Genomic DNA, 60948 nt, shown 5'->3' with positions numbered 1-60948 from the left:
TTTCTACAGCTTAGAAAAGAGAGATATAGACTCTGGAACAGAGGTTCCAAGTATTTTATTGATTACTGAATTCATCTTGAATTTAGATTTGGAAAAGCAGCTTGAGGTCAGAAAATTTTCACACAATTGGCTCATTTGTAGTAATGCTCTTCTTATCACTTCTTATTGAAGAAATTTAGCAGTGATTTTACTCTATTAATTGACAACAGATGTTGGACTCCATGTTTTCTTTCTACTTTACAAAGGATTCAGTCTTCAGATTGACTTCAAAAGCAGGATGTTGTTTATGAAGCCACAATGCTCTAATTTACAACACGAATACCTGCAGAACGGTTCACATACCCGGTAATAGTCTAATAAAGTCTAGTGCCATGGAAAAATATTTAGTATTGTAGTTTGTAAAACATCCCAAGCTTCAGGTGAGACCAGCAGGTGGCGGTCACGCGGGCCTTTGTTCTAATACTAAGCCAAGAAGAAGAAAAACAATGCGGAAGATGACAGAAAACCAACGAATAAGGGCGTACGTCTTTAAAAACCCTGGTGACGTCACTCGATTGAATGCGATGATGCTCTGGATGTATAAACAAAACCCGTTCATGCTTTAAAAAAGTCATAAGGCAAGGTAATTCTCACGTTAGGGGAGATATATCTTCCCCGTACTTGAAGCAGCTGTGTGTTTTAAACTATGTAACATATATATGTATTTTTAACTTCATTCACAAACTGGTGAGTGCCATCTCCAGCTAATGGCTAACATGCTAACACATAGCCTAATTTGTAAATGGTTTGCGAAAGCCTGCAGTGATTTTTACAGTGAATACTTTATAAGAAGTGGAGTTTTAATTTGTGGTGTTGTTATTCCAGGAGTGCGCATTCCGACAAGGATGAAGGTGGTGAATTTAAAGCAAGCCATTCTGCAGGCTTGGAAAGAGCGCTGGAGTGACTACCAGTGGGCGGTCAACATCAAGAAAAACTTTCCAAAGGGGGCAACATGGGACTACCTGAACTTCGCAGGTTCGTTATGCTTACTTAGAGCTTACATTGAGGCGTTTCCTCTGAATGATTTTCTCTCCGTGTGTGTTTCAGAGGCTCTGATGGAACAGGCGATGATTGGTCCATCTCCCAACCCCCTCATTCTGTCTTACCTCAAATATGCCATAAGTTCTCAGGTGCGGGAAGAACAGACATAAAAACAGAGTATTAATCAGGGTTTTGCTAATTCTAAATATCTCCTTGTTTGTGTTAGATGGTGTCTTATTCCAGCGTTCTCACTGCCATCAGCAAGGTAAACGGCTGGCTGATAAATGTTTCTGCAGCATCATGTTTACTGGAGGATCGTCACAGTTTTCTCAACCATCATGTCTTCCAGTTCGACGGCTTTTCCCGGGAGCTGTGCGTCAAATCGCTGTTGGAGATAATGGACATGTTCTGCCATCGTCTCAAGTATGTGCACAACTAATGTCACGTTAATGCCACCACATATAAAACAGAACTGCACAGTTTAATGTCTCCAGTCAGCACTGCAGAATGCTTGGGTTTGATATTTGGTAGAATATGAAGTGTATTTACTGCGGTTGTAAATGCTCCCACTTAATGCTAAAACATAATTTGAATTTAAAAGTGATTCAATTTTCCTTTGGGATCAAAGCAATATTTTTTTATCTGAATTGAATTGTAAGCAGGTGTAGCAGCACAGATTTGTGAATATCAGAGATGGAGAGGGGGCAGTTATGAGAACGGATAAAAAGAAGATGAGAGTGAAATATGCACTATGTGCCTGGAAAACACATAATGCTTCCTCTTAATGCAGTGAACACACCCTTCTTGAGTAGCTTTACTGATGAACCCGCTGGTTTTCTGCATGCCGTTCGTTCAGCTGCCATGGGAAAGCCGAGGAGTGCATCGGACTGTGTCGGGCCCTGCTGGGAGTGGTGGTGTGGCTGCTGCAGGGCTGTGCATTTTACTGTGACCAGCTGAGAGAGCTGGGGCCGTCGGCCAGCACCGAGGCCATCCTGAGAGCCTGCCAGGAACGACTGCACGGCCTGATGAGCAGCACCAAGAACAAAGCTCTGGTCCACATCGCCCGCCTGGAAGATCCAGGTACCGCTAACTACTGGCATGACTACATCTACACCACTTGGTTCTTCCGAGTAGGGGAACAACTGGCGAATATTTCAGTAATCGATAACTCTGATGAATGTTTGATTAACTGGATAAAACACAAAATCGGAGCATTTTTACAGATTTGTTATTTCACTCAAGCTCATTTTACACAATATTAGAAATGCATTAAACTACATATGAATAAAATATGAACAAAAACATTTTATGACTTAAAAAGTAATAACAGCATTCCTTCAGAGGAGGCTTGACCATTTGTAGCAAAGGATGCATCTGCAGTTACAAAATCCTTCCAACATGTCAAAAGATCATATCTTTTTTACAGTGTATGGCAGATATGTTTTGGAGTTAATAGTTTAATAGCAAAGGGTGCTGAATAGGAAATTATTGTTATTATTATTGTATGAAAAATGTGTATATTTTTCATTCAGTTTTGGCTTAGTAATTTCTATGAGAATGTTGCTCTTTCAGAAATTGGCTGAAAGAGCAACATTGGCTTTTTTTGAGTCTGTGTACTCTAATTATTGACTAATCGATACTAAGTTAGTTGACGATAATCTGAATAATCGATTCCTTCTGATTGATCGTCCCAGCTTTCCTTTGAGGCACTCTGATCGCCATGGGAGATCTCCTTGTGCGTTTCTGCTGTCCCCTGCAGGTTCCTGGGTTAATGTTGAGGAAACAGTGATTGCGGTGACAGACGGTCTCTGTAATGTTCCTAGCGAGACACTGAGGACTTCCATAGAGGAAACGCTGTCTTTGGTGAAAAGGTGAGGGTTCCTGGACAAATTCGGTATGGCTAAAACAGGAATTTCAGTCCAACATTAAAATCAATCTCTCTCTCTCTTTTTCTCTCTCTCTCTCTGTCTCTCTCTCTCATTCCTCAGTATTCCCTTGATGCTCTCTGCGCAGAGTAAGCCTCCAGCTCACGCCTCCTTCCCATCTGTCCATGCCTTCATCATGCTGGAAGGCACCATGAACCTGACGGGGGAGACGCAGCCTCTGGTGGAGCAGCTGATGATGATTAAAAGGATGCAGGTGAACATGATGTGTGGAAGAAATCCTGCAACCAAGACTGTACACATGAAGCTCTCAATAGTTTGAAATATCTTACCTCAAAACCTGACTTCCATTCATGTGCTTTAAGTCCAGACTTCTAAGTTTTGGTTTGTATTATTCTAATTATCTTTTAAAACTAGAAATCTGTTTCGTCCAGGCCGATACCCATTTCCATCTTTCTGTGATATTTAAGCTGGAAATGGTGCAAGTTGCTGATTTTAATAATGACACGTTAAACACCCAGGGTTAAGTAATTATTAGTGGGATTTCCCTGATCTGGTTATATTCAGGCTCAACAATAAATTTCAAATTTCAAGAGGTGAGAAGTTATGTTTGTACTGTTTGGAAGAATAGTATTTATTTCTCATATGTTTGTTACAATTGAATGGAGAAATGTCAAATCACAGAGTAATATTTGTTATCATTATTTTTTATCTTTTTTATTGATTTGAATTGTTTTCTTCAGAGAATTCCTGGTCCTCTGTTTGTCCTGGAGATCTGGAAGGCTTGTTTCACTGGCCTCATCGAGTCACCAGAGGGCACCGAAGAGCTGAAATGGACCGCCTTCACTTTCCTCAAAGTAAAACTCCTTTATGAAAGTTGTTTCTTTGACCACATGCTCTTCTTCAGTCATTTACGACGGCGTACTTGGGGCATTGCAGATAGAAAAAAAAAGCTAATTTACAGCAAAAAAATTGTAGATTCATCTCCATATTCTCCAGATATTTCCTAAAAAAAGTTCTAAATTTGTATGGAAAAAAAAGTCTTACTATTTTTTTTTTTTACTTTTTATTTTTTAGAAAATTTCTGAGATTAATGTCAAGATTTCTGAGTTTTGTGGCGTAAATTTACTCCTTTCTTTTCTGTCTGCAATGGTCCTAATATGTCGTCATAGTCTTAACCATGTTTAGCTATAACATATTTTTTAGGAGTATTTAACACTTTCTGAAAATTTATGTTCACTACTTCAGTTTTTTTCAGGTTAATGAATCCAAAATTACGATTTCACGTCAAACAAAACAGCCACAGCAATCTTATTTCTTTGTCTTTCTTAGATTCCTCAAGTTTTGATCAGACTGAAGAAATATCCTCAAGGAGACAAAGGACAGGTCAAAGACTCACTTTTATCTTCAAAACAAATTGATTAAATTAATTCATGGATATTTATTCTTTTGGTTTTGTCCAGATGAATCTACACAACTTATGTTAGTTTTTTTTTTTTTTGTTCTTTGGATGGACTGTACTAAAACTAATTTTGTTGAGCTTCTGTATGATGACAGAAAATGCTGATTCTGGTTCTGAAGTCTCTTGTATTTTCAGGATTTTACAGAGGATGTAAACATTGCGTTTCAGTACCTCCTGAAACTGACGCCGCTGCTGGACAAGGCAGACCAGAGATGCAAGTAAGTCCTCGAAATTGTCACCGTTGTTTTCTTTTCGTCTAAACCCGGAAAGCCCGCCTCAGATCCTAGAATCCGTTTTAACCTCACTGCTCTGCTTGAAGTTGCGACTGCCTCGGCATGCTGCTGCAGGAGTGCAACAAGCTGGGCCTGCTGTCGGATTCCAACACCGAAGCCCTCACGTCCAAACGGTACGGTTCTGGAAATCCTCACAACACTGAAAGCGCTACTCGTTTTGTCACCTTGCAACTACAACCCTCAGTTGATTTTATGTGATATAACAACAAAACTTAGTGTTCAGAGAAGGAAAATGATGCACAATGATTAAATGTTATTAAACTTGATTGCACTCGTCTTCTATTCACATCAAATCCGGAATAAGCTTCCAGAAAACTGCAAAACTTCTGGAACATCGGCTTCCTTTAAACCAAGACTAAAGTCCCATAATAAATGGAACATATTTGATGCAGGATCATTTTAACAGTGGCACTCGACAAAATGTAATGTCTGTCATTGGTTTTCACAACCATCTGATGTGTTTATGATGTGTATTGAGCCATAAAATATTTTCCGTTGGACACCTGCATTTATACTGAGATTAAAGCTATTCAGCCTCCGTTCTGAAGGTTTCACAGTATTTTTATTTAGGGATATTGCTGTTAAGGGGGTTGTATGTGAAAATGAACACTATACCTTTGAGATTCTTCTTTTGAGGGGGGAAAAAAAAAGATTTTCCTTCCACCTCAGCTATGCACTGCTATCTCCTGGTCAAACACACAAAAGCCCCAATTTCAAATGATATTCATACGTGAACCTTCTGCTTGGACTTTGAGGCATGTTGAATTAATTTCTGCTGAACTCAGTGTAAGATGGTGGAAGAAATATAAAAACCCACATCTCTCCTGTTCCTCCTCTCCTCATCTTGTTTATTTTATTCAGGAATGAAGACAGGGAGTTTGCCCCACGGCTAAAAACGGCAGAAAACGCAAACATCCAGCCAAACCCGGGCCTCATCCTGAGAGCTGAACCTACTGTTACAAATATTCTCAAGGTAAACCACCAGGACACGGCGTGGATTGCTATGTAGTGAAGAAAATTGCAGCAGCCTTGTTTCACTGACATGACGTCGTGTCAGTAATGTGGATTCTTATACTTATCATGTTAAAGGCCAATTGAACATTTTCTTCACTCTGTGCTCATTAGACAGTAGATGCGGACCACTCAAAATCCCCCGAGGGCCTCCTGGGGGTTCTGGGTCACATGCTGTCTGGGAAGAGTCTGGATCTTCTTCTGGCAGCGGCCGCCGCCACTGGCAAGCTCAAATCCTTCGCCCGGAAATTTATTAAGTGAGTGTATCCACACTGCCTTGTCCGTGAAATCCAGAACTTTTATTTCACCAGTGTTTTGTTTAGTTTTTTTTTCCTCCCTCGGCTGAACATTTTTAATGATGTTTGAAACAAAACTTTGAATGTTTCCCGTCTTCTTCAAGGCTCAATGAGTTTCCGAAGCACATCAGCGGCGAAGGATGTGAGTTGATTTATGAGAGACATGTTCCAGTCTGGGAGTAAAATAAAAACTGCTGCTAACACTCAGGACGTCTTCTGTTCTTTCCCTCAGCTAAGTCTGCGTCTGTACGCGCCCAGCTCTTTGACATTTCCTTCCTCATGCTCTGCCATGTTGTGCAGACGTACGGTTCAGAGGTAAGTTCCAGAGATCCAGGAGACGTTATGGCCTTTTGCTTTTGATGTATCTCAAAGCCATTTTTTTTCTGTGATGAATGACTGAAGCTCAAGTTTGTCACAATATAGCAATTTTAAGATGCTATTAAAATCAAAGAATTTACTTAAATTGTTTCAAATGGAACAAGAAAAGTCCCTTTGAGGATTATTTAAAATGACGTTTGTGTTCAGACATTTATCTTGGCAAGGAGTAAAAATGTTTCATTTGTGGAATACTTGCTATGTACATATTGTTTTTGTTTTTAAGTTCTTCCACCAGATGCCACTGCTTTCACTCAGAAAGCATTCAACAAAAATGTCAACGTTTTGTTGAGAGCATGACTTTCTACTGTGGGCTTCACTAGTGATGTTAGGTAGCAAATTTTAGCCATTTGTTTGCCAAAACAGCAAAGCTCCTTCTGAAAGGGCCAAATGAAAACATGAAGCCTCGTCTCTGCTGGGCTTTCTGACGATGAAAGAGGAGAGGGCAGAAGCAGTGGCAGTTTATGTGAACAACATGTGTTGTAATGCAGGACATGTTTCTGTGAACTGTTATCATTAAGTCTCGGTCTGTATTACAAAGAGTTCACTGGTGTTATTTTCACAACTATTTACATCCCACCATTGGCTGTTGCACAATCTTTTGCGCTTCTTGTGATGTCCTCATTTCCATTGATGCTAATCTACAGACGTGTTTGTGGCAATATTTGGGATTTTAATCACACTACATTTCCAACATTTCAACAATTTGTTAGCCGCGTTACCAGAGAAAACAAAAACGATGGGTTTGTTTAATACAAATGTCGAAGGTTCATACATCTCCAAAGCAAGGCCTGCTTTGGACAAATCCGATTGCATTCTCATCTGTCTCTGCTCTGTGAGGAAGTGGTCTGAGGAAGCTGAAGAAGCCCTGCAGGCTTGTTTTGAGGCTATTAACTGGGCTGCTCTGTGGCAGCCACTTGCCAAAGACATCAATGACTGACATGGTGACTAACTTTATAAACTTTTGTGTGGACAACAATCAGTCCCACAAGAGCAGTCAGATGATTCCCTAATCACAAATCCTGGATCACCAGTGAAGGTTACCTGTGGGTTGCCGGTGCGAACCCCTGCTATGCTCATCTCAGACTTTAAAAGAACTGCTAGAGTTAGTTGTGTGTTTTACAATGAAGACCACACAATGTCCTCAAAAAAAGAAGAACCACCGTTATTCTTTACTGGTTTCCACGCAGAGTTACTTGATTTGAACAGAGACTTGATAACTTGCTGATGTCCATATTTCCCACTGTAGGTGATCTTGTCCGACCCCAGTCCTTCGGTGGAAACGCCCTTTTTTGAAACATGGCTGCAGACGTGCATGCCTGAGGAGGGCAAGACTCTGAATCCAGACCACCCATGCTTCAGACCCGAGCCGGGTAAAGTGGAGAGCCTGGTGACCCTGCTGAACAACTCCTCAGAAATGAAACTAGTGTATGTTGCACCGAATGAGTGTTTTTGTGACATATGTTGTTGTTTTTTGGGTTTTGTTTTCCAATTTTTTTACTTTTAAATTGACCTGTTGTAAAAGTCAGGTGAAGTGGCATGAAATCTGCCTCAGCACTCCGGCGGCCATTTTGGAAGTTCTCAACGCGTGGGAGAACGGAGTTCTTTCCGTGGAGGCGGTGCAGGTCAGTCCTCTCCTCACTGTCGTCTTCTTTCTATTTTTATCTTTTGCGTCACTAGAATGCATCGTTTTGAAATTTCCAAAATGATTGCAACTCACATTAGACGCCTCACTGCTTTATCCTTTTTGGCTCATCACGATATTTTGCTTTAAACGGCACTTCCACTCTTGTCACACTTCATGACGTGACATTTTAACCCACTTCTCCTTTCTTTCCTGATTCATTTAGTGTGGACAAATGTCACTTTGGTCATCTTTTTTTGATGAGCTCAATTCTGACCAGTTGTCTTCCTTCCTTTTTTAAATTTTTTTATTATTTTTTATTTTTTTGCATTGAGTGCAGAAGATCACCGACAACATCAAGGGGAAAGTGTGCAGCATGGCCATTTGTGCGGTGGCGTGGCTGGTGGCGCACGTCCGGATGTTGGGACGGGACGAGAGAGAGAAGCCTCAGACTATGATCCGACAGCTTGTGACTCCCCTGTACGCAGAGAACACGATGCAGTTCTACAACGAACGGTACAAAAACACGCAGCGCATCTCTTCTCACTACTGCTACCCGCTGTTGTTTGAGTGTAGACGGCTAAGTCTTGCCTTCTTCACCCTCTCTCAAACTGCGTCTAGCGTGGTCATAATGAGCTCCATCATGGAGCACATGTGCGCCGACGTCTTCCAACAAACGGGCGCCGTGCTGCGTTCGCCCATAGAAGGCCAGGAGCCGATTGCGTACCGCAACCTGCTGCCTCCCAAGGAACCCATCCACCATTCCCTCAGTGAGCAGTTCCAGGTGGTGCTGCGCAAAGGCTGGGTGGACAGTCGGGCTCTGCACCTGTTTGAGAGTCTCCTCAACATGGGAGGGGTCTTCTGGTTTACTAACAATCTCATCAAGGTAACAGGCTTGTGTCCAGGATTGTCCCTATCAACCTTCTGATTCAGCAGGACATCAAGGCTCCTTCAAAAGTCTTACTTTAATGTGTCTAAATTTGAGGCCTTAAAATGTTTTAAATTCATTTTAAAAATGTAAGTTGGCCTTAAATACATTCATCACAGGTCTTTAATTTTGTCACTGCAACACTATTTAGTCTTGCATATTCTCATATGTGTAGTTTTTCTTTGTTTTTGTCTTGGGACTTTACTGTCAGACAAAATGTTTGAGCTAACTAGCTAGCTTTTTTACTGTTATTTTGGCTGGACGGCCTTCATTTTTACTACTTCTGTTGCCTACCCATATGAGAATAGGTACCAACTAGACACTGCGGATCTTTAGGCTGTACTGATTCATATGCAGTGTGAGAAGCACAGAGCCGCTGCCAAGAGACGCAAAGAGACTCCAGACGTTTCACAGTTTTTCTTACGCTTGATTTTTAATGCAACAGGATCCCCCAAACATCCTTTGTATTTGTAGTTTTTTCAGATTTAAATTGCATTCAAAATGACATTTAAAAGTTCTTAAAAAGTCTTAAATTTTACAGGAAAGTTGCTTTATGCTGAAATTGAACTACACACAGATTTCACATTTGGCGTTTCTGCTTGTTATTGTTGATCTGCGACATGAAGTCGCAGTAAAACAGCTTTGGAGCCGGTGGCGTCTCCATTGTTAGTTCTGATCGTTTACATGCTGGATCTCTTTACTCACTGATTGTGAATCAAAACTGCTCCCTGTTCCTCTCTTGTTTCAGGAACTGCTGAAGGAAACCCGGCAGGAGTGGGCCAGGCGGGTCGTAGAGCTGCTGTACAGCATCTTCTGCCTGGACATGCAGCAGATCACGCTGACTCTGCTGGGAACCATCCTGCCCAACCTCCTGACCGACTCTGCTCACTGGCACAGCCTGGCTGACCCTCCTGGAAAGGCCTTGGCCAAGTAAGACGGGATTTCTGATTCATGCTCTTTGTGACGGAGGTTACGCCATTTCTTGCAACTGTTCTTGAACTTTAATCCCAGGCTGTCAGTGTGGTGCGCTCTCAGCTCTTACTCCTCCCACCACAAGGGTCCCTTCTCGGCTCGTCAGCGGAAAAGGCAGAGAGAAGATATCGAGGTAAAACGTCCAGTCAGGTCTCACACAAGCAGTTTTTTTTTTTTTTTTTTGTCTAACACAGATCTGGTTTTGTTTGTTTGTGGGATCACAGGACTACAACAGTCTCTTCCCATTGGACGACACTCAGCCGTCTAAACTCATGCGCCTCCTCAGCTCCAACGAGGACGAGCCCGTCGCTCTCTCCAGTCCAGGTCCGGTTACCAACCCGAACGTTTGAATTTGACTTTGTAAGATCAGGCTAGCAACAGCTTTCATCCTGTGAGCTCTGCTCAAAACCAAAAACAGATGAGCTTGGCTTTGGGAAACAACTCGTCTCTCTAGTAAACATCCAAACAATGATTCGCCCGTCGGCAAACTCCGACTCGTACTAGGCCGTCTCTTGGGAAGTTAAAAAAAAAAAACCTGCGTTAAGCAACAGCAGTGAGATTTAAACAGAGGGCTAAAGCTGGACTGTGTTGTACCCACTTATTTCCAGCCTCATGACTGTTGTAATGAGCTTTTAGACTTTGAGCCTTAGGGAATTTACTTTTTTTTTTTTTTTTCCTTTTTCTTTTTGAGTTGCAGCTGCAGAGTTTCCCTTTTTTTTTCCGTTTGATGCACTGACAAGATTCACAACTTATCTTGCAGTGTTTTCAAAACTAAAAGTGGGGTTTCATTTCCCAACCGATGTCATGTAAGAGTTCATTTAGAAACGAGCATCACGTGAGGATTCTAAATGAGGTTGGTTTAATGCCTTGTTTGTATTCAGTCCTTTCTTTTTTTTTCAAGTCAGTAAAAGATCCCAAACATCAGCAGCTCCCCCCAAACGCCCATCCAACAGGAGGCTTTTGAACCCATTAGATGTAAAGTGTTGCTCAGAATTCACCCAATAAGCACAGAAAAGTGCATAAAAGTTTGACCCAACAAACTCAAATGTTCCTTAATCAACAAGCTGTGCCAGATTGAGCCCCATCACTGGAGGCTCCAGCACAGTAGGAGCCAATATCACATTAGGGAATCATTAACATCCAGCACTTACTCTGTACTTTGGTAGGTGCTGGTTAAATGTTCTCATTCTTATCGTCAAGGTGACTGGCGGACATGTCTCTTCCTGGAGGACATGTCTCTTCCTGGCGGACATGTCTCTTCCTGGCGGACAGGTTGGATCTGTCCTCTGTGATGAGGCTTGTTCTGCTGCATGTTGCTGGTTGACAGTGAAGGCAGCGTGTTGGTTGACCTGAACTGGTGTTTTTGATTCGGGTTGGAAGTGTTTTTGTTTTTAATGTTGGCTGATGTAGCTTTGGAACGTTAAATGTCTCTAGCTGCGTTTCCTTTCACTATAAAATGATGCATATTGACATTATGAAAATTAATTTACTGAATTGAAACATGCCAACTTAAAAAAAACAAAAAAAAACTTCTGTTCCACTTTTTTTGCTTCCACTTTTGCAGCAGTAGAAGTGAAAGTGGAACTCTTGAAATCTTCGGTCCAAAATAACCCTGACCATAGTGGCTTCCCTCTTCTGTTTTTCAATGTTTCTGGAGTTTGTGCTTTTTTCTGCAGGCACAATAAATAATTTTTTTTAAAAAGCTTGTGACTTTATCAGTTGTTTTGTCATCTCTCCTCCCAGGAGACCGGTCCATAAGCAGCTCCCTGTCTCCGTCTCAGCTGCACACCGTCAACATGAGGGACCCTCTCAATAGAGTCCTGGGTGAGCCTGTTCTCCGATCACACATAAAGAAATAAGAACTAAAATCCAAATATTCTGAAATGGAAGAAAATGTGTGTAAAATAAACAGGCTGAGCTGACTGAAGCGACGAAAACACACCACACACTTCTGTTGCTGTTTTGTTCACACTGACTTCCAATTATAGTAAAAAAAAAATCAGTTCCCATTTTGATTCCGATTTCTTTGAGGATAATGAATCAGCACTATTACCAAGCATTCTGATGTCATCAAGTTGGTTGCCAAGTATGAACATATACGTATGATGTTTACTAATATTAATACTAGGGGAAAACCAAAGTTCCAAAACTTCAGATATTTTTCCTCTTGCCTTGTCAGTTGGCTGAAAGAGGAACGCTGCTGCATTCATCCTTCACTTTCAGAAAGGAAGCAGAAATGTTGGTTGACCAATGAATCAGCTAATATGTGATTTTTTTTAATTTTTTTATGTTTTTTTAATTCTCCTTGTATTGATCTCTAGAATAAAATAAAATATAGTTTATTTAGCCCCAATGGGAAATTGGGGATCAATTTTCCATTGGGAAACAAGTAAATACTTTTCTCATAGTCATATACTTTGATCAAGTATATTAGTATATTACCAATATACTTTAGTAATATACTTCCTCAGCCAAGTATATTACTTTGAGTAAAGTATATTACTTTATTGAGTAACATACTCAATATACTTTATTGAGCCCCAATGGGAAATTGCTTATTTGTGGACAAGCTACTCTATCCAAGGTGTCAAATTTTATTAAATGCAAATATAACTATATTGCTTATGGTTATATTTGTATTTAATATAAGAAAGTATTATTTGTTAAAAAAAAAACACATATATATATATATGTATATATATATATATATATATATATATATATATATATATATATATATATATATATGTATATATATATATATATATATATACATACATACATATATAAAACAGATATATACATAAGTGTGATATTTTAAGTAATTTAAATATTACTGAATAGAAAATAAAATTATTGTCTCGTTGCCTGGCAGACATGTTTCTTCCTGTCCACAGTGCGGGGATGACACAATGTGATGTTTGTTAAAATGGAAACTATTTTTTGTGCTTTGCTCATCAACACCTCGTAATCCTTCACAATCTAAGGTTGTCTCATCACCCACAACTATTAATGCATAACTGCACTGATGAGTATTTAAGATAATTAGTCAATAATAGTCTTAAGAGGAGTCACTGCTCATCTGATTGGAATTAAAACTGTTATTTTCATTTTTTTTTTCTGTGTAACTCTGAATCTGTGGTAGTTTCAGTCAGTTATCACACTTTTTACTCCTGACAATTTTATATCTTAGCATTTTTTTTCCCCCATAGAATTTTCTAGAGATTTAGTATTGAATAAAAGTATTTATGTGAATAAAGTCAAACTAAAGTTGAACTGCAATTTATCTTGTACTGTATCACAGTTAAACTCCACATTACTGCTTTCTAATTGGATCTTTGTTCAGTTTATTTTACTGTTCAAGATACAAATTTGCTTCATATTACAGGATTATCTTTCCTGCTGATATAAGTTACCACTTTATACAACATATGTGTGAAGAGAAGTTCTGATTTATGATTTATTTATAGTCAAATAGCCTATTTAGTCATTTTTTGTAACTTTAGTTTCAAAAAACCTGTTTTCTTTACTGGAATGTCTGATACTTTAGGTTTTAGCAAAAGTCTACCAACAATTCTGTTTTATAGAAATGATTAGACTCATGGACATGTTTAAGACATTTAATTAAGATCTCATGTTTAAGTTTCCTATAAAGGGTTTCTAATGCAGGATGTTCTATGACACATTAGCCTCTGTGCACCGCAACCTGGCCACCCGGCTGAACCTTTGATATGCCTCCACGAAAACATTTTCCTCTTATCAAACATCTCAGTAGTGGTAAAAAGATAAAAAAAAAAAACCCACATAGTAATCATTTCCAAACTTAAGATATGTGGTTGGAAATGTGAATATCCTGTCATCAGGGCTTTTTTGAAAAGGTTTAGTTCACTGTAGAAACACAATTCAATGTTTGCATTTTTTTTACTACGGAATTCAATTAACTTTATTGTGAAAATAAAAAGTTTAATTAACTTTTTATGATTATTGTAGATAAAGCAGGGGTGTTTGACTGTAAAATAAAAAAGAAGCTGAGTGATTGAGACGGGAAGCTGTTCAACTCTTACATTACAACTTTAGTTTGTGCAACTTGCATTGCATTATAAATGACTGCTAGAAAGTGAGATTGCATTTTCCCTTTCATTTGAAGCATTAACCAACTGTTAGATGAAAATGAGTATTGGTTGAAATTGAGATGGTTCTGTTGGACCTGTGTGCCAGCTCTGCTGACTGAAAACAAAGGTTCTGTTCTCTGCTCCTCAGCCAACCTCTTCCTCCTGTTCTCCTCCATCTTGGGCTCCAAGATGGCGGGGCCTCACACCCAGTTTGTGCAGAGTTTTCTTGAGGAGTGCGTCGAGTGCTCGGAGCAGGGAAGCCGTGGGAGCATTCTGCAGTTCATGCCTTTCACCATGGTGAGTTATGAGCTGGGAGGCGAAAACAACGGGAAAAAAAAAGAGGGGCTGGAAGGAACAGGAGTCAGTGTTGAATCAGGCTTTACTGAGAAAAGGTTTGGAATCCCTCCCCTTAAATTTAGCGCTTGCGGTAAAAAGTGAGCACCTCATCAGACAGAATCAAAAAATTACCAGTCAAGGCTGTTGTGAGAAGTTTGCACGAGTTGAATGAAAACCAGTAAGCTGGTTTAAGAACGCCAAAATGGACGCCCTTAAGACATTTGCCCTCAGGTCAGTTTAGGATGAATTTACGCAAACGCTGACTCATTGCTGCTGTAATGAAATTTTGCTGACTCATCTTTTTCTGGCATTTCTTTTCAAGCCAGTAGTTTAGCAGAATCAGGGTAAAGGTGAACAATCAGAAAAATGTTTCGAGCAGCACAGATGACATCTGGAGTGTTGCAAACGCATCCAGAGTTTTAGAAACACTCAAACCTTTTGAACCTTGTTGCTATGGATGCATCGATTGCAGTTTTCTGGCCAATCACTGAAAAGCCTCATTGATTTTTATTCATTCATTTATTTATTTATTTATTTTTTGGGGGGGATTTGAAAAGCAGGACGTGGACAGTCGTGCAGGGCAATCTGGGTAAATACATCTAGCATCAGAGAGACGGCTCGAGGTCTTTTGCTAAAGAAAAATCCTCCAACCGCCAAAATCTGTTGCCACTTCATTTGTTTACATTTTGTGAAAAAAGGAAGTTGCGCTCCTGCCATCTTCAGAGGTTTTTGGGTTGTTTCCTTCAGTTGTTTTTGCTGCAGCGCCTCCACAGGTGAGGAGGGGAACAGTTTTTGCAAGCGTTTTGGTTCATTAGGCACAACGCAGTGAGAGAGAACCACAGCACATGAAAATGGAGCAAATGTTGCAGTTTTGGTTCCCAATCGCAACATATTGATTGGGAAAAGTGTAAAAGAGTGTAAAAACACTCTAAGACTTAAAGCCCTGAATTTTTTTTTCTTTGTTTATCCATTTCTGTTGGTCTATAAGATGTTGATCCTTGAGTTTTGTTTTTTTACATACAAAGTCAGTCCAGAATGTTTTTAACAGTGTTGTTAATGTATCTTTAGAACATAAAAAAATAAGTAGCTCTTTGTGTTTCTAATGGAATTAATGTTATACTTTTTTTTCTTTTTTTTTTAAATAAAGCAAGTCATAATAATTTGCCTCTTGAAATAAATGTTAAAAGTTTCTAAGAAATTAATTGTAAAATATGTTAAATTCAGCTTAAAGAAATAATATTTATATTTTTGTTCTAGATCAATTTATTACAAGAATAAATGACATTCGAGAAAATATTTCACTCCCTTCTGTAGAGAGTTTGCCATTACACCGAGCAAATATTTTCTTTAGTTTAATACCAATTGTAATATAGTAGGTCATGAGTTGGTGCCTGTTGACCTTTGTGTAAAATGAAAAAACAACAACAACAAAAAAAACGTATCTGTTGATAGAGCACAAACAGTTTCACCCAGCAGTGTGTGTTCCTGTGTGTGTTCAGGTGTCAGAACTGGTGAAGCTGCCGGCGCTGGCCAAGCCCAAAGTGGTGCTGGCCATCACTGACCTGAATCTGCCGCTGGGAAGGAGAGTGGCTGCCAAAGCAATCTCCGCTCTCTAAACTATTCTGGTTTCAAGTTCCTCCAGCCTCAGACTCACCCGCCCGACCAATCTAACGTGTTCTGAGAAGCGAAGATAGGCAAAGGGTAAAAACAAAACTTAAGACTGAACGGACCGACCGGAGTATTTGACTTCCCTTTTTTTGTCTCTTTACACACAGTATCTTTTTGGTCTTTTTTCATACAGCTTTGACTTTATAAATAGGTTTTTAAATAAAAATTGTTTGCTTTTGCTTTTACTTCTGTGATGTTTTTATTTTTGACCAGATCACATTTGTTTAAACAGTTTTGCCTGTTCTCGTGATCACTTGGTGTCTTACTCAGAATGATGACACTGAGGTTTTTCACATGACATGCTGAGGGAGTCATCTTCCTGGTGACAGCTGCTCATCTGCCTCTGATGACACACCTGTACGAACTCTGACGTGACGCCAGAGCCGCCGTTTCACTTTGAGTTGCATGTCTGTGTCCTTTGCTGGAATTTCGGAACCAATTCACCAGCAAGGCAGTGCGTGTCAGCAAGTGTCACCGCACCATCATTATGAAACGGAACAATTGTATTTGCAAAAAACAACAGTTTTATTTTTATATTGGGACATAAGAAAATAACATATTAGATTTTAAATAGCGATACAAAAATAGTTTCTCTTTAAATGTTACACCATCTATAATTGTCTTTAAAGCTGCAGAGGGTAACTTTTACAAAAATGTTTTTTCATATTTATTAAAACTGTCAAAATGTTGTGACATTATCTTTTGAGACACATAATCTGAAAAAGTTGAGGTCCTCCACCTCTTTCTAGTGCTAATATTGCATCTCTCCGGGTCAAAATCAACCAATCAGTGCCAGGAGGCGGGGCTTAGCGCTGTAAATCAACCTCTTTACTGTTACAGAAAAACTGTTAATCCGCCGTCATCACTGTCTATGCTAAATTGCATTGGCATTTATGGCATTCTATGTTGTGGAGAACCAGGTGTAGCACAGCAAAGTGCAAGCAGGAGGAGCTGAGCACGAGGATGATTGACAGCGCTAAGAGCCTCCTCGCTCTGATTGGTTGAGTGGTGAATTTATGCATTTGGTACTGGGAAAAGCTGTTTAATTTTTCACAGGTTACTGTCATCATATAATGATAATTTTAACAAATATGTAAAAATGTTTTTTTTTTTTTTTTTAAAAAGGTTACATACTGCTGCTTTAAGATGTTCCCTCAACTCACTAATAAGAGTGTTAACAGCTGGTTATACATCTGACAAGTGCAAAGGTTTAAAAAAAATCCTAAATAAATACAATCTCTCTCTAGAAATAAATATATAAATAAAAATAGATTTAACAAATAAATAATCCGCTAGCAGATCAATAAATATAACAAAGAAACGGCAACATAGGTTTTCAGCTCAGGCTAAAGATTAAACGATATTTGGTCAGCTTTGGTTGTCGTCGGCGGCGGCGCTGTGTTCCAGGCTTCTGAGGCAACGCGCCACGTCCCGGCTGAACGCCTGCAGCTGGACCAGGGTCAGGTGGGCCGCCACCTGCACCTCAAATTCCCCCGGGAGGCGCAGTTCCACCGAGCCCGACGTAGGGGGCGCTGCGGTGTGCGATTGGTTCAGTTTCTGCATCTGTGAAACGGATCAGGAAGTTGTGATGGAAAGCGGTTTTTTTTTTTCTTGAAGTTGCGATATGGACTTCAAAACTAAATTTACCTTAACAATCTGGATTTTTAGATCTCTGACATCAGACATCAACGCAACCACTTTGTCTTTCTCTGCTAGTCGAGGGCCGATGGAGCTCAGGAGCCTTTGGTGCAGCTGCAGCCCATCATGCATCACTCTCAAACCGGTCTCCTAATACAGAACGAGGGGGGCAACCTGAGCATGTCTTTGTTTTTAAAAATATATTTATTATTGCATTAAAAAAAGGTTTTCTATGAACGGGAGACGCTTACCAGAGTGAAATTTTCTGAAACCGCTGTGAGGACAGGAGGTGTGGGGATGCCAATGTTGGTCGCCATGGTTGAAAACCTGCCAATGTCTGAAGAATCCAACTTTAGGGTCTGTGGTGGAGAATGTTAAATAGATTCGCTCAGATTCTCTGTGAAAGTTATTTTGATTCAGCATGAAGCCACAAACTCAAAACATCTACAATGTTTTCATAATTCTGAAAAAAATAATTAGCAATAACACACAATATTTTTTGACCTATTTAGATGAACAGTAGTTATACTTATTTCATGTATCATGTAAAGTCCTAATGTTAAAATTTATTTTTACCTATATGTGATGTTTCTTTTCATTTGATATCAAAGCATAAAGCTTTAAAAGTAGAGTCAATTTAGCTCCACACCAAATAAAGGCTGCAAAACTTTGTATTTTCTGAAAAAGTCGCCACATTTCTCTCTGATGCTTCCTGAACAGCAGCTTCAATAGTCTCAGATTGTTTAAAGTCAGAAATCTAAGAGTCATAATTCAAAGCTACTTGTTCATTTGGACTCTTTATGCCCCACGTGCCTGCACTGGAGTCATGATTTAAAACAACAAAATTGAAGGTTGTGGTTTTTTTTCGTTGTTGTCATTTATTAAAGACGTTCCTCAATGCAAAAATAAAAACAAAAAAAGAAATGATAAAGTGCTTTGGGCCCTGTGCGACTTATTTGTAAAAAAAAAAAACACAAAAAAAAGTTGTTTTAAAAGAGAATATAAATAAATAAAGAGAAAACCGGAAAATATTCCTTATTCTTGTGGATTAATTTTTGTAATCTCTGAGAAAGTGACAGGCTCTGAAATGTCCATCGCGCTCATAAATGGCGCATTTTAAGTTCCAGAATGGTTCCGACTGCAGCCCAGAAAACAACAGACGCATTTCAGACGCAGCGAACAACAGAGGCTCATTTCTCCTGAAGGCCTGAAGCCTTCAGCTCAGATCGTTATTCATGTTATTCATTGTTATTCATTGCTTTGTTTTGTTCCTCGCTGTGACGCAGCAGCAGTTTCCCGCACACATGCTGCCCAAACGGCCCGGTTGCAGCGCCTCACCTCGGTGTGAACGCAGGAGTTGTGCGTGTCCGCTATCGCGTCCAGGATCTTTTGCGTCAAGCTGCGGCTCCTCTGCAGGATCTCCTGGAACTGCGGGTCCGCAACAAGTGCGCCGCCGCTCCCCGGCAGAGGCGCGCTGCGGGCGGCGGAGGCCATGAGGCAGGAGAAGACTGCGGGGAGGAAACGACCGAATGGTTAAGAAGGAGAAGGAGACGCAGACGGAACAAAGCCCGTCTCTGTCAGCTCCTGCGTCCCGCAGAACTGAGCTCGACCCCCCGCCCGGCCCCACCTTCCTCTCTCCCCCTCCCAGCACACCCGGAGGCTGCAGGAGTTTCAGAAGACTTTCTGCAACATGAAACCCGAGGCAAAAAATAACTGGGCACGTCCACGTGAGCCCACGTGAAGAAGGAGTGATTCTGTTTGGTGAGGTAAACGGTCCGGTACCAGCCGGTGCCGGTCCCGCCCGCGCGCCGGCCCGGTGCCCGGGTCAGAGCTGCCTGAGAGGCAGATCTCTCTCCAGAGATGAGCAGCAGAGGAGAAGCAGCGACTTCCTCACTACTCACCAATCAGAACATGCATGGCCTCCCGCTGGGTCAGGTTTCACAAGTATTGACCTGAAAGAGAGCACTATTACTGATTGACTCTACCCTTATTGACATATTTATAGAAACACCCAGTGGGGGGGTTTCCATCCTCATCATCCTCCCCATCATCATCTTATCTCACAATCCATGACACAAATTCCGTTGAAACTTACACATGACTGTTTTCTTTCTCCTGAAACCGTATAGAACAAATACAACTTGGAACCAATTAGAATTGGGCTGGTTATTAGTTGTAATAGGATTATAACATGTATAACTAATGTAAACCTGAAAGTTATGGTAGAAGTAGAACCAATAAAGTATTAACTGGTGAGCCAGTTTGTCTTCCTTTTCTCCATTTTCTTACATTTCATGGGAATTCATTGATTTGCTTCGTGGAGGAAAGAACAATTCATTGTCAATAAGAATCTACAGTCTTAGCCTGGATTTTATTTTTATTCATTTTATTCTATTTTTTTTAAAAAATTCTAAACTAAAATTAAGCTATGTGAGAAGATTGCCAGACCACGACTGAGCAGGGATCAAACTTCGCCGTTCGAGTGCTTGGAGGAGACGAAAACATCAACGTTACTGATGAGGAGGCAACTGATGAAGATCCAACACAAGATTGTCAGGATGAGGAAGGAGAATTCATCCAAGTTGGCACCATGATGACTGAAGATGATGGTCTCTAGTTCGCTTGCCGTTTGTTCAATCTGGTGGATGCAAAAAACGCGAACAAGGCAGAGGCCCGAAGGAAATTGTCGATGTCGGCCTTCTCCAAATGTCAGGCTCTCTGGAGTGAGACTGCGAGGTCTACCGTTGCTGCAACCTAACATGACAAGGTGGAACTTCTTTTAATTGGCTGTAGAGCGAATCCTGAGAATTCTCAAAGAGCAAGGAGAAGGAGCGGTGAGAGCTGTCTGCTGCACTTGATGTTCCAGTGTAAGTCAATATTTGGTGTTTTACTATTCACACTAATGGCGCATTCACACCAGACCTGTTTAATCTGCATTAATGGAACTGAGTTTGTTTGCCTAGAAAGTTTGTTTCAAGAGGTGTGAATGTGGAATCAAACTCTAATGCAGACCCAAAAGGCAAATAGTGGTTCTGTTAAAACACTACTAAAGTGAACTCCTGTGTGGTTCAAATGCAAAAATAGATGCAAGTGGTCCAGAGATAGCTCCAAAAGCAGGAAAGTGGACTATAGTGAAGGGGACTCTGGGTAAACAACAAAAACAAACATGCAAGTCTTTTACCAAAGACAAAGAAGAAATCCTACAACCGCTAAAATCTGACGCTTTTCCAGTATTTGGTTACATTTTGTGAAGAAGGAAGTTGTATTCTTCTCTTCTTCTGAAGTTTTTGTTTTGTTTCCTCCAGGTGTTCTTGGAATAGCGCCTCCACAGGTGAGGGAGGGAAGAGGTTTTTCAACTAGGCTGGAGCGTTTGACTCAGTGCAGTGTGAAAGACGACCGCACCAGCTGAAATCTTTTTTGCAATTTTCATCCCCAATCAAATTGAGTCTACCAGACTATCAGGTATGAAAACACCCTAGCACTTAATACTTAATAATCACCTAATGCTATACCTATTGAAACTATTACAAGTAAATCTTAGAATTGGTCAGATATCCTGTGCAAAAGAAGTTCAGATGGGATGGCAGCTTCCTTATGGCAACGCTCTCCTCTCCAAGCTTGACAAAACCAGTCGCTGAAATGATGCAACCCACTGACCGATGCCCTGCAAAACGAAGGGAAAAAACAATTTGGGGAATCGGACCTGGTCACTGCAACCATTTTGCATTTGAGATTTAAGAAACCCTGGGCTGCAAATGACAGGATCCTAAAACTAGGCAGGAAAATACAAATCATTAAATCTTGCCCCGTCATGTTCCAATTTTGACTTTTTTTTGGTTTGTTTAGTCAAATGAATCAGAAATCTTATTTAGATACAGAAGACTTGAGAAATCTAGGTTGTTCTTTCCTTAAAAGTCAATTGGGCAAATGACTTACAGCATCGTTAAGTAAGAGTTTTATAAAGAAAAATGCAGTGACTGTTTGATTTCAGTCTCAGTTGCATTAAGGAGGATTTTCCTGAACACAAAACTCTTCTGCAGCAAACAAATCCCTCAAGCGGTTCTGATTGAGCAGATTTTTTTCTCCAACATGAAGCACGTACACACCCAGGAAACGACCAAACAACTTGATGCATATCTGCCTGTGCAGCTGAAGGTATGTCCGTTTTAAGGTCTTACCCGGCTGAATACATCCTGTGGCTCAAGCTAAAGATTGGCAGCTTTTTCTTTTGAGTGACGCCCATCATAAGCAACTTGTACACTATTATCTTGTACAAGATAATAGTACAAGACACAATCCTTTGGTAATATAACTGTACGCATCGCACTTTGAGCTCACATCACATGCAGTACCTTTGCAGACAACCAGTGGTTTGGGGGTTGCATTTGAGAGAGACTGATCTAGATTCATCTGTGCAGACCTTTCACTGTGTTGTAAGTGTCAATGATCATTACTAGCTACTGATGTTTTATCTTTTGTTTGGGGATTATTTAAGATAAAAAAAAGTGATAAAAATAACATGATTTTTTTAAATTGCACTTTTACGTCGATGTTCTGCAGATGGTGCAGAGTTCTTGTTGTACACAATCAGGTGGTTTCAACAAGTTACAAAAGCACTTGGAAAACATTATTTATATACATATGTGTGTGTGTGTGTGTGTGTGTGTGTGTGTGTGTGTGTGTACATATATGTATGTATTTGAGTAAAAATCATTTTGCTTTTTATTGATATTCTATATAATTATAGAACATTGTTATTATTGTAATAATTTACTGTTTGTCTAATAGTCTCCTAATATGTTTCTAAAAACACTTTCTGTTTCCAAGAACAGGAACTCATGCAGATCTCTAGTAAATTCCGTTGTTACCGTTGGTGATTCAGCTGTGCTAGTAGTTTATGAATGAGCATGTCTGATTGAATGAAATCGCAAGCAGCATAACAAAGAAGCCTGGAGGAAGCGGGCATTTCCTGTCTGTGATGGGAGAGGGAAGCTGAAAGTGAGTCCCATTTATGTGGGATTTTTTTTTCTTCTTAATATGCTTTGTGTTTTCCCAGACTGAGCAACACTTGCTCTTGGCTTTGTTGGTTATCTCTTGTTTGAACTGGGAAAAGGTGAAGTGTGACGTGCGAGTGTTGTGTGTGTGCTGTAAATATGCGGGACAAAGTTTTAACTAATTCATGCATCTCAGGAGGCAACTTGAGGCTCCTGCTCTGATTCACTCATGAATAAAATCCACTTAACTGCATGATGGACAGAGAAAAAAAAATGCAGTCAGAACATTAATCTCTGCCGTACCTGACTCCCTGCCTGCAGCAGGTTCTGATGTGGGACGAACAACAGAGTCATTAGAGCAGAACATCCATCCATTATCTATACCCTATAACTACTTATCTTCAAAGGGTCATCTGGTGTGATTGGGTTAGAGGCGGGGTACGTCCTGGAAAGGTCATCACCCTCTAATAGGTCACTGTTTAGTGGTGCCCAGTTCAAGTTCATCGTGTCAAAGAGCAGGACCGCTAAGTTTCTTATTGTGCATGCAGTTTAATTCCACTCATAAATTCTCCCATTTGAATGTGTTTGGAGGCCACTTTGGGTTTCATAATCTGTTTACATGTAACTCAGGGGGGCCCAAAGTGGGACCTTGAGGGCCAGCATCCTGCATGTTTTAGTTCTCTCCCTGGTGATACCAACAACCTTCTCAGCATGTCAGGGTTCTCCTAAGGCCTCTGATGAGCCATCATTTGATCCAGGTGCGTTAAACCAGGGAGAGAAATGCCGGCCTACCAGGGCCCACTTTGGACACCCCTGATGTAACTGCTTCAAGTATACACACAATGCAGAGGAGAGATGAGAAACTGTCTGTGAGAACTTTCTAACATCAGCAGCTGAGAAAGTGGTTCTGAACAGGCTCTGAATTAGTTTTAGTTTTGTAACCATAATATACTGTCAGAAGAAAATCAAGGGGATTTTATTTAGACTCCAGGAAATGACATATCCTGGAAAACTGCTACGTAAGATCACTAAAAACAGCAGATATATTAAAAGGTTACATTTCATTCATGCAAATGTCCACTGGATTGATTCAGGAAGCACACTAGACTTTAGACATCAACACAAGGGCAAGATGGGAGCGCCCTCTGGTGGTGGTAATATACTTGACAACCTTTAGATCTACAATAGAAAAGTTTGTCTCTCTCTCTCATATATATATATATATATATATATATATATATATATATATATATATATATATATATATATATATATATATATATATATATATATATTTTTTTTTTTTTTTTAACACAACCTCTAAACATGTCATGAGATGATGTGGTTTCTTATTCAGTGGGACAATATATGGATTCATGGGAAACAGATGGTTGTAAACTAAGATCAGATGGTTATATCGCTTTTCTTGCCTGAAAGCAAAATATGATGCATAAATGATCATCTTCCAATATGGTGGAAATCATGACGTAATTCTTTTTCTAGTTCCTTCAATTCAATTGTATTTTCCTTTTGAGCAAACTACTTAGCCCCAATTTAGAAAGGGGCCGTGTATTTACTTCGTATCGGTTTGATGCACTAATTTTCAGTGTCTCACTGCTCTGGTATTGGAGCAGAGACAGCGATAACTGGCAGGACTGGAGCTGGACACCCGCGGACTGGAGAGACGTTTTAAAGACTCAGATCATTTCTTTATGTGTTGCTGCACGATTCCTTGTGGATTTAGTGCGGTGCATCTGTGGCCTCTGAATATACTAAAACATTGCTATGAGTTTATTATGAGGCTAAGCACAGCTGGACACGCCTCAGCTCTCTCTTCAAGCAGTTGATGTATTCACCAGTCATTAAAGCTCCCAAAAACAACGCAGGCCCCATTTCATTTTGAACCTCCCGAATCTTCAGATTTTATGGCTTTTTGTTTTTCTCCTTTTCTTTCTCTATGTTTATACTATATTGCAAAGGAAGCAAACGATAAGAAAGTTTTGGAATATAATTGGCCATTTGATTTCAGTTTTCTGGCCTTTGAATGCACTTGTCATTAATCTACAGTCACCGTTGATCAGACACTATAATGTGCTAAAACGCACTTGAAATAAGTCAGATGCATTAGCACTCAGGTGAGAACTTCTCTGCCTTCAGTTCACAATAAAGTGCTAAACATTGTTGCCATTGTTATGCCTGCATACAGATGCAGACATATTTATTCAGCCCATGTTGGAAGACGTGTGAAAAGCCTTGAAATGGACCCAACTTGTAGAGCTGGAGACCAATTTTGAACAGGAACATTTGGAAAAGATCCAACCTCGGGTTTGAGTGACGGGGGGGAATCCCAGATTGAGAAATAACAGTTTTTAACAAAGTCACCAATTACACAATTGTTGCTACTTCAAATTTCTTGAAGCACAATTTGTACTTTAACTCTAAATTAAAAATTTATGACTATATCCATGAGTCAGAGGTTAGTTTCTTTCAGCCACTAGGCTTGAGGTAAAGACCCACTGTAGACTTATGTTGTGCGTGAAAAAAATTTAACTCTTAATCAGCATCATAATCTTTAAAAAAATACTGTGGGTTAAGTTTGAATTCTTCCACTTGAAATGTAATTATTTCCAAGATTTTCACTATCCTGACAGATAATCAATAGATAATCTGTAAAAAGATCAATCCTCTGCACTTCTTCTCGAAGCTACTTTTGCTGTCTGAAGAAATGCCAAAAACAACCAATCAGAGCCAGGAGGAGGGCCTCAGTGCTGTTAATCACCTCAGGTATGCGCTCCTACATTTGATAATAGTGGAGAAACAACTCACCCTTACAAAAAAAAAAACACTTTAGGGTTAGGGTTAGGGTAGGTTAGGGTTAGGGTTCTGCGGTCATTGGTGGGAGGCATACACAGGAATGATTGACAGCGCTAAGCCCTAACACTAACACTGGAAGGAAGCAGAGGAGCTGGATTTTTTTCACAGATAATCCTTCAAATATAATACCATCACAACATCGTGACAGTTTCAATAAATATATACAAACATATTTTTTTGTGATAAAAGTCACATACCGCAGCTTTAACCAGACTCAAAATCATTGGGCCTATGGAAAACTTGGCATCAGATATGCTTCTTCAGTGTGGATGCCAATGAATTTTTCTGAATCTACATGAAGGTTGCTCCGAGTTTAGCCTCTGTTCCTTAAAATTTTCAAGGCAACACCAGATCACCGACTTTGACATACTTGGACCAGATCCAGAGAGTTTCATGTTCACGCCGGATGCCTGACACCGTTGGTCCTACAACACTTTTATTTTCTCTGCGACTGACGTTACCAAGCACGCGATTTCATGTGAAGTGAAAGCAGCACTTGGAAAATGATGTTTCACTGGAGGCGGCCCAGTCAGGAGGTAATGCGTGGAAACTGTGCAAACGGAGCCAGACGGCTCTTCCTCAGGACGGATGTGTGAACATGAAAGGATGTTGCTCAGGAAATGATTTCACAGCAGACACCATGACAGTGATGAGACGTACATTTTCCATGAGAACCTCTATTGCTACTCACTTTGGCATGACTTTTACACAACACGGCTTTTGTCCTTACTGTGGGTTAACAATCTTGTGCAAATGTTTTAGACCATATCAAAGAACTTTAAAAGGAGTAATACTTTCTTTTGATTACGTTTTTCATGCTTTCTGGAAACATTTCAAGATTTTCTTCAACTTCAGCTGCTCTTTAGCTGCTCTTTTAGTTAGTTTCAATTCATGTCCTTGTACCCGATTATTGCAATACTTTATGCAGTGTGTATAAAATAAGCAGGCAAATGGAGCCCTATTATAATCAGTTGAACAGTAAAAACAACAACAAAAAATTGAGATTAGTCTTACACATTTTCTAACTAAAACAAGAAAAGTCCTAAATTTGATGAGTCAAAAAAAAAAAAAAAAAAAAAAACCTGAAATGTGGGGATTATTATCAAAAATGTTTGATTTTCAAAATTCAACAATGTCAGCTTTTTGGAACATCTGAGATTTTGTCTCAAAAAGTTTTCTGATTATCTGGTGAAACTTCACTCTAGTAAAGTAACTTCACTGGATGAAGAATGAAACTTGTTTTAGCCAAAAATAAACCAAATGCATTCCTGCAGCTGTTGATAAAGTTGAAAGAAACTGAGTTGGAAAAATGTTTTTTTTTTTCTGATGTTGTTGTTTTGCAATTATCCTATTTATATCAATTATTTAAATCTTGGTTACATGTAGTCAAATTAAGTTAATAAAACTTAATTAATTTTGTTTAACATGACAAGTTATTACATGAAATATGTTAACTTGATTTAAGTACTTGTAATAAATCAACTATTTTTTTGTTAAGTTGGACCACTTTTCTTTTTTTGGTGCATTTTTAGCAAACGGGTTCATCTTTAAGCCTCTCCCTCTGTTCCATAGGGGGCGCTATAGAACATAAAATGAACATATGCAATGATTTATGTTCCTCTAACATATCTGGTGATAGAACTCACCCAAAGCAGGTGGATGCTTTATTCTTTTACTAACAAAAGAATTGAATGCGCCAGTCTTTGGGTTTTCTTTGTTTTTTCAATTTCATCTTTTATCGCTTCCCTTTTTCTCTGAAAGATGCCGTTTCTCAGGCGGCCTTTGCCTCAAGAGATCTCAGACCCTGAAAGCCACTTCAGCTGCAACTGAACTCCAAGCCGGCCTGCGCTCTGTGGGATTGGATGAGTCACCTTATCCCCCACTTTGTGTCCCATTACCCAGCAGTTGTAATGCTCACACCAGTGTAACGTGTCCCAGGTTGCAGATGGGGCAAGCCGAGCTGCCTTGAAATTTAAATTAACCTCAGCAACATTGATGTGTGTGTCGGAGAACACAGGCGTCGGGTTACCTCCGCCCTCGCTCCCGCCATGCAAACACACCTGTCGTACATACGACCGAACAAAAGAAGGAACACACTCGAATCGGCCGGGAGAAATACTGACACGCATGTCTGCTAATAGTTTTCGGTTTGTCCGTTCTTGTGGCGAGTGGCTTTCCTTTAGGAGCGGCTGCTTTCAAAGCCAGAGCCGGAGTGTGTTAACGGAGCAAAGGCGTGTGTGTTAGTGTGTGTGTGGCAGGAAATGTCAGGGAGAGAGGCTTACCATCTATTTTTTAGTACTGTTGAGCCTCCTGCTCGTCACGGGAGACTGCTTCAGGGCTTCCTTGAGATCGATATCATTTTCTGCACAACCAACTCCACAAATCAGAACACAGGAGCTGATTAAATGGGGCGTGGGTGAGAAAACATATGGCATATTCTAAAAAGCAGCCGGCATATCAATTGATAATTGTCTGCAAGTGTCTCCCTGTACATATGTGGGTTTTCTTTGGGTACTCCAGCTTCCCCTCCGACCCCTCGCAGTCCAAAAACAGCTGAGATTCCATTACGAATGTGAGCAACTTTGTCAATGTCAGAAATTTTGCAATTGCAGTGTCTCTATTAAATGAGAAATACAATTAAGATTACACCTGAATAAGTCTGTACACATAAGTCACTAAAAATAACCTGTTCTGTTACTTGTTTGTCGTATTCTTTGTCTTTTCTGTCAGTAGTAACATCAGGTTGCTGATCACATCACTCACGGGATGCGAAAAAATGTGTTGTGGTTTGAGAAATAAGATAATTTTGATACAGTCGAAAAGTTACCTTATCGTAGCAGAAATTTTTTTCATTAAAAATGCAAGCTTTTCTTTTTCTTGTTTCTTTTTTTAAAAAATTGACATGTTTCCATCAGGCAAATCTATTTGCCTAATGAAAACTAACTGGAATTCCAATTTGCACTATAATATGATCAATGGCAACACAACTCCATTACTGTATTCCCATAAGGTTCTTAAGGCATAAGTTAATACGCAACTGTCTGGTGAGGAAGTATTTCACCCCCTGAAGCACACATCAAACTCAAGGTCTATGGGCCAAATCCGGCCCACCAAAACTAATTATGTGGCCCTGAAGACTCAAGTGGGCCACATAATAAAGCTGTGCAGGTCATGTTTTATCAGTCAAATCTAATCTGTTCTTATTTCTGTAGTGCCAAATGACATAAATGGAGAAATATGTACAATATTATTCAAGTTTAAGAACTACTCACTGAATACATAGAAATGTATAATATTTCAATAGGTTTTTCATACATTCTGCCATAAACAGCCCTTTGACGACCTTCATGATCTTGATGTGGCCCAAAATAAAAATGAATTTGACATCCCTTCCTTAAAGCGTTCTTCTTGCCGTTTTGTCCTGCTTGAATGTTTTAGATCATCGAACAAATTTCCTGCTTAATTTTAATTTTACTGAGATATTTTCTAATTTACTTGTGTTTGTGCTGCTGTCATACTTTTAATTCCTCCCCATTGGGTTCAACAAAGGAATATCTTTGACTTATCTTGAAAAGACAACATGTTTATTTCTAGAGTTGTTGTTGCAGTGAACACTACAAATTAATCCAAGCATCATTCTCTCAACAACCCAGTTGTTTCTACCATATTTTCATGTTACATTAGCACATTATATTATACTTAATTAAATATACTTATTTATACATTTTCTTTACAGTCCTTGACAGTTGATTTAAAAAATTTTTTTTGTTGTGCTTTCTTGCACAGAGACAGTAAAGTCATTTTAACTGTAAATCTCTGTCTGGCTGATGGTTTAGAGGCTTGGTGGAGAGATGTTGGAGTAGGGGATAAGATCTTTGACCGTTTTGATTGTGTGGTTTGAACTTCCTCCGCCTCTCTCCTTCAATAGACCAATGTTTTGGTCTATTGAAGAGTCTTTGTGAGACTCTTGTTTTCCCTCTCGATTAGCTCGACTCCTTCATCAGCCTACTTCAGATGTCACTGAATGGCATAAAATCACTAGAAATCTAAAGCGTATCCATATTTCCAGTGAAATGATTTTGAAGTGGTACCACGTTCATACAATTGCATGACGTCCTGCGCTGCTAATGAACATTAAAAAACCAAAGCGAGAGCCTAAAATGACTCCTCAAGAAACTCCCCAGCAGCTCAAGGGCATTTGGAAATTGCTTCACCCAAGGAATGTAAGTCAGACAGTAGAGAGGCACTGATCCCCTGTGGCATTACCCTTTCATTTCTCTCAAGAAGTAGGTCACAGAAGATGATGGGTACAGTCCCGGCCTTTCTGCACAAGTTTTTTTTTTTTGTGATATTCATGAATAACTCATTGGTCTCGCTCTGCTCTGGAGGCATTCGTGTGTCGAACACAAGGAAAACCCTTGTTGACAAACCCCTTCCCACGTCTCGGACATCAGATTTCATTATTCAGCACCACATCAGGCTGTTTTCCGCTGGAGAAAGAGCCGATGAGTACATCTCGAGGTTCGGGCAGTAATGGATTCAATTATGCCTCCCGTTCAAACGCATTTCCCTGTTTTTGCAGTCTTGTTCTGATATTGACGGTCTCATCAGTAGGAGCTCAAATGCATTTGTGCGTGTTGCTCTTTGCCATATGCTCCAGCGAAATGGAAAGTTCGCTTCCCTGCTGCCTCCTTTAATGGACTGACCGGCCATGACCCGGGAGTGACTGCATAATAGATAATTCATAGAGACACCGTGGCTGGTTAATAAGGATGTTAGATGGAAAGAAAACAGCAGCTGGTGTAATCGAGGTAAGAGGACCAAAACCTTCCAGTTTTACAACCACAAAATAACAAACCTACAAAGTCCCTGCATGACGTAAAAAATACACGTGACAGAGACATACTGACAACAAAATAACCTAAAAAAATTATAGTAATTACATTTTCCCTCATAATTGGTAAAGTGTTTTCACCTGTGCCAAAAATAATGCACTTTGAAATCATTTATAATTTTTATTTCAGCCTCCACTGTCTGACATAGTGAGGTCTGAGGCCCCAAAATTGTAATCACAGATCCAAATAAGATGATCATTAGTGAGTCCTTCATGTAGCTGTAATTACCTCAAGTGACAGTCATTTTCAACATAAAAACTTTCCTTTTTTAGATTGCTGTTCTCATATTTCTTGTGCCATTTGAATATTTACTCGTCAGACCAATCTACTTTGATATCTTGACAATAATAATGGGATGTCTGAAGTATTTTTTACGCCACCCTTCTGGTATAAATTAAGAATTAAATATAAATCACAGAAGTAAATTTTTGTATCAGTAATATTGACATCCTTGGAAAAAGTATTTTTAGCTCTAGACCTTTTCTCCATATTGCAATCAAACTTTCACACTTGTGTAGGAATTTTAACTGATTGATCAACACAAAGTACTGCATGACTGTCATTATCTTTCCATTTCAGATCCATCCATCCATCTATCTATCCGTCCATCATCTTACACGCTCATCCCTAGAAGGGTCAGAAGGGGTACTGGTGCCTATCTCCAGTGGTCAATGGGTGAGAGGCCGAGTACACCGCAGGCAGGTCGCCAGTCTATCACAGTCCATTTCAGATAATGGATTAAAAATGTACAAAGCCTGGGATATCATTTTACAATTTAGATTTACTGCAGAAAAATGAGTTGAATACAGATGTACACCTACCCTGGTACAACCAACCCTCTTGAACATAACGCCAGTTTTAAAGTCCCTCCACTGGCTCCCTGTAGCTCAAAGAATAGATTTTAAAATACTGTTGTTAGTTTACAAATCACTGAACGGTGTAGCTCCACAATACATTAAAGATCTGCTGTTGTTGTATCAACCTTCCAGACCTCTCAGGTCTTCTGGTTCTGGTTCTGCTCTGCATCCCCAGAACCAGAACCAAGAGAGGAGAAGCAGCTTTCAGCATCTATGCACCACAAATTTGGAACAAACTTCCAGAAAATTGTAAAACAGCGGAAACCCTGACTTTCTTTAAATCGCAACTAAAAACACACCTGTTTAGAATTATATTTGAAATGTAATATGTAACAATGTATTGTTTATTGCATGATGCATGACTTTGTGTTTTTGTGTTTATGATGTAAAGCACTTTGAAATGCCTTGCTGCTGAAATGTCCTATACAAATAAAATTTGATTGATTGATTGATTCCTTGATTCGTCACCTATGGCTGTTGTGAAATGTCTGCTTCCTGGAGGCATGGACTCTCTTTTAAGTTTGACCTGATTTTATCCAAAGACTAAAATTTGGACATGAGGCATTTCCAGTAAGCTTTGAATGTTACTGGAAATTACGTGCGTTGTAAACTACCAACCCCAAGGATGCCAAGAGAGAAGTGCTGAGCTGAACAACATCTTTGCCAGCAATAAAATGTCTTAAACATTCCTCTTGCTCCAATTTAAATGGCTCAATATTTGGAAACATGGCCAACTGAATGTCTTTGTTCACATCCTCTGCTCCACTGCCATTGCCAAACTACAACCCTATTTAGGCAGACTACAATTCTAAAACAGCACAGAAACTCAACGCCATTGTTCACAACTCTTCCTTTTTGCTGATTGGCTCAGTTGAAAATCAACTAGAGAAACAAAGTCAGAGAAATTCCAGATGATGCAGTGAAGGGAGATGAGAATCAAGTGGAACTGCGAAGGAAAGCAATCGTCCTTGTGGTTAATGTGCACCATACAAAATACATATTTCATGCTGATTTCACAGTTATGCTTTACCTTTTGTTGAGCTGAGAACATACACCAGCGTTTGCAGCTGTAACGCCTCCAAAATGTTTAACTGCTGTGAAGCCGTGTGTCTTTGTTTTCAATAACAGAAACTCACTGAACATCATATTAACTTGAAAATGTCATTTTTACTTGTACTAGATGGGTCTATAATATTAGGACTCTGCTGAGAAACATATTATGCAGAATATGATAATAGCACTGTCAGACCATTGATATTGCTAACTGTGTCTTGACCACTGTAAAAGAACATTGAGATACATGCACCACTGGATAAAACCCATTTGTATCCCATTTCTGGAGTTCATTGCTTTTAGTTGCTTAGTGTACAGACAAGGCCATCAACTCAGCCAACAAAAAGTTCTAATGGCCTCCAGAAAGATGAATTATTTATCCAGACTACATTACATCCACCTCAGTCTTCCTGTGTACAAAAATGTTTTATCTTCAACAGCAAAGAAATCCTTGAGATTCCCTTGTTACTGTCAAGATACATGCCGCTCCTGCTTGTGGTGATATAGGATTTTAGGTTCTGTTCATGACTACACCACAGTGCTGATGGTGGAGGACTCCTCTGACTTGCCCTGCCTGCTGGGCAACGATTTGAGATACTCCAAGTGCCTGCGGGCGTCCTCCTGATTTGCACGGACGTAGTAGACCAGGTAGGAAATGACCATGGTGAACCAGCCAAACATAACAACCAGCATAGCTACATCTGTAGTCCTCTTCATCACCACACACAGGTCTATATCCGGTTCCAACAGGAACGCAAGTCCTTGAACTCCTATTTCCTCTGGATCAGACGTCTGGCACACTATACCCGTCAGCGAGGCTGGCTCCAGGTCCACACGGGGCAATGCCATCTGCAGATTGCAGTCGCAAAGCCACGGGTTGTTCGTCAGATTGGCGCGAGCTCGAAGGTCCTCAAAGGCGTCAGGGTTAAAGTTCACCAACTTGTTTGAAGACAGGTCCAGGAACTGCAGGGCGGAGCCGAGTCCTCTGAATGCTCCAGGCTCTAGCTGGCTTATCTCGTTGTGCGACAGGTCCAGTTCTACTAAGTGGGTCAAACCAGCAAACGCATTCGTTGGAACTGCGGATAGAAGATTGAAGTCAAGGTAGACGCGTTGTGTGTCGTTGGGGATGTCCTCTGGGATCTCCGTGAGCTGCAGATTGCTGCAACGCATCGTCTTGCCTCCGCTCTCCGTCTCAGAGCAGTAGCACCTCTTGGAGCAAGAGGTGGCAGCATGATGGAAGCAGAAGGCCATCAAGACCAAGCTGTGCAACAGCAAACACATGACCACCGAGTAACGCAGCAGCCAAACTGCAGCCAGGTGCATGGTGGGATACGGGCATGCTCCAGGGAAGACCGCAGGAGTCCACATCAACCTCCCCTGGTGCTGAAGAACCTTCAGGGGGAAAAGCAACAGATGGTCAGAAGCAAAGGAGAGAGAGGACTACGTTTTGAACAACAAAATTGGAAAAATATAAAATGCTAGTGATTAGCACCAGTCTTCAGAGTTGTCATCCATTGGGGGTACAGCCTTTTATCTAATTGCAGTGTGGAGGCAGCAGGAAAGCTGCATGTTCAATTTAACATGGAGGTGGTCAGAAAAAGAGCTCTACTTTGCTAAACATCTAAAAATGAAGAAAAGAAGCAGGATCAAACACAGGCTTTAACTCTGCACAATAAACAAGCGCAAAAAAGTGGTTGGTGTCACTCTGCCTCTTTTATAATTGACGGACCTGCAGCGCGAGGCTATTTCAGTCCCCAGACCCTTGCATTAACACACTGATCCGACACCATGTGAAACAAAATGTTACAAGCTGGACCTGATCTAAATCTGGCTGCATTTTCAGAGTTAACAGTTTACCACTCTGTTTATTGCGAAAATGTCCTTTGGATTGTTTGAGCGAGTCACGAAAAGCTGGAGTTGCTCAGAAGTGCAAGTAACATGAAGCTTGTATGTCTGTCCTCTAAATTACAGTTAATTTTCTTTACCTCAGCTATTGAAAATAGCAGGTCCTGCCTACCATAACACACTTCATTAATAGCTGATCAGGACTTCTGCCTATCCTGTTACTAATCCTCCTAAAGAAAAGTCTCTCAGTGAGTGTAGCATCACCGTTGGCCATGCAATCCTTTTGTTGAGGTAAATGCTAACATCGTAAACAGCGACGAGGCCAACAAACCTGACAGTGTGATGCCCCTCGGACAAAATGGAAAAAAACAAAACGTAATTCAATCACGCTTGTTAATTTCTTCTAAATGCCAAGAGACTGGGTAAGATCTGCTTACAGAGATAACAAAATGAAATGGACCTCTATGTACCTTGAAGTATTGCATGACACGGGTGGGTTGAGGACAGTGCTGCTTCTGTGTGATTGCTGGAAAAACAGCCAAGCAGTCGTACCTTCGTTTGGAAAACAGGAGAAATGTTTTGATCCAAAGAGCCAATGGAATTTCACTTTTCCTTGCAAAAGTATCAATATCCCTTTTCACATTTTGTCTTGGACCGACTTTAAGAGTTTATAAAATAGTTTAAGCAAGTTGAACAAAAGGAATTCTAGTTGGTTGCCTAGAAAGCTTGGTTCATGTGGGGAGAGGTGAGTCAAACTTTGATGCGGACCAAAAAAGTGAACTGGTCTGTCTGAAAACCGAGGTCTCGGATCGGTTGAGGTGAACTCTTGGTGTGGTTCAAATGCCGCGCGGACTGGAGAACTCTCAACAAATATTGCAATTTTGGTATGATCCCCAATCGACCAGAGTCTATTAGACCATCAGGTGTGAAAACTCCCTAAATTTCTTCTCTGCCTGTCCATACATGGGGTCTTTATGTTGGATTTCCAGAAGCTCAACCTGCAGCTTCAGTCGGTGCAAGTTAAACATGTCAAAGGGAAGCTGGATCATCTCTGCAAATTGTTTCTCATTGGTGACCAACAGATGAGGAATCTAACCAGTGTGCTCTTTTTGCATCTTAACCTAAAAGCACCACAGGAAGATCCCCACTTGTGCTTGGTCTACATCCCCAGAATAGAAAAGTTGCCTTCTAAAATAGATTCAGAGCACTGCCGAGAGAGATCAGTCAGACACTTTTAGGATCTGTAATAATTCATCAGTACGTGGCATGTCGGTCTCACAATCTTTGACTGAAATCTCAGCCTGCCAGAGAAAATTACAACTTCAAACAGAGAAATTAAAAAAAAACCTGATGTGCTGTCAGTAATTTGAAAGCACAGGGAATCCTAAATGTTAGTTCATTTAATTTTATTTTTTTATCTGGTCTTTGTCCATAGCAATAAAGTTAACATGGAAGATAAATATGCAAATGATGCACAACTTTATCCCATAAATTCCTTACTAATAACACTGGTGTTTGTGTTTGCAGTACATAAAGCAGCTATTTTTTACAGCACTGTATCCCTGCGTCTTCCTCAAGGCCAAGATAAGACACTTTCAAATGTTTAACCGCATGAAGAAAAAAAAAATTACAACAGCATGCAAGTACAAAGCCCAGCGCATTTGACACTAGGCCTTTGCAAAAGGGTGCATTTTTCCCTTCCTGTTTGCCAGGCTGGTATTTCAGCCAGAGATAATTGGGGAGCAGCAGAGGGCTACTGATGAAGGAGGAGTAGGAGGAAGAGGAGGAGGTGAAAACATGTGAACAAGAAGTGAAATTGGACACATGAGGAGCTCAGGCTTGTGGGAGAAAGAATGATATCAAGGGGATTTAAGGCCAGGGGTAATATTACAGTAACAACACAGTGCAAGACACGAATGAGAGATGGAGGAAAGGGGCAAATGTTTTGGCAGGAGGACGAGTTAAGTGGCTGAAGATGGAGGGAAGTTGCCTGTGGATGAGATCAAGACGGAAAGAGATGGAGTGTAACGCTGGGACAGCAAACACAATAAGTCAGAAGGAGGCTCTCCTGGCGTTTCCCTAAAATTGATGGAGTTTCGCCGTCATTGTTATTTATGCCGCTTTTAATTTGCGCAGGGAATGCAACGCTCTGGGAATAAATCCGGCGCTGGCGCAGCAGCCACAGGTCAGGCTCACTTCATAAATTCCCGGCTGTCAGGGCCGCTCTGTATAAAGCCAGCGGCTGTATGAAGGAGCCATTATGGGGGACTCAAACCCAGCCATCAAAGCAAATGAAATGCAGCAAATATTTATCAAAGCTTTCAGTTGTAATGTATGGATCAGACATTTTAATGGCATCCTCACTGCTTGGTTCTGAACTGAATAAAAAGCAATTAGAAAAAAATGGGAGGAGGGGATGAAAAGAAAAAGAAAACAAAAAACTACTTTTGAAGTTATCAAACCTGAATTTATGTTCCAAGCTGATTAACGACAACAAGCTTTTGGACTTCATGGATCTACAAGCAGTAAATCGACTCTTTAATAATAGTAATAACTCATATTCACACAGCGCCTGAAAACTGTTTTTAATTTTCAAAAATAATGAGCTTCGGATATAAAAATTAAGAATAACGTCAATATAGTGAAGGTATTTCAAGAGTTAACGCACACACACACAAAAAATAACTTTTAAACATTTGGTCAAATTAAATAGAAAATGTGCTCGAAATGTAAAAATAAAAGAAGTTCACTTTAATATTAGTTTCTTCATTTTGACTTTAAAAACAACAGTGACACGTTTACGCGTAATGATCGGCATCGCGCGCACTCACGTCGCTGCTCGTGTTCCTGCTCTCCCCTCCATGGCGCGTCTCTGGATGGATGGATGGATCGGCTCCCCGCTGATCGCTGCGAGCCGACGGGGCTGCTGCGCTGAACCTCTGCACCCGATCCGCTGCGGGAAACCGCGGGCGCGCCTCTGGAAACGGATCTTGCACTCCGCGGCTCCTCTCCACTGACCGAAAACCTTCACCTTTTTTGTTGTTGTTGTTGTCGTTTATGTTTCCACGCAACCATAAAACCCGGACAACGTGGAGTGACCCCGCGGATGGGTCAAAAACAAAAGTACACATAAATCCTCCCCACCCCGCTTTGCCCCCCCCTCCCTCCCCCTCGTGAATACAGAGAGAGTGAAGCGCGCCGGACGCACGGTGCGACTCAGAGTGGGCGCGCGCACTGAAGGGCTGTCTCCTCTGCAGCAGCAGCTGGATGCATGCAGAGCAAATTCATGTAACCAGTCCAGCTGATCGCGTTCACTCGCATGCGATGCGCTGATTGCCGGGACTGAAGTGGGCCCGATGTGCCTCCAGCATCAGGTGCCACTAAGTGAGCGGCCCCTCCCACCCACACACACACACACACACACACACACACACACACACACACACACACACACACACACACACACACACACACACACACACACACACACACACACACACACACACACAAAACATGCAGAAATGATCTCATGCGATGCCAGCAGCCTCCACTAATCATGTTTGATCTGAAAGCTTGTTGTTTCAATCATGCCAGCCTGGCCGCCAGGTCTGGGGATCCTCGGCCTCTTTTTTTTCCTGCCTGCTGCGAGCCGATAAGGAAACCCAAATCAAATTCACTATAAAAAGAGCCTTATGCCAGGGAGAGAGAGAGAGAAAGAGAGAGAGAGAGAGAGAGAGAGAGAGAGAGAGAAAGAGAGAGAGAAAGAGAAAGAGAGAGAGAGTCAGCCAAGCAGCAAGGCTCAAGGTATTAAAGGAATTAAAATCAATAAAGTGGGATACTCCAGCAGGCTCACCCTGCTGCTGTCAGAGTTGTGTTTTTTTTTATGATTAACTTCTTTTGCTTTCTTTGCAGGATGCACTTAAAATCATATTTCGTTGCCCTTTAAGTGAGATGTAATATCCCCCTTTCAACAGTTTGAAGTATCTTAATAAAATGCATGAGACAGTACTGTTGGCCCACAGGATCGTTTTGACCAAACGGAGCCTCTCCTTTATTTGCTGCTGCTGTATTAGGTCTTCTGTTTTTTTTTCCTGCATTTGCTTTTGGAAGACAGTTCTGTCCTTCAGGCATGAGCTTTATGATGTTTTCTATATGGCCTGTTCAGCAAGTGACAATATTATTTAAAAGGTTTTTTTTAATTTCAGCAACTTCATCCACCAAGTGAAACAAGATCATTTCACACAACTGTAGAAACACGTCACTCAGTCAGAAACAACCAATCAGAGCCAGGAGGAGGGTCTTAGCGCTGTCAATCTCTCCTGTGCTCACTGTCTGCTGTTGCTCTCTGCTACTCTACAGCCTGCTACGGATGCTAAGGTTGGTTAGCATGGCCACCAATGATGGCGGATAGATGGTTTTCCTGGAATAGTGAGTTGTTTCTCTCATTAGCACACAGAGAAGCATTGTTTGACAGCGCTAATACCATCAAACCTCTTGGCTCTGATTGGTTGTTTTTGGTCGGGAGCTGTGCATTTCTTCAGACGACAGCAACAGCACAGGGAGGGGTAGAAGAGATCAATCTTTTCATATTTTAGCTGTCTGATGACAGTCTGTCACAACATGGTTTCAACAAATATGGATAAAACATATTTTCTACAAAAGTTACATGCTACTGCTTTAATGAGTAGCATGTTTTAACACTTCCCTCAGGGCTGTTCTTTTCCAAAGGATGCTAAAGTACTCACAGGTGCAAAAATACAGAATAAAAAAAATGATATTACCAAAATATTTTTTTCTTTTTTTCAGTGTACCTGGTCAGCAAAAAACAAAAAAACTAAACATGCAACATTTTTATCCAACAGGTAAAGTCATTGGTGCATTACATAATGTAGCTGTGGAGTCAAGGCTCCATGTACAGAGTCATGTCTTCTACCCTGTCAATAAAAGCCTCTACTCCTGAAAACGTCATCAAATTTTTCTGTGAATGCAGCTGGAAGTCATTGCAGCAAAGTCACTGACTGAACTGCAATCCGCTTGGACTTGACAGCATTATTTTATGACTTGGCTCCAATTGTCTATATAATTGGACTGAATGGTTTATATGTTCCTCTGTAAATCGGAGCTATTTGGTTTGTAAAATCCTTTGAGAGGATAATTGTTGTGGATTGATGCCACATAAATACCAAACATTGAACCTGTATGCTTTAATGTCCATTTGAAAGATCCAATTGTGCTTACTCATCAACTTCAGTAGTTCTACATATAGTTCTTCCCTCATGACGCCATCAGTTTGATAAAGTCCACCACTTCCTACTACAATCAAGTAACCAACTCTGTACTCTGTGTTCTCAGGCTTACAAGCTTCACCCCTATTGCTCTTAATATAATGATGGTCATTATAGTAATTGAAGTGGAATTTTTACAGCACTCTAGTCATGCTGACCACTGAAAGCTCGTCACACATTATCTTTACTCGTGAACATTAAAGCCACCAATAAGCAGATGAGTAGGCAGGTTTGAGTTGCTCTGTCCAGGGTCACATTAATACGGCAGGGGAGGAAGCAGGAATCAAACCCACAACTTACAGAGACTGTTGTGGAAACCTGCCCCTTGTTCCACACTTTGCTCCTACTGAGGAATGATAGCGTCCTACAGGCGTGGACTCTGCTGAAGGTTGAAACAATTGGATCTTATTTTGCCAGGTTGCTGACGTTTGGCCGTGACGTATGTAGCGCGACAACATTATTATGAAGGAAGTTATGAAGAAGCAAAATGGAAGTTGCGTGCGGCATAATCAGCCGTCCTCCACAGCTAAGAGAGAAGTGCCAAGCCAAACAACATCTTAGCCAGCAATAAGATGTCTTAATCAAACCTCTTGCTCCAACATTGATGGCTCAATATTTGGCCAACATGGACTGAATGTCTTCGTTAACTTCCTCCGCTGCCATTGCCAAACTACGACCATAAGCAGATTACAGCACAGGAACAACACACCGTCGTTCACAACACATCATTTGACCTCACATGGAGTCTCAAATAAAAATCTTGAGTCTGCTGCCTTGTCTTTTGAAATAATGGCTTCTTCCTTACAAAGTGACATTTCGGCACAAAGGCAGAGTTTTCTCTGGATGATCTTTTACCAGTTTTGGTTAGCATACCCACATTTCACACAAAAACATTTTAATCTTCTAACCTTTGAGGCCTTCACGCACATCCACAGGTGCGCCTCCATTCAACTCAAATGTCAGAAGTTAACAAAGCCATGACATCATCATCATCTTACTTAAAGGGACAGTAATCTCAGGCTAGTTTAGCTGTTTTGGGAGAATTAGTTTTTTTCTGTGTATTCATTTAGGTTTCTGTGTCTATTGAGTCTCTGTGTTGTCCTGTCCACCCCTTGATTGTTCCCACCGGTGTCTCATTTCCCTGATTACACTCTGTGTATTTAATCCCACCTGTGTTCCTTGTCCAGTCCTCATCTTGTCTTCTGTCTGTCTCCTCAGTGCCAGTTGCTACCAGTTTTTGAGCTATTAGCCTTCTGCTTTTTCTGCTGCCTTGATTTTGGATTATTGTGTTTATTTATCATTAAATTTATCATCAATCACCCTTCAATCATATCCTGGGTCCGCTGTGTCTTCCTCACCACCTTGTCACCACTACTGCACATCATGACAGTTCTATTAAAAAAACAAACAAAAAAAAACTGATAGAAAATCAGTATTCTGGCATTTGGCAAACAGACATAAATTCTGGTAACCCTGAAAACATGAGCAGTTTGGTCAAATTTACCATGAGAGAAAAATTCATTTTGTGACTTTGTAGCTATGTGACATTAACGTGAATTAAATGAAATAAATGCTATTGTTGCTAAACCTTTTACAGCACGTTGTCTGAGCGGATGTCTTTGTCAATTAAAAGAGGATCAGATAGACGCGAAAGCACATGACGGGGAAACAGGGGGGAAATAGGATTACTGTCTTCATAGACAGAGAAGAGCGCCCTGGCAGTAAGTCCATCTCAGCTTTATTAAATTATGTTAGACGCTCCAACGTGGTTGGCTGCTTCAGGCTCCCTTTGCATTCAAAAACGAGCATTGCTCTTGCAAGAAGATCTGACGGGAAAATGTTTTCCCTCCAGTTTGGTAAATGTCTCAAAGCGGAATCGAGCATCCTTTGATAACTTTTTGCAGGTATCTGAGTGAGAATCTTAGAGGGGAAAAAAACTCCCCCAAAAAACAGCTGCTGTGAGAAAGATTGCACAATGTCACCGCTGTGTGCCAATATTAACGAGATCTCTACCTTTCACTTTCACTTCTTATCCTAATTTTCTTTTTCTCCACCAACTTGTTCACACAAACTTACACAATTTGAGCTTCTTGCAGACGCTCGGGCACACAGTGACAGGACCGCACACACCAGTCTCCCCCCACTCCCTGAGCGAGATCAAAGTGCTGCCTTGTCTTTGTGAATGCATTAACCTGCTTTTTTTTTTTTTTTTAATTTCTTTGCCTGTCTTGGGCCTTTTAATCAAAAGCTCTCGGAGCGGTGTGTTAAAATGATTTCCCCGCAATTGCAAATAACAGCTGGGCAGCTCAGCCCGCCTGTCTTTGAAGTCTGCTGCCGTTCACATTAAGGGAAGAGATTTAAGAGCCAATGTGAAACTGTTCTACATATTCAGAGCTTTGGATAACTAAACACTTGTCAAAAATGAAAAAAGTCCAAGAGCCTGCTTGTGTATTTTCTGCTGAAGCACATTAGTATTACACTTATCCTCCACTGACGCGCTGCGTCACTGTTTAAAAGGCTTTGAAGGTATTTATAAAAGAAGAAAAAAAATAACAAAGCTAATAACATTTTTTATAAAGCCCTTACGCTCATTTACATGTTCCTAATCAATTTCTTCCTTTGAAATGTTTGCTTGCTTCAATGATCGGAAAACATTTGTACCCAACACATGGTGGTCTGCTTCTTCTGGTCTTGTGTCTTAATGAGGCCACAGTGACGTTTCTGTCTTCATAAAACTTGCCTAACTCTAGTCCTTTGTTGCTGTTTTCAAAGTAAGAATCCACTTATTTTGTTTTCAAGCTGTCTGTAGCTGCGTTCCCATTGACCATAAAATGCAAACACTAAAGTTCAGCAAAATAAATCTGCTTATTGTAAAGTTTTAGAAGCTTCCATTCTAAAGCCGAAGCCCATAACATTAACCATCCAACAGACATGCTCAGATGAATAAGTGAATGAAATCTAATGAATATGCAAATGAATAAATGTTAGGGAACTTGATATTACGGTCCTGACTGAAATGCATATTGTCAGATTATCATATGAATAATTACAGTTAGCCAATTTGCAAAATTGTACAGACTAGCTCTGCAGAATATTAATCATAGTGAAATATGTAAAGATCAAATTCCCATCTTCACCTCAAACACACACACACACACACACACACACACACACACACGCCACAACTCGATCTCTTCAAACAATCACAGTCAGACACTCACCTTAGAAACATTCTTCTCTCTCTTTTTCTCTCTTTCTTTCTTTTGGCATAGATTGAGTTGAAATCAAATCCTAGCTGTAAACTTGTCTGAAGAAACTTCTTTTCCAAAGCATAAATAGAGTCTAATACGGTTGTTAAATTGTTCATTTTTATTTCTGAGGTTTCGATAAGGAAATTGTTTTATTTTACCCTGATCAATAGTTTTTTTTTCACCACTGAGCTCTGTCCAGTGTCATATCATGAGTACTTCCATGATCTCATTTATTGCACTTTCTACTTTTATTCTAAGAGGAACTTGCCTCGTTGTAAAAACAATATCTGTAAAACTTCTAACCAGCAAGCAGTTGTACACAAGAGAGGAAACTCAGAAAAGGAGTCAGATGTGTTGGAGTGTGAACCTCCTGCTGTAAATGGATTTCCCTTTGATTTTTTAATAACATATCCCAGTTTTAGAGTAGGCTTCCTGCTCTCAAATCTGCGATTCAGAGAACCTGGGAGGAACCTAAAGTGCTTTTCAGAGATGGGATGCAGAACTCTGGGCGTATGCACAAGTCGTCCCAGAAATAATTACATTAGTCTGACCAAAAAGAGAATTGTTTTTGCCTGACTCCATTTCTACTAAATCAAATTTTCTCAAAATTGAAGCAATCACCCCTTATACTGAGACTGTGAGATCAATTTTTCCTACGAACTAGCCATCATGTAACCAAAGCTACAAGGGGCATATTGTGGATCCTAAATCATGGCAGAAACACAAATATCTATGTCGATCAATTGATTCTTCTGCCATATAGAAAAATATGCTGGACGAAAATTTAATCAATCTGCTAAAACAGTTGAATCTTTCCAGTCCTCACTGATTTACTCTTTCACATTAAGCTATGAAGCATTGGGGATCGTCCAGTTTCACTCCTAACCTCTGTTTTATGTGATTACACCAAGACTAGGAAGCTCAAGCAATATTATGCTGCAAATATAAACTGAACAAAGTGGAATTATACCAGTATAATATTAGCTACTTATTAAATTTGCTACTTAAGTGAAACTGTAGTTTGAAAACCAGGCTACATTCATAAGAGTGGATGAGTGGCACTTCTTTGGCTTTAGAAATATTTCTAAGCAGCTGACTTTATGTCCCTTGTAAATGAGGTACTTTTGTCATCCTAGATATGGCAACATGTGGGGGTGGGGTAGAGCTTTCCCTTCCGTTTTATTTCTGATTACTTTTAGCGTTTTCAAAACCCGTTTTAAAGTGAACAACTATAAACAACTGTGCCTTGTGCTAACCTGCTGACCTGTGTGTCAGATGAAACTATGCTTCATTTAACGAGATCCCACAAGCCAATCGGCTGCTTGGGAAGCGGCTCACGGCGGTTCCCCGTGCCAAAACCTTTAAATGTTAAGTTGTCATACTCGCCTGTAGTTTCATGCCTGTAATGATTGATGCAGTTCAAGCTGTTTTCCTCTGCCCTTTTAAAGTAATTAATAATTCTCCTTCTCTCATTGTGTCTTTCAGACCTGTTCACAATGACAGCCAGGAAGGGGTGTGCACCCTAAAGGTCACGTAGTGGACTTCCAAGGGCACTGCTGAGCAGAGTAAACATAAACCAAAAGGAAGCTGAAAGAATGTTTTTTATAACGCCTCGCTGCTGTAAAGATGTGGAGATTGGCGACATATTCCAAGTTCCTGTCCTGGTCTTCTGAACGCGCATCCCGCCCAACTTCCTGTGTATTTTCCAACACCCACATGGAGACAAGGGTGTCGCCTGGAAAATGAAATACTCTCAAACACTGTGATGTCAAATGAATATCCAAGCTAAACTCACACTAATTCGTGAGTTTAGCTTTTATAGTTTTTAACAGAACAACTTTTTCAGAGAAGAGCGGCCAAATACTCAGCCAGAGGTTTGACTGTATTAATGGCCACAACCACCTGATGGAACTGATCAAATGCGTCCTTTAAGGGCCGGACGTTTTGCAGTTGAATCACTCCTTTACCTTTCATTCTAATATCTGTAAAGTTTTAGTATATTTCGGGCTGCAGTAACTCGTTCTTTCAAGCAGCTGTCGACAGATCTGTGACACATGAAGATTCTGTCTGCTTCACTTCCCCGACATTCAGGCTTCATCAGGCAGCAGAAAACACAGAGCCATCAATAAATAAGCAGGAAAGCAGGTGGGACAGAGAGGACGTCCATCTACTCTGCTGGGTGACTATTTTTGGATGCTAAGTACTTAGTATTCAAACTGCCCACTTGCACATGGCAAAAGGAGGGCTGTGTGAGTGTATTCCAGAGCTGGTGGAGTGATGGCACAGCTGCAGCTAAGAAAAATACTCCACTGGAATTAAAATCGATGAGATTCATTTTGTACCTTTATGTATAAAATGTACTTGTACTTTTGTGTACTTTTAGTAAAGTAGCAAATAGTTATCTCTATGATGTCCGTACAGGCTCCTGATGATGAAGAGGCAGATTTTAGAATCTCTGGATTAAACATAAACTTGATGCTTCAGAAGTTTTTATGACATTTTTAAAAATTATTTTGAAGATGGTTAGAGAGAAGCCTCAAAATCCAAAAGTTTTCATTAGCATCGAAAGCGTTTCCGCTATGATTGAAATGTATTACTGAATACACTTCAGTAATAAGTACTAGGTTATTCCACGTTACTTTATATAATTTATGGATTGATTTTTTGTGTGTAGCTTGTATTTTCTTTTCACTCAGGTTGCTGCCAACATCAGGTGACAATTTCACACCAACAGATCCAATAAGAATGTTTTTCCATGAGAAATTATGTTTCAAGACATATTCGGTAACCGGTGGCACATGTATCAGCTAAAAGTTCAACTTAACCAGCTCTCATCAATGGGTACCACTGCTGGTTACCATGGAGACAGAACACAGCTGCTGGCTAAACATTGCTGATCACACTCATTTCTCTGGCATCATCTGTTGCCTTGATGCTGACAGATGTTGCTGCTTTGTACATGTTAATGTAGTGAATAAATAACACTCTACTTACTGTTTTATGTAGCCCAATTCTCCACTGTTTGAATTGAACACATATCTTTTCATCTATTCTTTTGCTGACTTCTTTTATTCCTAAGGAAATCACTGAAAGTCTCGAAGAAACAAAGTGCATGCCTTTTGTACTTTGAAGACTATTGGTGGATCACCTCCTCATATGTAACATTTAGGACTACAAAGGGGGTTTACCAGTGTTTCCGTACCAACTGTTCCATCCATATGTTTCCCATTTCTCTGAAAGGAAGGATGAGCACTTCGGCGAACGACTCCAGCTGCTACGGGAAGCAATGTTAGAAACAAACAGCGTCTAATCACATGAGAGGAGGCAATCAAAATCTGATTTAATTGCCGAGTTGATATAATTTCGTACCACGCAGCGCATTCAAAGTAATTATTAATCCACCCTTGTCATGCTGGCTCCCCACTTTGCTTGCAAAATCTGCACGATATCACATTTTGACGGTGAAGCACCTATTTGGAGGAATGGAGGAGTAAAAACATCCTGTTTTTTACTGAACAGAGAGGATGATGACAGCCGGCACATTCTTTTATAAGAACAGAAATTGGTTTTGCGATTGAAGATAGCAGGTGTTCTGAAGCAAAAAGTGTTGTGTACTTGTGTGTTCACATGCGCTATGGATGCACCTGTGTGCATACGTTCCCACTGGCCGACAGCATTTTCATCTTGCCCTGTTATTGTGCTGAGGTCAGCCGGGTAGGCAATAGAGAAAAGACTCATTCAGAGCTTCTCAACTGACTCAAAACTGCAGGTCAGGGAAATATAAAGATCCACATTAGTTTGGATGCGGAATTGATTTCTCGCTTCCTTTCAGAGATATTGACTTCTCAGATGCATTACCTTGGAAGAGTGAAGCTGTGTGTGATGAGCAACAGGTTAGCTAAAGGCTATCACTAAAATACATCAGTGCATCTCTGGGGAAATGAAGCCATTAACCGACGAACAGCTTTCAGACTGCTATCATGTGTGCTTATGTTGTGTGTGTGTGTGTGTGTGTGTGTGTGTGTGTGTGGTGTGTGTGTGTGTGTGTGTGTGTGTGTGTGTGTATGTGTGTGTGTGTGTGTGTGTGTGTGTATGTGAGAGACTGAATAAATGGAGGAAATAAGGGAGGAAGTCCCAGTTGAAGAGAATTGTGATGAATGAAGCAAGTCATCTAAACTTTGGCCAAGAAAAAAAGGAAAGTTTCTTCAGGAAAAAGAATACTTACTGTCTGTGGATGAGTTTTTCAATAAAATGAAGAAAATATCTTCAGAAATCACTCAATCTTTTTGCAATCCTTAAGTTTTCTATAACTGTATGTTTTGACATAAGTTGTTAGATCATGACCGTGGTTGCATGTTTAGCTTTGTCAACTTGTTGGAAGGTCAACCTTCACCCAGCATTGAATTTTTTTCAGTATTTAATGTTTGACCTGATATTTTATTTTATTTCTTTATTATTTTTTTTATCAACTATGGCCAGTTTCCTGTTCCTGCTAAAGGAAAGCTTCCACACAGCACAATGCTGCCACTACTGTGCTTCACCATGAAAATTGTGTGTTTTCAAGGTAATTTCTATTGCTTGTTTTCAACAACACATAGGCCAAAAGAAGTTTCATTTTGCTATTTGAAAAATGTACTTTCTTCCACCTGTACAAAATTTTGGGGGCAAATTACAAAACTAGATTTTTTTTTCTGTCCATAAAGTACAGATTTATGTAGAGCATCACCAACAGTTGTCCTTTTGCCGCATCCTTCCACCTCAGCTGTTGATTTCTGTGGCTCCTGCAGAGCCTCTGCCCTCTTGTTAAACTTTGAAACAGTTGAAGTTTTGGGATAAAGCTGTGTTATCCGCTTAAAACATCTGTAATCATCAAGCACTCAACAATTAGTCTTGTTTGTGCAAATCCGTCACATAAAATCCCTAAAAGTACATGTCACAATATGTGAAATAGGTTAAAAGGTAATAACTACACATTGGGGTCCACTTTAAACATCATTGCAATTAAATATGCTACAATTCAAATAGTGGAGGAATTTTTGCGGTGTTTTTCAATTTCAGTAAATTCTACACATATGACTGAACAGGAGTCTTCAGCCATTACAGTCCATTAAACTCGCAGGGCCTCCTCGTAAAAGTTATTTGGTGCTTCAAATATTCCTTTACTTTTTGAAAAAGGCAGCATATATTTTTGATAAATAGGGAATTTAAAGTCGCCTTTTGAAGAATCATTATGTTATTTCTATTTTCAAGTTTTAAAACAAAGGAAAAACTATCTTGCAAAATGTTCTCCTATGGGAAGTTTGTAAACTTTTTAACTCCTGGTTTCCTACTCTGGCAGTAAAAGTAGATAAAAAAAAAAGAATAATACAGGTACTTTTAGTGGCACTCAGTTGTAGAAACTCAATACTGTTATTCCACAAAAAAATAAAAAAAATACCAATTTGTTTTTACTTATTACATTAATTTATAAACATTATTTAGTTCTACATAATTTTTGCTAAAGTTATTAAAGAGCCATTGTGGAAAGTCCAAAGAGACACTTGAGGCTCCAGAGCCACATGTTGTAAACCCTTTTACTTCTTATTTTTGATATATAGCAAACCGTTGTTTACAATAACGTAGCTGCTGTTTGTAATAGAAACTACCAGTTTCATAGCACTGGAGAAAATATTACTGAAAGTGTGGACGAAAGGAAACAGAACTACCACGACGCATGATGATTGGCTTTTGAATATCAAAGAGGCGGGAAAATGTTACTTTTTCTGCCAATTATTCGTCCGGTGTTTGGTTTGTGTCCCTCATTGGAGGAAAAAAGTCTGCGTCGCAATGTTCTCTCCTCTTATTGGACAACGCAACGAGCGGGAGCTGTTTGCTCCAAATTCGAATTTTTAAACAGGGTTGCGGGAGGGTTTAGTTAAGAGTTTCGATAGTTTCAAAGTTTCTTCTCCAGGTCTAGCCGTATTTTATTTACATTGTTGCAAGCACAAAGCACCAGAAAAATGGCTCAACCACTGAAGGTAACGTTAATGTCACGTGTTCTACTTGTAACGTTTCGTTGCGTCCTTACTGCTTTCGAGTGGTTAAAGTTAGCGACCGAGCAACGTTCTGTATTTGTTAACGACCTTAGCAAGACTTTAGCTCGCGAACTAAAAAGCTAAAAAAACAAAGCATGAAGGGCTGTGGTAAAAAACAGGTAATTTTATTGTTCCTATTGCTTGTGTCCAAGCACATAACATGCACAAAATAACACGATATAATTTCTTTCCTATTGAAAATGTTGGAAGCAAGTATCTGTTTATTTAGCTAACCGTGCTACTGTTATATCGGTTGGGTAAAATTTGTTACGCATATATTTCTGTTAGTGTTATTAACATGTTAATTTGCTGTTATGAAAGTTGTTAAACTTAGAAATGTAAAGAGCATATAAATGTATTGCGTTAGGGTTAACAAGATAAATACTCTTGACTCATTTTAATGAAATTAACAATGCTACCATTTTGCAACTTATCGATGCATCACAGCTTTTTAAAGAAATGCACAGCACAGAACAGGACAACAAAAGAGAAAACGAGAGTTTAACAAGACAAGTAAACCTGCATTTTCAGCACAAAACATTAAATTGTGCAAGTAATTCACAATAAATGCTGTTTAATTACACTTGGCAAGACAGATTCCGTGTACAAACACATGTAAACAGTCCAGTCACATTATATTACATTCTCGTTCATTTCTACTTATGATCTACTGCAATTCAATTTAATAAGCTGAATTGGTAAGTAAATTATATATATATATATATATATATATATATATATATATATATATATATATATATATATATATATTAGATATTCATTTTAAAGTTATAAAACAGAGGGTTTAAGCAAAGTATCAGTTCTGCCAGACATAGAAAAGAAAAAAAATGTATCAGGAAGCCAATCAGATTGAATCAAGTCAGACTTGGAGTTGATTGCATTGTTATTAATAGTGTGGAAATAAACTTTATGGTGTGTCCTGCAGGCCTTCATGGAAAATAAGCCGCGGGAAAAGACAAAGAAGGATCCAAAGCGACTGTCGGTGGAGAGGATCTACCAGAAGAAGACGCAGCTAGAGCACATTCTGCTCAGGCCAGACACCTACATAGGCTCTGTAGAGCCTGTCAGCCAGGTAAGAAATCACCTCACTGTTTTCCAAGATTTTGTGTGTTGTCACTTTTGCCGCTGCAGGAGGTTGATTGGAAGCGCCTAATGGAGTGCGTGCATGCACATCGCTGTAATCGCTAATTGCCATCTTTCCCCAGCAAATGTGGGTGTATGACGAGGGTATAGGACTGAACTGCCGCGACGTGACGTTTGTTCCCGGGCTCTACAAGATTTTTGATGAGATACTCGGTGCGTGATTACCATTTCCGCTTTGAAAAAGAGCAACGTCAATCAAACCTTTTCTTGTATTTAACATTTTCTTTTTCTTATGATAGTAAATGCAGCCGACAATAAGCAAAGGGATAAGAGCATGTCCTGCATCCGAGTCAACATCGACGTGTGAGTTGTCTCTGCTCATCAGTTTAAACTGCAGCTCATAGTTCCTCCCAGAAAAGTTGGATGGTAACATGTGCGTTTGTTTGAAGGGAGAACAACACCATCAGCGTGTGGAATAACGGGAAGGGGATCCCTGTGGTGGAGCATAAGGTGGAGAAGGTCTTTGTGCCTGCGCTCATCTTCGGGCAGCTCCTCACATCCAGTAACTATGACGACGACGAGAAGAAAGTCACTGGTGAGGTTAATTGTGTTGCGTTTATTGTTTTTGATTAGGCCAGCAAATTTTGCTGGCAGATAAGTTGTCCCAGAAGGTATTGTGTTAAATAATGTTACTGTTTTGAGACCATTTTCAAATGATGTAATGATAATGCAGGTACTCAACTTTATTTTGTAATGGATTTGTAACACTAGAACTGTAAAATATTTTAAATATCCAAAATAGATAAACCAAACACCCAAAAGGACAAATAAAACAGATACTGAAATCTGTACATAAACTTTTCCTTGAACAATTGAACTAGTTGAGACCAAATCACCAAACTGACGACTTGTGTCATCCATGTTTTGGTAGAAAGAGAGAGAGAAACACGCATATAAATTATCTGACTTGTTTCGATTTATTATTTGATTCGTTGATTTAATTCCAACATTAAGTTTTTGTAAAAACAATAAAGCTGGATAATAACTTCGTTCTTGTTTTCGTGTAGGTGGCCGTAACGGATACGGCGCCAAACTCTGCAATATCTTCAGTACAAAGTTCACCGTGGAGACTGCTTGTAAGGAGTCCAAGAAGGTTTTCAAGCAGGTGGGAGGAGCTACAAGTTATATTTATCTGTTTTATTGTTTTCTAAATGGAGAAAATTCAGTTTAACATCAGTACTCTGTTAACACAGACCTGGTACGACAACATGAGCAGAGCGGGAGACCCCAGCATCAAACCTTTTGAAGGAGAGGAGTACACTTGCATCACCTTCAGGCCGGATCTGACCAAGTTTAAGATGAGCATCCTGGACAAAGACACGGTGGCTCTGATGACCAGGAGAGCGTACGACATCGCTGGCTCCTCCAAGGGAGTCAAAGTGTTCTTCAATAGCAACAGGCTGCCTGTAAGTCCCGGCTAGTTCAGGTTCCCCCCTACAGGGTGTTTAATTTGACTAGTTTCAGGTCATAATTTAGGAAGATTTTGGCTTGAAGTTAAAAACATGTAGCTTTTGTGCATCTTCCTGTGGACTGTCTCCTCAAAAGGCAACTTGAACTTAGGCTAACTGATGTAAAAACACTGTAGCGAAATCTACATCTAAACGAAATCAACCTTATTTCTTGTTTTGTAGATTTCTTGGTATATGGGTAATCTTTAATACTACAGGCTTCCTACAGAGTTTTATCTCTAGAATTACTTTGTCTCTCTTAATAACTTCAACCAAAATTACTAAAAAATGTAACAATATTTTAAAATGTAATGGTAATCATGCTGTCAATGCTAGCTTTAGCAGTTTTTCTGGTGTGTTTTTGTGCAATATATTCATAAGATTTTCCCAATGGATAACGTTAATAGTGTAAGAAATATTTGTTTATTTTATGACAAACTTTTCTCTGTATTTTTTGTCAATAGGGTTTTTTATTTTGTTTTTTTACAAAAATTGAACACCTCATTGACAAAACTGTTTATTAAATTCCAAAACAAAATGTATTATGCCTTTTACTATTAGGACCACTCTAAGAAAATAAAATAAAAATACAGTCACAATATCAAGAGAATAAAGTTGTGGGAGAATAAAGCTGAAATCCTACAGGAATAAAGTCTTGTTTTGACTTTATTCTTGTTTGATTTCGACTTTATTCTTGTATGACTTCTTGTGATTTGATGTCTTTAATCTTGTATTTTACGTTTTTCCATCAGAGCAATAAACCCAAAAATGAAATTGTTTAAAAATCTGAACAAATTTCCTGGGTCTTATAGGGATGAGCTTTTTCTCATCAATGAGTCATTTTGCTTTTGTGTCTCTAAACAAATGCTGTTGAGCTGGAAAGAAAGCATACATGGCTTAGTTATTGATTAAGTTTCTGACCGTGGTCTAGAATATTGGATTTGATTAGACCACTTTTAAAGTATGAACAGGGAGGAAAAAAAGAAAACCTTGAGTTGAATTTCTTCAAAATACGTTCCTTTGTATTTCCTTTAATATCAGATTGCGTCCATAATCTTTGACATGAGGCAATGTACCCTGAGTTTTTGTCAGTAGTTGAAGGATAAATATAAAATCATAAAAAAAAAAAAAGAAAAGAATCTGTCTCGCTACCCATGGATCAAAACTTTTAAACTAGACAAATAGGTTATATTTGTGCTACAAGCTGTATCCTGATGTTCCACTCCAGGTGTCAGGTTTTCGCAGCTATGTGGACATGTATGTGAAGGACAAGGTGGACGAGCTGGGCAGTCCCCTCACTGTGGTCCATGAGATGGTCAATGAGCGCTGGGAGGTCTGCCTCACCATGAGCGAGAAAGGCTTCCAGCAAGTCAGCTTCGTCAACAGCATTGCTACCACAAAGGTATTCCCTCATATTCATAACTTCATCATCAGCTGTAAGATTCTTGACATTCTTTGTTTTATTTGTAAGAATGCATAGTTGAACTGACTGGCTTTGTTTTGCTAACTAAGTTCAGATCTGGCTGCTGTCCAGAACTCTTGTCATCCCTGACTGAAAACGTTTCTTGTGTTAATAAGATGTGCTGAATGTTTCCTTTGGCTCTCAGGGAGGCAGACACATAGACTATGTGGCTGACCAGGTGGTTGGAAAACTCATCGAAGTGGTGAAGAAGAAGAACAAAGCCGGCGTGACTGTCAAGCCTTTCCAGGTATTTCGGTTTACATTTTCTGTTCTAATATTTTCTTGTAAAAATGACAAGTTTTCCGTGGGCTCACATTGTTTCAATTTTTACCTTGTACTTTAAATCCAGTCCTTTCCGTTTCTCCTCTTCCTTTTCTATGTATAAAATTATATATGTTGGTGAAGGGATAATAGATCAGTAACAATTAGCTTTCATCAATAACTTAGGTGGAAGTGAGATCGCTTCACAAAGCAAGCAATAACGCAGTCAGGACACAGAGCATTCAATAATAAAATATAACTTAACGAAGCTTCGAGGCAGATGAATTTTAATAATCAAGGTACTCGAATCCTTTCAACCCTAGTAACAGTATACATCGCTATAGACACATAATCAATATCAATAGATGATACATCTGATAGAATTTCCAATATTTTTTGTTGAACTCCAATCAAGACCCACACAGCATTCTGGGGGATGTAGGCAGAGGAAAGGCTTTAGCAGCTCTCAGCCCGCTATGCAAGGCTGGTGGCATCAACTCACTCACACTTTGGTTACTTAGCAACAACCTGTTGAGTAACTTGCTGCATCAGCAATTTAAGGTTTTGCCACCTTGCCTTATAACTGTTTAATCATAATAATAGCAAAAAAAAGGGTAAACCAGGTAGAGGCATGTTTCAGATATTTTAAATAGACCTAATCAATAATTATAAATATAAGCTGAAGTGAAATGCTTGTATACGAATTTATTTTTTTAGACATATTTTATATTAGACATATTTTTCAGCCCTATGTTGTTAGAAATATATTTTTTTAGTTGCAAATGCACAATAAACAAATGCTGTTTTATTTTAGGCAATAAAGTGTTTATTTAACAAAAAAAGAAATTAAATTATTATTATTTTTTGTATTTCTAACCTTGTATATAATAAGCTGTAGTTAAGAATTTGATTGTGCCAATTTTATCTGCTTAATTGTCAGAATAATTGATAGCCATCAGTTTCTGAAATTATCATTAGCTGCAGCTTCATTTTCTATATATCGTTGTCTTTCTAGGTGAAAAACCACATGTGGCTGTTTGTCAACTGCCTGATAGAAAACCCCACCTTTGACTCTCAGACGAAAGAGAATATGACTCTACAGCAGAAAAAGTTTGGCTCCACTTGTCCACTGGGTGACAAGTTCATAAAACAGGTGCTGGGTTAACAAAGCGGTTTGTGCAGAACTCGTATATTCGTCTGTCTCTAAACGCTCCTTGTCCGCTCATCCTCATAGGCCACAGGATGTGGGATCGTGGAAAGCATCATGAACTGGGTGAAGTTCAAAGCTCAGTCTCAGCTCAACAAGAAATGCTCAGCGGTGAAGCACACCAAGATCAAAGGAGTCCCAAAACTAGACGACGCCAACGATGCAGGTAATGTCTCTCACCTCTGTTATCATTTAAAAAAACCCCTGAAACTGCAGCCATTCAGTGTTAACTGTGTTCTGACAGGTGGCAAAAACTCCATTGGCTGCACGCTGATCCTTACTGAGGGAGACTCAGCCAAGACGCTGGCTGTGTCTGGGCTGGGAGTGGTGGGACGGGACCACTACGGCGTGTTCCCCCTCAGGGGAAAGATGCTCAACGTCCGGGAGGCTTCTCACAAACAGGTGGGGCTCCACAGCAGAGGTGGTAGAGAATCAAAGGGGCAGTGTTATGTAAAATCCACTTTTCTTTTCAGCTTTGCATCCCCCATCATGAACATACATTTAATCTCCCGTGGCAACCACCCAGCTGTGAAAAACAGCTGGGTGGACCTTCAAGGCAAAGATGCAGTTTCCAAGCTTTTCAGCTTCTCGCTTCTTCAGTTCTCCCACTCTGCTCCTTCAGACTAACAGCAGCAATTAGCAAACACCTGGTGGAACTGTGCATCTGCTGAGTTCATTACAGGAGCTACTTCTCAGTGCAACGCTGGTTAAAAACGTTAAGGGGTTGATAGAAGAGTGCTGCTGTGATGACTTCCTGTTGGTGGAGCGTGGGAGTTTTAAAGAGACAGACATCCAATTTCGAGGCGTTCACATTACAGTCGTTTTTGATGTATACCATTTTTATAACAACTTAAAGTAACATAGTGGCATTTTATATTATGATCAATTAACTATGTGCCTGGAAAGCGCAACATGCCCCCTTAAAGGTTTTTGGTGAATTATGTTTGTGGCATTCAAAGCTTAAATACATCGACTGGTTTCATCGGAAAAACCAAGTCTCGCATGGAGAACCAAGGATGACTTTTTTTTGTCGTCTTCATCCTCAGATTATGGAAAATGCTGAAATCAACAATATCATCAAGATCCTCGGTCTTCAGTACAAGAAAAACTACAGTGACCCAGAATCCCTGAAGACGCTGCGTTACGGGAAGATCATGATCATGACAGATCAGGTGACCTAGCTTCTGATTCTTTTTTTTTTATGTCCAGACTTTATTCCCTGGCCCTTGTCAACATAATACATATCTGAAGTTAAAAAAAATATTTTCATTTGTATTTGTCCTTCTATTCTTTAATGCATCTGTCCGTCCTGTATTTCCTCCATCTGTCTGGTGTAGGCTATGAACTGCCAACTGATACCCAAAAGAAGCAACAATACATGTGTAGACACATTATAATCACAAAGAGCTTTGGTCAGATTACCCACAATGCACTATTACACCAACATTAAGAGGACTCTAAAATTTTAAAAGCTATGAAAAGTTATGCAGAACCATTGACATCAGTTTCCACATATCGTTACAATGTGACTGAATTGTATTTGTTGTTTGGACAGGATCAAGATGGATCCCACATTAAGGGCTTGTTGATCAACTTCATCCATCACAACTGGCCGTCGCTGCTCCGCCATGACTTTCTGGAAGAGTTCATCACACCCATCATCAAGGTAAACAGACTCAAGATTAGGACTGAAGCAATTAATCGTGATGAATCATATTTAACAATTGATTAATTGTTAGAGTACACAGACTAAAAAAATGGCTGAAAATTTGACATATTCAAAGTAGCAATTAAACAAAAACTACAAAAATGTAAATATGTTTTGCATTTAACAGAAAAAAACTGTCTGTAAATGCATTCTACCCAGAACTCATCAAATGGCAGTTTTAGCTTCACCTGGATCAAATTCTGTAAAAAATATCTATTAACCACTTTTGATGTTCAGTTATTAATCTATCAACAGATTAGCCCTTTGCTATATTGATGGCAAGTCCAACAAAGGCCTGAACTTTTCACATAAATAGAAATATATTTTTTAGCTGTAGAAATGATCTCACACTCACTAAAGAGATGCTGTTGAATTTTATGCAATAAAAAGATTTTCTTGTTTTCAAAAAAAGGTGCCTAAATGAAAAATATGACTTATGTTCCAATTTTTTGCATCTTAATTAGTCGTCAAAATAATACATGACTAAAATGATCATCAGCTACAGATCCACACACAATGTAACTTTCACAGTTTTAGTTGTTTTAAGTTGAATAACTTTCAGCTGAAGTTCACAAGTTTGGGTTTCAGTGGAGTTTATCAAACCACATGGAACAAGGATTTCATAAGGCCCACTATATTTATAACAGCACTGCCCCCTAGTGTCAAAACACGGTATAGGATGCAATTTTTTTTTAGCAACATTTGTTTTTTAGTCCATTTTCTACTTTTGTCCAGTTTCTCTGAACAGATGAATTTTTCCATTCCTTTAGGCATCTTTCAAGAAAAACCAGCTGTCCTTCTACAGCATCCCTGAATTCAACGCATGGAAAGAGACCCAGCCGAACCACAGATCCTGGAAAATCAAATACTACAAAGGTTTGTTCCAAACCCCTGTGTGGTAGTAGAACACAGACAAGTAAGCAGTGCAGTTATTGTCAAGAATACAGTTTCTGGCTGTTGACTCTGTGTTATTTCTATAACTTCTATTGTTCTGCACAATCCCTTCAGGTTTGGGAACTAGCACATCACAGGAAGCCAAGGAGTACTTCTTGGATATGCAGAGACATCGTATCCCCTTTAAGTACTCTGGCCCTGCAGATGATGAAGCTATCACCCTTGTAAGATCTTCCTAATCTGTCTTTGACATGCTGACAGACAAAACTAGCAGTTTGTCTCGTATTTGATGGACTGACATTGTTTTATAGGCCTTTAGCAAGAAGAAGGTGGATGAGAGGAAAGAATGGCTCACCAATTTCATGAATGACAGGCGCCAGCGCAGGCAGCACAACCTTCCAGAGGTAAAAGCCCAATGGTTTAATAAACTTACTGCTTTATAGACATTTAAAATGAAACATTACACCTCTACCTGGTTTCCAGGACTACCTGTATGGTCAGTCAACAAAGTCCTTGTCCTACAATGACTTTGTCAACAAGGAGCTCGTTCTTTTCTCCAACTCTGACAATGAGAGGTCCATTCCTTGCTTGGTGGATGGTAGGTGGAAGTGTTTCTGTGCTTCAAGAACAAACCTGCCTTCAGCCCAGTAGGTTGGTGTGACATGCTTATATTCTGCATGTTAAAGGGTTGAAACCAGGACAGAGGAAGGTGTTGTACTGCTGCTTTAAGAGGAATGATAAGCGGGAGGTGAAGGTCGCCCAGCTGGCCGGCTCAGTGGCTGAGATGTCAGCGTACCATCATGGGGAGGTGAGAGACTAAGTTAGATTACAATAAATCAATTTCACCAATTAATCACATTTTAAGTTTTAAGATCACATTTTTGGGAAACATGGAAATTTTGGGTTTCCATAGTTCAGAGTGACGACAGAGCTTGTTTAACAAAAGTTTGAACATTTATTTGAAATTTTAATATGAAGGCCAAGCTATTTTGTCAGTTATTTTGCCATTTGTAATTTTGATTTTTAGAAAAGAAAGTGAGGAGAAGAAAATGGCTTAAAATCAGATCTGGAATGAAAATCTGCAGTTTTTATTTTTAAGCCATATCGCTCTAATGTCCATTATCAAATGTTATTTGGGTTAAAGAATAATGCTTTAAAAAAGGTCATTGATCGTAATTATTATTCGTTATTTTCAGCTTGAAATAGATTTTTATTTTACCTGCTTTACATTGTGATCAGTTCTGATTTTAATTGAAAGTTCATTCTTAATTCTCAGGTATCTCTGATGATGACGATCATTGGTTTAGCCCAGAACTTTGTGGGAAGCAACAACATGAACCTGCTGCAGCCTCTGGGACAGTTTGGAACCAGGCTGCACGGCGGCAAGGACTCAGCCAGCCCTCGATACATCTTCACCATGCTCAGGTCCCAACACGCTTTCATCGGCTCCAAGTCGAATACGAGCCTGGTGGTTATTTACAACGTGGCTCTAACTTCTGGCCTTTTTTTCTGCTTTTAGCCCCTTGGCTCGCCTCGTTTTCCCAGCAGTGGACGACAACCTGCTCAAGTACAACTACGACGATAATCAGCGTGTGGAGCCCGAGTGGTACATTCCCATCATCCCCACTGTGCTGATTAATGGTTCTGAAGGTATCGGGACCGGCTGGGCCAGCAAGATCCCCAACTATGACATCCGCGAGATCATCAGCAACATCCACCGGATGCTCAACGGCCAGGAACCATTGCCCATGGTGAGAAGAGGGAGTGGGGATCTGCAGTGTCACCAGAGATGCAGAAAAAAATTCCATAGAAAATTGCAATTCCTAGTCCTGGAATTTCGAATTTTTGATAAGTTAACCTAACACCGGAAATTTAAGTTACAGAGGTTTATACAAAAAGCCTTTGTTACAGTATAGAAACTTACAGGATAGTTTTAAATAAATGTTCTGCGTTTAAATGCTCTTTTCCTTGTTAGTAACGTAATTTAAGCAAAATCCCCAGACTGTTTTGAATAGAAAAATTGGTTTCTGAATTGAAAATAATTTCAGAATGAAATCGAATCGCTAGACACTGGAAGACTCTTAACTCTAAATGTCACACCTAGAGTTCAAAACCGATGATTCAATTGCTTTTTCTCTCCCCTAGCTTCCAACATACAAGAACTTCAGAGGTACGATCGAGCATGTGATGGATAACCAGTACATGAACAGTGGCGAGGTGGCCATCATTAATTCCACCACCATTGAGATCTCTGAGTTGCCCGTCAAAACCTGGACCCAGGTCAGTCGTTTTAAGCCCGGACACGTTAAAGACCCGCTTAGTGGAAGTGTTCTTTCCTCGGAATGTCGAGTTTCTTTTACTGAACTTTGTGCGTCATGTGTTAGGCCTACAAGGAGAACGTCCTCGAGCCGATGTTGAACGGAACAGAGAAGGTTCCTCCTCTGATCACCGACTACAAGGACTATCACACCGACACCACGGTCCGCTTCGTCATCAAGATGTCTGAGGAGAAGCTGAGGGAGGTGGAGGCTGCCGGCCTCCATAAAGTCTTCAAGCTGCAGAGCCCGCTCACCTGCAACTCCATGGTAACGGCTTAGGGTCACGCAACCACAACACATGACTACGAATACAAATATTTAACTCAATTTTTTGTATATCACCCCTTTAAGGTTCTGTTTGACCATGTGGGCAGCTTGAAGAAGTACGAGTCTGTCCAGGATATCCTCAAAGACTTTTTTGAGTTGAGGATGAAGTACTATGTCCTGAGGAAGGACTGGTTGGCCGGGATGCTTGGAGCAGAAAGCGCCAAACTGTCAAACCAGGCCCGTTTCATCCTGGAGAAAATTCAGGGCACCTTGGTCATTGGTAAGTTGCAAGTTTTATATTTAAAGGGGCAGTATTATGTAAAAATGTACTTTTTTGAGCTTTACACAAAGTCATAATGTTATTCTCTCATCAAAAAGATCTGGCTTTCAGATATAAATTCTTACTTTGTAGAGGTGGAAGTCCAAACAGATGTGAAGAATGATCAATACAATTTATTTTTACAAGAATACAAATGACTAAAAACAAGAGATGCAAGGTTTCAATTGTTTTGTATTAAAGTTAACAGTGAATAAAAACTTTTAGCGGGTTATTAGTAAATCTCCTTTTAACGCCACGGTGACATTCTCAAAATGTTTTAAATTCTTGTACTTAATGTTAATATTGAAGGCCTTAAAATGTCTTAAATTCAATGAACAAGCTGACCTTAAATTAATACATCATAGGTCTTAAATTTTGTTGTGGCAGAACTATCTAGTCTCATTCTACTGTAGTCTTTTTTTTTTTCTTGTGGAAATTTAACGTTACGCAAATCTTTGAATAGCGTGCAGACAACATTGCCTTCTGTGACTCAAGGCAGTTTCAGCTAATACAATTAAGCAGTAACTAGCTGCTAACTTACCCAGGCTTGATAGCTTCTTAGCTTTTTTCCATTCATTATGGGGGAGTGAAAATTTATAGTCAGTTGGCAGGACAATGTCCGTCTTCCCCTTGGTTCACTTCTGTTGCCAACCCATGCTATGTATTTATTTGTGATTTTTCTTTTGTACATTTCTATTGTGGTAAAGGTATTCAGTCCATTCATAACAGCCCCAAGACATTTTACATTGCAGTTGGTGAACCCTGAACTCTTTCTGATTCCCTCTCATCTTGTAGAAAACAAGCCTAAAAAGGAACTGATTCGCATGCTTCAGAAAATGGGCTACGACTCAGACCCAGTGAAAGCTTGGAAACAGGCTCAGGAAAAGGTAGGATCCCTTCTAAAGAAATATTTAGCTGAAGCAACAGGACCGACAAACTTGTACTTTATTATCTTTATTCCATTTGTTCTTTTGTGTTGTTTTTGTTTTTCTTAGAATGAGGAGGAGTTGGAGGATGAAGCGGAGGAAGGAGCAGAAAAAGAGGATGACAGTGGACCCGACTACAACTACCTGCTGAGCATGCCCATGTGGTTCCTCACCAAGGAGAAGAAGGAGGAGCTGTGCCGACAGAGGGATGCTAAGGTAACTATATTA

At 39.9% G+C, this 60948-nt stretch overlaps 4 protein-coding genes across 8 annotated transcripts in view; 2 read left to right on the top strand and 2 right to left on the bottom strand.

Annotated features, from left to right (window-relative positions):
- Positions 1 to 541: 541 nt before the first annotated feature.
- Positions 542 to 16165, top strand: med24 (mediator complex subunit 24). 3 transcript variants are annotated; one of them, XM_055057525.1, is made up of 26 exons: positions 542 to 622; positions 865 to 1014; positions 1087 to 1169; positions 1247 to 1285; positions 1370 to 1443; positions 1877 to 2100; positions 2780 to 2891; positions 3009 to 3159; positions 3647 to 3760; positions 4236 to 4289; positions 4501 to 4583; positions 4685 to 4771; positions 5520 to 5631; positions 5784 to 5926; positions 6070 to 6107; positions 6198 to 6280; positions 7590 to 7768; positions 7866 to 7965; positions 8305 to 8480; positions 8586 to 8850; positions 9641 to 9822; positions 9904 to 9997; positions 10089 to 10188; positions 11608 to 11688; positions 14125 to 14273; positions 15812 to 16165. In XM_055057525.1, the coding sequence occupies exons 2-26, from the start codon at positions 885 to 887 to the stop codon at positions 15926 to 15928; spliced, it is 2970 nt and encodes a 989-aa protein (XP_054913500.1). In that variant the 5' UTR covers positions 542 to 622; positions 865 to 884; the 3' UTR covers positions 15929 to 16165. The 3 variants fall into 3 exon arrangements, with proteins under 3 accessions (XP_054913500.1, XP_054913499.1, XP_054913501.1); XM_055057524.1 differs by having other exon boundaries at positions 545 to 617; XM_055057526.1 differs by lacking the exon at positions 542 to 622 and adding an exon at positions 660 to 726.
- A 282-nt stretch (positions 16166 to 16447) lies between these two features.
- csf3a (colony stimulating factor 3 (granulocyte) a) lies at positions 16448 to 19496 on the bottom strand. The gene is made up of 5 exons (XM_055057529.1): positions 19246 to 19496; positions 18957 to 19126; positions 17870 to 17977; positions 17628 to 17768; positions 16448 to 17543 (listed from the first exon to the last, which is right to left on the bottom strand). Exons 2-5 carry the CDS (start codon positions 19110 to 19112, stop codon positions 17349 to 17351), a joined length of 600 nt encoding a protein of 199 aa, XP_054913504.1. The 5' UTR covers positions 19113 to 19126; positions 19246 to 19496; the 3' UTR covers positions 16448 to 17348.
- A 12908-nt stretch (positions 19497 to 32404) lies between these two features.
- Positions 32405 to 37236, bottom strand: lrrc3ca (leucine rich repeat containing 3Ca). Of its 2 annotated transcripts, none has more exons than XM_055057528.1 (2): positions 36968 to 37236; positions 32405 to 33683 (listed from the first exon to the last, which is right to left on the bottom strand). In XM_055057528.1, exon 2 carries the CDS (start codon positions 33657 to 33659, stop codon positions 32820 to 32822), a length of 840 nt encoding a protein of 279 aa, XP_054913503.1. In that variant the 5' UTR covers positions 33660 to 33683; positions 36968 to 37236; the 3' UTR covers positions 32405 to 32819. The 2 variants fall into 2 exon arrangements, with proteins under 2 accessions (XP_054913503.1, XP_054913502.1); XM_055057527.1 differs by lacking the exon at positions 36968 to 37236 and adding an exon at positions 34607 to 34666.
- An 11308-nt stretch (positions 37237 to 48544) lies between these two features.
- Positions 48545 to 60948, top strand: part of top2a (DNA topoisomerase II alpha) — an 18116-nt gene continuing 5712 nt past the window's right edge. Inside the window, exons 1-26 of one of the 2 annotated variants that reach the window (XM_055057523.1) lie at positions 48545 to 48689; positions 49693 to 49839; positions 49973 to 50063; positions 50150 to 50213; positions 50300 to 50445; positions 50918 to 51015; positions 51104 to 51316; positions 52587 to 52760; positions 52966 to 53067; positions 54097 to 54234; positions 54316 to 54454; positions 54533 to 54690; positions 55335 to 55460; positions 55844 to 55954; positions 56767 to 56872; positions 57005 to 57114; positions 57202 to 57294; positions 57374 to 57488; positions 57577 to 57698; positions 58167 to 58315; positions 58410 to 58641; positions 59036 to 59170; positions 59275 to 59475; positions 59560 to 59755; positions 60590 to 60681; positions 60790 to 60936. In XM_055057523.1, the coding sequence (XP_054913498.1) occupies positions 48672 to 48689; positions 49693 to 49839; positions 49973 to 50063; positions 50150 to 50213; positions 50300 to 50445; positions 50918 to 51015; positions 51104 to 51316; positions 52587 to 52760; positions 52966 to 53067; positions 54097 to 54234; positions 54316 to 54454; positions 54533 to 54690; positions 55335 to 55460; positions 55844 to 55954; positions 56767 to 56872; positions 57005 to 57114; positions 57202 to 57294; positions 57374 to 57488; positions 57577 to 57698; positions 58167 to 58315; positions 58410 to 58641; positions 59036 to 59170; positions 59275 to 59475; positions 59560 to 59755; positions 60590 to 60681; positions 60790 to 60936 (3423 nt within the window). In that variant the 5' untranslated portion in view covers positions 48545 to 48671. Of the gene's footprint in view, positions 48690 to 48768; positions 48866 to 49692; positions 49840 to 49972; positions 50064 to 50149; positions 50214 to 50299; positions 50446 to 50917; positions 51016 to 51103; positions 51317 to 52586; positions 52761 to 52965; positions 53068 to 54096; positions 54235 to 54315; positions 54455 to 54532; positions 54691 to 55334; positions 55461 to 55843; positions 55955 to 56766; positions 56873 to 57004; positions 57115 to 57201; positions 57295 to 57373; positions 57489 to 57576; positions 57699 to 58166; positions 58316 to 58409; positions 58642 to 59035; positions 59171 to 59274; positions 59476 to 59559; positions 59756 to 60589; positions 60682 to 60789; positions 60937 to 60948 lie in introns of those variants that run through there. The other variant, XM_055057522.1, reaches the window with a different exon arrangement.

The sequence above is a fragment of the Poeciliopsis prolifica genome, unplaced genomic scaffold (assembly GCF_027474105.1).
Source record: "Poeciliopsis prolifica strain line A6 unplaced genomic scaffold, Auburn_PproV2 SCAFFOLD048, whole genome shotgun sequence".
NCBI classification, from domain to species: domain Eukaryota; kingdom Metazoa; phylum Chordata; class Actinopteri; order Cyprinodontiformes; family Poeciliidae; genus Poeciliopsis; species Poeciliopsis prolifica.
Note: the sequence above shows the minus strand (reverse complement) of the source record. Positions and strands in the feature narration are given on the sequence as shown.

Excerpts from the sequence above, each read along its gene's own strand:
- csf3a (XM_055057529.1), bottom strand. The coding sequence starts at position 19,112 with ATGGCCTCCGCCGCCCGCAGCGCGCCTCTGCCGGGGAGCGGCGGCGCA. Across the intron at positions 17,978-18,956 it reads ACTCCTGCGTTCACACCGAG|ACCCTAAAGTTGGATTCTTC; the intron begins GTGAGGCGCTGC and ends TCTCCACCACAG. Across the intron at positions 17,544-17,627 it reads TAAAAATCCAGATTGTTAAG|ATGCAGAAACTGAACCAATC; the intron begins GTAAATTTAGTT and ends TCCGTTTCACAG.
- med24 (XM_055057525.1), top strand. The coding sequence starts at position 885 with ATGAAGGTGGTGAATTTAAAGCAAGCCATTCTGCAGGCTTGGAAAGAG. Across the intron at positions 3,160-3,646 it reads TGATGATTAAAAGGATGCAG|AGAATTCCTGGTCCTCTGTT; the intron begins GTGAACATGATG and ends TGTTTTCTTCAG. Across the intron at positions 9,998-10,088 it reads GGCAGAGAGAAGATATCGAG|GACTACAACAGTCTCTTCCC; the intron begins GTAAAACGTCCA and ends GTGGGATCACAG.